The sequence below is a fragment of the Pteronotus mesoamericanus genome, unplaced genomic scaffold (assembly GCF_021234165.1).
Source record: "Pteronotus mesoamericanus isolate MK-2021 breed Mesoamerican mustached bat unplaced genomic scaffold, CSHL_Meso_final contig_90, whole genome shotgun sequence".
Taxonomy (NCBI): Eukaryota; Metazoa; Chordata; class Mammalia; order Chiroptera; family Mormoopidae; genus Pteronotus; species Pteronotus mesoamericanus.
Window position 1 is genome coordinate 22989238 of NW_026555277.1, and position 72089 is coordinate 23061326.

At 37.9% G+C, this 72089-nt stretch overlaps 3 protein-coding genes across 5 annotated transcripts; 1 reads left to right on the top strand and 2 right to left on the bottom strand.

Annotated features, from left to right (window-relative positions):
• Positions 1-14609: 14609 nt before the first annotated feature.
• MAIP1 (matrix AAA peptidase interacting protein 1) lies at positions 14610-23340 on the bottom strand. Of its 2 annotated transcripts, XM_054585875.1 has the most exons (5): positions 22775-23340; positions 18283-18354; positions 17736-17862; positions 16337-16484; positions 14616-14973 (listed from the first exon to the last, which is right to left on the bottom strand). In XM_054585875.1, the coding sequence occupies exons 1-5, from the start codon at positions 23225-23227 to the stop codon at positions 14895-14897; spliced, it is 879 nt and encodes a 292-aa protein (XP_054441850.1). In that variant the 5' UTR covers positions 23228-23340; the 3' UTR covers positions 14616-14894. The 2 variants fall into 2 exon arrangements, with proteins under 2 accessions (XP_054441851.1, XP_054441850.1); XM_054585876.1 differs by lacking the exon at positions 18283-18354 and having other exon boundaries at positions 14610-14973.
• A 143-nt stretch (positions 23341-23483) lies between these two features.
• TYW5 (tRNA-yW synthesizing protein 5) lies at positions 23484-41864 on the top strand. Of its 2 annotated transcripts, XM_054585874.1 has the most exons (8): positions 23484-23639; positions 30704-30858; positions 34143-34212; positions 35882-35926; positions 36783-36920; positions 38654-38741; positions 39133-39249; positions 41338-41864. In XM_054585874.1, exons 1-8 carry the CDS (start codon positions 23562-23564, stop codon positions 41592-41594), a joined length of 948 nt encoding a protein of 315 aa, XP_054441849.1. In that variant the 5' UTR covers positions 23484-23561; the 3' UTR covers positions 41595-41864. The 2 variants fall into 2 exon arrangements, with proteins under 2 accessions (XP_054441849.1, XP_054441848.1); XM_054585873.1 differs by lacking the exons at positions 23484-23639; positions 30704-30858 and adding an exon at positions 32080-32696.
• A 3937-nt stretch (positions 41865-45801) lies between these two features.
• On the bottom strand, positions 45802-59375 carry CUNH2orf69 (chromosome unknown C2orf69 homolog). Its single transcript, XM_054585877.1, has 2 exons — positions 58938-59375; positions 45802-48719 (listed from the first exon to the last, which is right to left on the bottom strand). The coding sequence occupies exons 1-2, from the start codon at positions 59259-59261 to the stop codon at positions 47892-47894; spliced, it is 1152 nt and encodes a 383-aa protein (XP_054441852.1). The 5' UTR covers positions 59262-59375; the 3' UTR covers positions 45802-47891.
• Between the last annotated feature and the right edge of the window lie 12714 nt (positions 59376-72089).

A 72089-nucleotide genomic window follows, 5' to 3' on the forward strand; every position in this document is an offset into this window, starting at 1 on the left:
ACTTTTAAGAAACAGCGGATCTGGGATAAAGTCTGAAAACCAAGTAGAAGTTACCTTTTGTAAAAGACATTTACTTTTATAAGGGAAATCTCCATTTGTAAGGGTGTCTCCAGCCCTGTACTAGGTAGAGGGAAACAACCTGATCTCTAGCAACTCTTACCAATGCAAAAGACAAAGACTTCAATCTGCGTAACAACCTTACCCTTGTTTACTGTGCTTTTCCTGACTGCCTCCCATGACTGGTTCCCCCCCCCCGCCCCCCCCGTCCCCCCCCCCCATATATTCTTTTGCCTTTCGCTGGAAATGTTATTTAAGGTGAAAGCTTGGGCCTTTCCAAAGAGTTCTCTTGGGCCTCTCTCATCTATACAGAAGGTATACATGTTATTAAACTTTTGTTTGTTTTTCTCCTGTTAATCTGTCTTTATTACAGGGATGTCTCAGTTAAGAACCCAGAAGAGCAGAGGGAAAATTATTTTTTCTCCCCTACAGAACAGTAGACTAAACCGTCTAACATAGGTGTGTAGTGTAATTTATACCATTAAGGTTTGTGTAAGTATGCTTTATGATATTTGCACAATGAGGAAATTGCCTAATGACACATTTCTCAAAATATGTCCCTGTTGTTAAGCGCCACATGGCTGTACTTTAGTCAACTATTAAAGTCAACAACTAATTAAACTCAATATTACTGAAGGAAAAGTTGGAAAGCATTGGAGGTTTCTAAGATCAGGGTTCTAATCCCAGGTCCTCCCCTGGCTGTGTAAATCCATTCAGCTGCTTTGAACCTGATGAGAACAAAAGTCTTATGATTTTGAATAACTTTAGTTTTAAATCCTAGTCTAGAAATCATATATATATATATATATGATATGTACCCCTCAGAGGCCTAGCCCTTCCCTTTGATAACCACCAGCCCCTGAGGCAGCAGAGGACCACAGCCCAGACCTGACTAGTGGCCCCAAGGTCCGGCCTTCGGCAGACTAAAGACAACATCCTGACATAAGTTACGTTTCCGCTCCTAAATCCTAAGGTGGAACGACCCCCTGGCTACTTACCCATGAGTCTAGACAGAGGGATGCTGGTGCAGACCTCAAACTGACCTCAAGACCTGAAAATATGATTTATTACTCTTACCTCACCGCCAACCAATCATCTCCCAACATGACCTCAAAACCCCTAATCCACAGTGTCTTATGATCTTGCCCTATATAATCTGTAACCTATACATACCACCAGGGAAGTCAGGTCTTGAAAGCATTAGTCCCCATTCTCTGGATTGGCCAATTCTATATTAAACTAGTTTTTTTCCTATACTGAAAACTCCTGCTCATGCATGTCTTTGGGCCAATGTGTACAGGCAGACTGACTCAAACACTGGCATCCCAGTAACACTGGGTTGGTTTCTTAATTTGACAAATAGGAGTAATAATCCCTATCTCATTGGCTGGTGTATTCATTTCCTAGGGCTGTAGTAACAAAGTACCATAAACTACATGCCTTAAAATAATAGTTCTGGAGACTGGAAGACTAAAGTTAAGGTATCAATGGATTATGTTCTCTCTGAAGGCTCTAGGGAAGAATCAATCCTTCCTTACTTCATCCAAATGTTCCTTAATTTATGGCAGTATAACTCCAACCTCTGACTAATCTTTACATGGTCATCTTCTCTTTGTCTCTGTGTCCTCTTCTTTTCTTATAGGGACATCAGTCATTAGATTTAGAGTCAACCCTAATCCAGGATGACCTCATCTCACTCCTAAATTAATAGATCTGCAAAGACCCTATTTCCAAATAACATAAAATTCTAGATGGACATAAATTTGGGGAAGGGGGCACTATCAACCCATGATAGCTGGTCAAAGGTTTAAATGAGAAGTGCCTCAAACATGTTATGATCTTTACTAAATAAAGAGGAGGTTATATACATATTTTTTGTTATTATAGCTGATGTAGGGATTACTGTTGTGTTCCTAGGGAATAAAAGAAAAGGTCTGATTTGGGGATGAAAGTGTGGACCTGAGGAGCAGCAGGAGAGGGGACAGTGGAGCAAGAGTAGGAGATTCAGAAAGGGGAGGAGAACGTGCTAAGGAGACAGCCATCTACCGGGCTTGCGTGGTTCCTGTGCCTTCGAATGCCAGCACCTGTTACCAGACTAAAGGGGTTTGTTTTCCTACAAGCATTTAAGCCCAAGAAGACATGAACAAGAGTAAGGGTTTATTAGTTGAAGAAGTGGCACAGTGCCTAGAGTCACAGGTGAGCTAATGCTCAAGGGCCTGGCTCATCAATGGCTTCCGGGGGATGGGTTACATCAGGGGAAAAATCATTAATCATGGTGACCAGGCGAGTTAGGGTCGTGCTGTCTACTGACTGGTCAGCGCCAGAGTAGAGGGTAGTTAATCAGTGCATCTGGTCCTGAGGTCAGTCAGAATGTTGCTGCGTCAGACTTCACTGTTTTTTCACAGATGTTTTTGAGCCTCGGAACTGAAAGACAACCGAGGCCTAGGTGTTATCTTCAGTTTGATTGACATTCTGTCTCTGTGGTCAATAGTCCTGAGGCTTTGTTCCTAAGACTGTTTAATTCTGACCAGAACCGCATCATACTGAGGGCATAATGCTTGAGCAAGCAGATGGGCAAGGGAGAAGGAGGCAGGTGTGTCAGGGTGCTGGATGAAGCCAGTTTGAATCAACAGGGAAGAAAGGAGAAAAGGTCATATTAAAGAAATAAATTCTCTGCACATTTACACACCCAGGATAAGTTATCAGAGTTGTTCAGGACGACTGGACATCTCAGCTTGGATAGTCAGATCATTTCCCTAATGTGGCTTCACTTTCCTGAGGAAAAAGACATGGAAGAATCTGAGGAAAGACACTCTCTTAAATGCCAACTTCTTCCTCTCCTAGTTTACAGAAAATTTCAGAATTTTTCTTATGAGTGAGAGAAAAATTCAGTCTGGAAGCAACACTCCCAGAATGCTGAGGCCTTCTCACTGAAAAGTAAATGATTACCGTGCTGAGTGTGGAGAGAAATTCTTATGATTTTAGAAGATTCCTGAGCCCTGGCAAGGAACCAAGCATAACAAAAACATGAAGTCAAAGGCAGCTGGCAAAGCTAGGCCCCTCCCTCCCCAAGGCCAGGATGACAGGCCTCGTAGATGCTCTGAAATTTAGTCAACACAATTCTGAATCCACCAAAATGTCATTCTGATGTAATTGTATACAGCCAAGCATTGTAGCTAATAGTTTTGATATAAGTGTGATACGTCTTTATGTCACCAGAAGAGATGGAAGGGCAAGAGGTGAATCGTGACTAAAAGTTCTTAAGTATGAAGAGTCCCTTGAAGACTTAGCTTCTTTTCTCCAGAGACCAGCCTAGCCTGGTAGCTTCTCAGCAGGGTTTTCTCAACCCTTTTTTTGTACCATGAACACCTTCGGCAGTCTGGTGAAGTCCATAGGCCCTGTATAAGAATAATATTGTAAACTAACTAAAATGAAACAAAATACAGAAGATTACAAAGCATACTAATGATCGGATGACAGTTATTTATATTACAATGCCATTAGTTAAAATAACAAATTTATGATATGGTCCATTTGCGCTTCTTTATTAATGTATTAAATAACAAGATCCAGCAGCGCGCCCTCTAGCTACCATAATTTTGAAGTCATGAAGAATATAAATGATACTTTAAGACCTCTGCAGCGACCATAGTGGGATCTACAAATACCTGCGATTCGCTGCCTACATTCATAATGGAAGAAATTGCTAAATTTTAGTTGGAGGTTAGTGAAAATAAAGTTTTTTTCCTCATCGAATTTCACAGAATTCTATCCATGGAGCTCAGTGGCCCCCAAATTTAGAGCCCCTGTTCTATGCAAACTTTTCCCAAATATCCAATTTTTAGTGGGGCTCTGAGAGCTCGTTTGAGCGCCGTCAGTTATGTTAGCAGAGCGCGCCCCCTGCTGGCCAGAGGCTCCTAGTCTTCAATCAAACCTCATTCAATGGGCCGTGCTAGAAAACAATAGGTCAGCCAATTACTTCACTGACTCACATCAAGAAATGGAGCAGGGAGGCTCCTTGTCAGCCAGGCCCAGGGATACCTAATCATTCCAGATTTAAAAGCCCCCTTTGACTTTATGGGAAAGTGCCGGAGGTTTGTGTGGTTGGTCATTGGCAGAGGGGATGATGCCAGACTGGCGGGCTGTTTCTTAAGGGGCTACTACCCCTCTTCCTCTGCTCCCAGTCAACAAAAACAAAAACCCTGCAGATTTTGTTAAGATTAGATTTTACCGTGGACTTCTCTGACCACACTTTTGAGGACCCGTTTTCAAAGCTTGGAGCTTGGAGCCACTGAAAAAGGAAAGAGAGGAAAAATGAATTCAGGCCTTACCGTTATGTGCCAGAAACCAGGCTAAGTATTTTCACATATGCTATTGTAATTCGTTCCTAAAGCAAACCTGCATGAAAGTTATTATTATTGCAACTGAGGCTTGGAGAGGAGAGTTCTTACTTACCCATGATCACGCCAAGTGAATGGCCGGGTGTTGGGGAACAGGGACCCATCTGATGCCCGGTCTCTGCCCGCAGAGGCAGCACAGTGAGATTCGCGCAGCGGTTCTGGAACCCGTTGGTCCCATTTGAATCCAGGGCTTCACCACTTACTAGAAGTGTGAATTCAGACAAGTAGATCAATCATTCTGTGCCTCAGTTTCCCTATCTCTAAAAGGAGGATAACTAATACCTAGTGTAAGGTGGTTGTGTCCAACCCAATACCTATAGGCACTCAAGAAGTGTTCGCTCTTACTACTCAGATGGCATTGCCTTCCGAGTACCAAAGCTGCGATGAGGCAGGCAATGGCCTAAACCAGGGCTTCTCGGCTCTTCTACCCCGGGGGCACTTGGCAATGTCTAGAGATATTTTTGATTGTCACAGCTAGGGGGCATTTACTGGGTAGAAGCCAAAGATATTGTTAAACAGTGCACAGAACAGATCCTCACAACAAAGAATGAGGAGGCCTTAAATGTAATAGTGCTGAGATTGAGAAATTCTACCCTACACTGAACACCGGTGAGGTAGAGAGCATTTTGCCAGATATGACGAGGTGCTATGTTGAAACGGCAAGTCCCCGTCCTAATGGAGGGAAGCCAGACAATCAATCAAGCAATAAAAAACTATTAGGTGACAATGAATACTGAGATAAAAATAGAACATGGTGGTGGATAGAGCGATAGGGTCAAGCTGCTTCAGATTAGATGACCAGAAAGTTTTCTTCAAGGAGATGACATTTAAACTGGAACCCAAACAAAAAGAAATGACCAGCCATTGGAGATCTGGGCAAAGTGTATTGCTAGCAAAGCAATAGTTCCTGAAAAGTACCAATGTAGGGACAATTTCAATGTGACTGCGGAGCAGAAAGAATGGGAGGTTAGAGAGTCGTGGTGGGAGGGGAGACAGAGGGTCAAATAAAATTCCAATGAGGCTCCACAGAATGGCTTTCTTTGGACAATGCTACTTGGTTTACTCCCTAGACAAAAATACTGCCTCAAAGTACTTGATGATAACTAAAATGTGTGATTTGTTATGTGTTATAAATTTTAAGTTGGTATAAAAGTTGTTTTTTTTTTCTTTAGGAAGCAATAATCGAAGGTCTCTTTTCTAGTAATGAATTGTTTAATAAAGTCAATTATTGGATTTGGTTACTTCTGGTTTAATAGCCATATTATGTCTTCCTGTTCTCTATAGCATGGGAGCTATTCAAATACTGTACCATAAGAAGGAAGTTAAAAGGAAGGGAGACCAGACCACAGTTCCACTTTGCTCCATTGGAGCTCTTCAGCCGCCCTGATTAAGATGCAGTATTGCAGTGCACATTGAGAATCAATAAAGACAGGATAGGGGGCAGGGAAGAGGGCAGGCAGGGAGCTCTGCTAAACTCACACAGCTTTGCTGGTAGCTACACTGCACTCACAACATCAGAGGCTAAGGAAAAGCTCATAAAAGGAACTGATTATCTAATTCTTCCACTGCTCCTGGTGGATTTCTTTACATGAAAGCAAAAAGTATCACAGGATACTTTGCCTACTTCTTACAAAAAGGAGCCAGGATTGTAATTTATTAAGCAAGTAAAGGAAGTAAATTTTGATAGAATGACCTGTAGACTGATTGGTTTATAAAGGAGCGGGGGCTGGGGGTGGAGAGCAGTGCTGGGGCAGGCCAGGAAGGGTGAAGTTTCTATTTTTGAAGATGGGATAAACTACAGCCAGGGCCCGCCAGGCTGAAATGTGTGTGGTGTAAACAAAAGCCAGCAAACCTTCAGAGGTCAGGATGCATGATTTGGAGTATGTTTAAATAGCTCTGAAATCAAAAGTCCTTTTCTAGGAACTCTATTACATTTAGGTTTTAAAAATTAGCTAGGCAATATTTAGGACTATTACCAGACTTCAGAGTCTTTACAAGCTAAGCTCTCAGTTACTGAAGCTGGCAAAGCAAGCCTGCCAGGTATTTACTAGAGTCTACCCTGGTTCAAGACTCTGGTAACCCAATTAGGGCAGATTGCTAGCTGCCTCCTCCTCTCTTTAGCCTTAAGACTCCTAGCTATATTTGGGCCAATATAATGTATCCAGCTAAGACTATATTTATATTTCCATGCCTCACCAATATTATTTGTGTCATTTGACTAATTCTTATGCAATGACAGGTAGAAAGTTTTGTAGGATCTCTGGGAAAGCATTAAAAGACAGATAATGCCCTTTGCCTATTGTTTCCTTTCCTTCATTCTCTTGTCTGGAATATGAATTTGGTGGCTGGAGCTCTAGCAGCCATTTTGTACTATGAGGATAAGTGTTATGTCCTAAGAAAGGCAGTGGTGACTAAAAAGAGCCTGGATCCCCAAAGACATTGTGGAGCTGGCATACTAGCCCAAATATTCCTGTCTCTGAACTTCTGTTATGTGTAAGAGAAATCAATTACTTTTATATTAAGTCAGGATTTTAAAATTTTTGATTCATGCAGTCATAACTAATCCTAAATGGCGTACTAATCATTTGCAAAAATCTATATTGTGAGATTAAATGACTAAGATTAAGTACATAAAGACTTATCTAAGTTTCTTAAAATTATTATTTTGAAGCAATAAACAATTTACAATAAGATTAACAGTACATGAGGTCTTAGCTGATCAATTTTTATTTCATATGGCACCTCCATGAATCCAAGTGATGTTTTAATGCACCCTGGCCAAACTCATTAAATGTAAAGAATGGAATTCAGATGTTCTATGGACTTTTTCATTTAAAACTGGTTTAAGACAACTGCAATCATTGGTATACAGGAAGAGAGGCCCTCATCTTCAGGTTCCTATGGCAGAGTAGTCAATAAATCTCCAGTAATAATATAGTACCAGAATCTCTAGGAAATGCCTCTGTCTCATGAGCACCCTGCTCTCTGATGCATGTGTGCGCTGAGTGGCCCTAAGATAGCCATCCCTAGGGTTTCCACAAGAGAAAATGGTATTTGCTACATGTGGTAACCATTATTGCTACTCACCAAATGCTTCTCACTCTCTGCCTTCCAGCTACGTGATAGAATTGTGTTTCCTGGATCTCTGTGGTTGAGTAGGTCTGTGTTCTGGCCAGTGAATTGTATAACTGACAAGTTTAGCATGTAATCGCTCGTGTGAGACCCTTCAGAGTTGTGCTTTTCATTTGACATAGTATCCTCTGCTGTGTCCAAGAGGAAGGGTGATGATACCACCAACAGAGTCCCCATATGTCTCTTACTGGACATTCAGTTTGAACAAAAAATAGAATTTTTGTTGGTTTCTTTCCCTGCCTCGATCCATTGAGATCTGAAGATTTTTTTGTTGTTGTTACTGTAGCATAATCTATATTATCCTGGCGCCACCCTATCCAGAAGAAGCCTTCTGAGGGTGGGGGTAATCACAGAGAAACTGAACATCATCTGTGGTTCCAGCAATCAGAAAAGAGACGTGTGAAAAAATTCCCTCTGATTTGACCCATGCCTTAACCCTTTTAACATCGACAACTTTTGTTTATAAATTTTGTTGTTGTTGTTGTTATTGAGCATTTTCCTCTATCTACAAAAGCTGTGAGTAAGCAAAGCAATCCGCTGATTGCTCCTTGACATCAGATCTTATCAAACTTGTGATTCTGGTATTTAGATTCTGTACACAATTAGCTCCACCGTGTGGCGTGTAGGATAAATGACATTTATTGTAAGACCATAAAAGCAAGGTCCTGTATGCAATAATACCACATACATCTTGAGATGGAGACTGACTGTACCTGATAAAAGAAATCACATTTCGCTTGCTAGGGCTTCAAATCAAGAGCAAGGAGTAAAATATCCCTGTCATGTGAGTCAGGAAACTCAATAGTGGTGAGATTCACTCGTTTATTTATTCATTCAACTAATATTTACTGAACTGTACTATGTACCAGATATTGTTCCAGGAGCAAGATAGAAAAAGTTTGTGCCTTAGTTGGAAAGCCAGATAATGGAACAAATCAACCTAGTAATATATATTACAATGCCAGATGTGATACGTGCTATAAACCAAATTAAATCTGGGTTAGGGCACAGAGAGCGATGGGGAAAGCATGTTTTAAACAAAGTTGACAGAAATAAAGGCAAACAGTCCATATTTAGCTCTCCCAATGTTCCCTTAGACAAATGATCCAAAATCTCAAATATTTATAAATATGAACATTCTTTTGCAGACAAAGTGTCAAAATCCTTCAAGATGAGCAGACATTGTATATCTAAACATCGTCCCTGTCTTAGTCCATACAGGCTGCTATAACAAAAATACCACAGACTGGGCAGCTTAAACAACAAACATTTATTTCTCATAGTTTTAGAGGCTGGGAAGTCCAACATCAAGGTGTCAGCAAATTCAGTGTCTGGCGAGGGCCCACTTCCTTGTTAACCATCTTCTCACTGTGTCATAACATGGTAGAAGCAGTGAAGAAGCTGATATATATATAGTGATTTATATATTATTAATCCCACTCATGAGGCCTCTGCCCAAAGGCCGCACCTTCCATCACATCAGCGGGTAGGATTTCAACATACAAATTTTGGTAGCATGGGGAGGGAGGGGCGGAGGACACAAACATTCAGTGTATAGTAATTGCCCTGAGGGCGGGGGCAGGAGGGGGGGGGTGGAATCACAACTGTTTGGAGAAACCACTGATTTTTCAGCTGAGGCAGAAAATGGACAAAAGATCCTGGGACGTGTTAGGCCAGAAGCACTTAAGACTAAGGACAGGGCCATGTTAATCTTTAACTTCTCAAAGCAGACAGACTGCGGGGGCTTCCACCGGCCAAACTGGGTGCTACTTAAGCATCGAGAATAGTAACTATCCTTAATCCTACGCTGGATGGTTAAAATGGGTGCATTTGCAGTGACATTTTTTAATATCACTGTTTCATAGGAAGATGCAAGTAGAAGATATATAATCATCATTTTGCCAACTATTATGCAAAGATTATGTTGTATAGTAATTTCCTGTTACTGACCTAAAAAATTGCTACAAACGTACCAGCTTAAAATAATAGTGTGTCTGAAACTTACTTTCAAATGGTTTACATAAAAACCATGTATATGATATTGTGGTTCGTAATATGCATGTGGTCTTTATCCCCATTCCTGGCACAGAACTCCTAAAGCCCTTGGAATGTCCCAAGTGATAAGAGCAATAAATACATCTTTATATCCATAACAACCCTTTCAACCACACCCGAGTTTATATTCATAAGGTGACTTTGAAAAGCACCTAAGGGTGTGGAGCTAGTTGCCTGAGCTAACCATGTCGTTAGGGGGTTGGGACTTTCAGTCCCATCTCCCTGACTTCTGGGGAGGAGAGTAGGGCTGATGGTTAAGTCAACAGCCAACAGACAATAATGAAATCAACCACCTATGTCATGACTCTTCCTTAAAACCCTGAAAGGGTGAGGTTCAGAGAGCTTCCAGGTCGGTGCACATTTGCAGATGTGGGGTGCAGCGCACTCAGAGCGTGGAAGCTCCACACCCCTCCCCACATACTTTGCTCGATGCATCCATTCCACCTGGCTGTTCCTGAATTATAGCCTTTTATATAAACGGATAAAACAGAATGTTTCTGAGTTCTATGAGTTGCTCTAGCAAATTAACGGAACCCGAGGAGAGAGGTCATTGCAACCTCCCATCTACAGCCAGTTGTTAGAAGCCCAGGTGATGGCCTGGGCTTGTGATTGGCATCTGAAGGGAGGGGGGAAGCTTGTAGGGCCAAACTTTTAACCAATGAATACGATGCTGTCTTCAGATAGTGCCGGAATTGAGTCGAATCGTAGGACAGTCAGGCAGTGTCCCAGAATTGCTTGACATTAGGGGGAAACCCCTCCTCACCCCACACAAGAATCTGGTATCAGACTAGTCTGTGTGTGCTTGTGTGTATGTAGAGATGCAACAATATGGCAAAATGTTAACTTTTGGTGAATCTAAGGGGAGAGTATGTAGTTGTGTGTCACACCTGTGGTAGTTAATTTTACCTGTGGACTTGACTAGGTCAGGGTACTCAGATATTTGGTCAAACATTACTTTAGATGTTTCTGTGAAACTTTTTAGATGAGGCTGACCTTTACTCAGCAGACTTTGAGTAAAGCAGATTACCCTCCATCATATGGGTGGACCTCATTCAATCAGTTGAAGGTCTTTTTCTTTAAATTTAATCTTTATTGTATTTTTTTCCCATTACCATTTAGTCCCCTTATATCCTCCTTCCCCCAGAACTCACCACACTGTTGTCCGTGAGTCCTTTTCTCTTTTTGCTCGATCCCTCCACCCCTTAACCTCCCCCCAACCAGCTGTCATCCTGCTCTCCTTCTAAGTCTGTCCCCATTTCCCTTGTTAGTTTGTTCATTATTTTCCACAAATGAGTGAAATTGTATGGTATTTGTCTTTCTCTGACTGGCTTATTTCACTTAGCATAATGTTCTCCATGTCCAGGCCATACTGTTGCAAAGCACAAAATTTTCTTTTTTTACAGCTGAGTGTATTACATTGTATAAATGTTCCAAAGTTGTTTTATCCATTCATCTACCAACGACACTCAGGCTGCTTCCGTATCTTGGTGATTGTCAGTAATGCTGCAATGAACATAGGGGTGCTTACATTTTTTGAATTAGTGCTTTGGGTTCCTTTGGATATGTTCCCAGAAGTGGGATTGCTGGGTCAAAGGCAGATCCTTTTTTAATTTTTGAAAGTATCTCCATACTGCTTTCCACAGTGGCTGCACAAATCTGCATTCCTACCAATAGTGCAAAGGCACTATTCTCCACATCTTTCCCAGCACTTGCTGTTTGTTGATTTATTGATGATAGCCATTCTGACAGGTGTGAGGTGGTATCTCATTGTGGCTTTAATTTGCATTTCTTGCATGATTAGTAGCATTGAGCATCTTTTCATATATCTATTGGCCATCTGTATGTCCCCTTTGGAGAAATGTCTATTCAGGTCCTTTGCCCATTTTTAAATTGGGTTGTTTTTTTTTGGTGTTGAGTTTTGAAGTTCTTTATAAATTCTGGATGTTAACTCCTTATCAGATATATCAGTGAATATGTTTATTTTGTGGGTTGTCTTATTCTGTTGATAGTTTCCGTTGCTGTGCAAAAACTTTTTAGTTTGATGTAGTCCAATTTTGTTTATTTTTTGTTTCCCTTGCCTGGGAATACACATCCAATAAAATACTGCTACAAGCAATGTCCAAGATTTGGCTGCCTATGCTTTCTTCTACAATTTTTATGGTTTCAGGTCTAACATGTAAGTCTTTAATCAATTTTACTCTTGTGTGTGGTGTAAGAAGGTGGTCTATTTTCACTTTTTCCACATGTGTCTGTCCAATTTTTCCAACACCATTTATTGAATAAACTTGCCCTTTGTATGTGCTTGCTTCCTCTGTTGAATTTAATTGACTATAAAGGTATGGGTTTACTTCTGGGCTCTCTATTCTATTCCAATGATCTATGTGTTTTTATGCCAGTACCATGCTGTTTTGATCACTATGGCCTTATAGTATAGTTTAATATTAGGTAGAGTGATTCCTCCAACTTTGTTCTTTCTCAGGATCGCTGTTGCTATGTGGGACCTTTTGTGGTTCCATATAAATTTTTGAAATATTTGTTCTAGTTCTGTGAAATACGTCATTGGAATCTTGATAAGAATTGCATTGAATCTATAGGTTGTTTTAAGTAGTATGGACATTTTAACAATGTTAATTTTTTCCTGTCCATGAACACAGTATGTGGTTCCACTTATTTGTATCTTCTTTATTTCTTCAATGTCTTATCATTCTCCCAGTACAGGTCTTTTACATCCCTGGTTAGGTTTATTCCTAGGTATTTTATTCTTTTTTAAGCAATTATGAGTGGAATTGTTTTCTTAATTTCTTGTTATTGACATATAAAAATGCAGCTAATCTCTGGATATTAATTTTGTATCCTGCTACTTTGCTGATTTATCAATTATAGTAGTTTCTTGGTGGAATCTTTGGAGTTCTCTATGTACAGTATCATGTCACCTGCAAATACAGACAGCTTTACATCTTCCTTTCCAACTTGGATGCCTTTTATTTCTTCTTCTTGTCTGATTGTTATGCCCAGGTCTTCCAGGACTATGTTGAATAAGAGAGGTGAAAGGGGACCTCACTTATTCCCAATCTTAAAAGGAATGTTTGTAGTTTTTGCCCATTGAGTACAATGCCAACATTTGGATGATCATATGTGCCTACACAGTTATGTTTAGCTATGCTCCCTCTTATTCCCATGATGCTTTTTATCATAAATGGGTGCTGGATTTTATCAAATGCTTCTTTTTGCATCTATAGATATGATCATGTGGTTTTTATCTTTTTTATGTGGTGAATCACATTTATTGATTTGTGAATGTTGTATCAACCTTGCATTCCTGGAGTAAATCCCATTTGATCATGGTATATGATCTTTTTGATGCATTGCTGCATTTGGTTTGCTAATATTTTGTTGAGGATTTTAGCATCTATGTTCATTAGGGATATTGGCCTATAATATTCTTTCTCTCTAGTGTCTTTGGCTGGTTTTGGAATTAGGATGATGCTGGCCTCATAAAATGAGTTTGGGAGGTTTTCCTCCTCTTGAATTTAATGAAATAGTTTGAGAGGTGTTAGTTCTTCTGGAATGTTTGGTAAACTTCACCTGTGAAGCCATCCAGTCCAGGGCTTTTGTTTGTTGGGAACTTTTTGACTCAGTTCTTAAGGTCTTAACGGAAAAAGACTAATTCCCCCAGGAGGAATGCTGCCAGCAGACTTGCTTCAGACAACTGCAGCATCAACTCTTTCCTGGGTCTCTAACCAGCTGGCCTATTCTGCAGATTTTGGGTATATCAGCCTCCACAATCTTGTGAGCCAGTTCCTTCAAGTAATAATCAATTGCCTAATCTGTATGGCTCCATTTCTGAATCTATTCTGCCCATTGGTCCTTAACAGTTCTCTCAAAACAGATCTACTGTCAACAAATTCATATTTTCTTTGCCTGAAAGACTTTTCTCATCTTTTCTGAAGGATATTTTTGCTGAATATAGAATTGCTGGTCAATAGGTAATTTTCTTTCAGCATTTTAAAGGTAGCATGCCAAGGTCTCTCACTTGCAGTTTGAGAGAAAAATGCAGTTATTCTCTGTATAAAATAATTTTTGTTTTCCAGCTACTTTTACAATCTCCTCTGGTTTTTAACATTTTATGATGTACTCAGTGAGGTTTTATTTGTGTTAATCTGTTGAATTTCTTGGATACGTGGGCTTATAGTTTTGAACAATTTTTTAAAAGTCTGACATTTCTTACATTGTTTTTCTCTCTCCTATCCCAACTTCTAGGACTCTAAACACAAGTATGTTAGAAGACTGCTCTTATCTCACAGGAAGCTGATGGACTATTTTTTCCTCTTTGTGCTTTAGAAAGCTTCAAATTCACTGTGCAATGACCAGTCTGCTATAATTCTATCCATTCCTCCTTCTCATCTCTAGTGACCAGAGGTAATCAAATAGCAACACTATTCTTTTTTAAATCTTCACCCAAGTATATGTTTTTATTGCTCTGAGAGAGAAAGAAAAACATTGATTGGTTGCCTTCCCAATGTGCCCCAACCAGGGATCAACCCTGCAACCTAGGTAAAGTGCCCTGATGAGGAATCGAACTTGTAACTTTGTGGTATACAGGACGACACTCCAATCATCTGAGCCACCAAGCCAGGGCAGCACTGATTTTTAAAAATAATCTTGCCCTGGCTGGGTAGCTCATTTGGTTAAAGCATTATCGCCATATACCAATGTTGGGGGTTCTATCTCTATCAGAGCACATACAAGAAGAAACCAATGAATGCATCAATAAGTGGAACAACAAATTGAGATTTCTCTCTCTCTCCCTCCCTAAAAATTAATAAATAAAATTAAAAATATAAAACCTCATACATACTTGAGTTATTGGTTTAAATGTATCAACTGCAAATAAAATATTTAAGGACTATTAATTTAGAAATGTATAGGTTTTCAATACCTCATTTATTATTTACAAAATTAGTGTGTGTGTATATATATATACACACACATATATGTAACATTAGAAATGATAGTGACTATGACAACAACAATGGGCTGTTGTAGTTTATTTTGACCTCTTTTATAGAAGGTGACAACAATATGTGAAAAACCCTTTATTGTATCATGCCAATATACTACAAGGAGTATAATAATACAAAAGTAATCCACAAACTTGACTAAGTGAAGATCAACTGATCCCAAATTTTTCTTCTTTAGTTTCTCACAGTAATTGCTAAAAGTCCAATAAGCCAATTTTTCCGAGAAAGATTATTCTAATAATTTTGAGTGATCAATCCGTGAAATAGTCCAGTCAGGCTTTACTCCTTGTGTAAATTCCCTGTGAAATCTAGGGAAAAAAAAATTCAAATAATGTGAATCCTACATCAGTCCAAACACTCCTTAGATAACTTGCAAGTGTACATCAGAGGCAGTTGTTGGCAATAAACTAATGGTCAACGGTAAAGCAAAATCAAAATAAAAAAATGTTTCACAAAAAATATCCCCACAAAATCAGAAGTATTACACATTCTTAACTAAAACAAGTATTTTTAAGGGACGGATCTCCCACATCTGCTAATCCTGCAAGAAACTGGGATGTTATTCTGCCATTAAATACTAGCTATAACATATGTCTAATAGTAGGAGAAATAAACTGGACTACAGTGATAAAAGCAGCACTTTAGTATCATCTGGTTTATATACATTAGATCAATCTTGAACATAACAGTTAATGAGCTGCCCATGGTCTTAGCAGGGAGTATCAGAGGACCCAAAGGTCAGTATTGATTACAGTGTTCTTTAATTATAAATATTATCTCAAAATAGTGTCTCTTTTAAATAATTTGCTAACCTCCTACTAGACAGTACTCCTTAAGGGCAGGAGCCCTTTGGTTTTTGTATCTGAACCCCTCCTAGAGTACATCATAAACAGGAGATGGTCAATAAATGTCTAGGGAGTGGATAGTCCATGTGCCAATTATGGCAGATCTTATTTTCCAACAAGGGCTACAACCATATATCCCCTCCAAAGAGCTCTTCTGTAATGTGGCCTTGCTGTTGCCTCATAAAGAGGTTGAGTCTCTCCAGGCCCTTTTACCTGTCAAGTCCTCTGACTGCTTTGACAAATGAACTATGGCAGAAACGATGTTGTTCCAGCCCTGGGCAGAGCCCTTTTGCCAGTCCTGCATCTTCTGTGGATGCCAATTACCATAAAATACGTGACTAGCCCGAGACTACCACAAACCCAAGCCATGAAGAAAGGCCTTGTGGAATAGGACGCTGTGCGGAGCATCCGAGGAGCACCAAGGTGACCCACGCCTCAGTGAAGGAGCCACTGCGGAAATGAATCCTCCAGCCTGTTACCCGGGTTGATGCCAGATGAAGCAGAGAAAACCCCAGAGCTCAGCCTTCCTAAGATCCCTGAGCAGTAAAATAGCAGGCAGAATAAATGGGCTGTTTAAAGCTACTGAGCTTTGGAGTGGTTTGTAATGCAGCAACGGACAGCTGAAACACTGTTTAATTACATTCAGAAATATTACCTCCTTCTAATTTCTGAACACTCCTGCTTCATGGCCAGTATGTCATTATGACTTTTTCTCTTCATAAATAACTTGTCCAATTTCAATCCTTTCTTCCTAAATCTCCCTTTAGTTTTCACACTTTCATACTACCTTCCATTTTCTAGAGAAAGGAAACGTGATCAGACTTACTCATAGCTTGCACTCAGTAGCTGTTTAGTTTCCACGTTCTGATCCCCCAACTTAACCTGGAACACATTGGCTCCACTTAAAGTTTCACTGGGGATGTTGGCACTGGTTAGATACCAAAAGCACATCAGGATGTTAACAAACTTCCTTCCTTAGGAAAAAAACATACAAATACACACAAATACGAATCACAATAATCTATCATTTATATATCCAAAGTGAAATAGAAATTGGCAGGACTTCCACAGTCATTACAGATCAAATTCTATGCTTATTCTAGTCTAACTTAAGGTACCTACTGTTACCTTTTTATTTTCAGAAAATTCTCTTAGAGTAAATGAAATATTTGCCCTCTTCTCTGAATCACAATAATAATAGTTACTATTCATTATTTTCTAAGTGTACCACACAGATTATTTTCAATTTGTGGCATTTTCTAAAATTAGAACAGATATATGTTGTCAAACAAAAAATAAAGGGGGAAAGACATTTCTTGCTGTTAAATAATTAACTTAACCCCAACTGCCAGAAAGAAGAAAGACTTCTATTCCACCCTAATTCACTTTGCTATGCCTGGTGGTTATGATAATGTCTTGTGGAAAAATCAGGCAGTGACTAGGGTACTAAGGTGCAAGTTGAAATGTTAGGGGAGAAAAAATATTTAGGAAAAGTATGTACAAGTACTTTTACAAATGTTTCAAATTTTACAACTGTTTCAAATCACAATGCCCTGCATAAGCAAAGGCTAGATTTCCTACCTGCCTGGCACATAATACCTATGCAAATATTTGTAGCAGGAATAAATAAAATCAATAAATTTTCAGAAATGCTGTAGGGAAAATATATTCATTGGACAAGAAGATGAACCAGGTAACCACTGAAGTTCCTTTCAACTTTTTTCATTGTCTCCAAGTAAATCCAGCTTGGGAGTTCTACAGTTAATCTTACTTTCAAAAGTCTTTAGCTGCTGTTATTTACTTTTTCTCTAGCTGCTATTATTTACTTTTTCTCTCACTCCCTACTCCTCCTATTTAACATACAGCTGGACATGTAAAATACTCATTGGTTTCAAGTCAGGAAATCTGAAATGCAAATATTTTTAGTTGGAGACAGGGAAGGAGCTTGTCCTAGACAGACTCTTTTCACCAACTTAAGTGACGATGCTCTTTCCTGTGAATTAAAGAGTAGTATGGAAAAGTTCCGGACAGAAAGGACTAAGAAACTATTACTATATCTGAACTCTTTCAGAGCTAGGTCTTCCAAGAATGAATATATTATTTTCTCTGAGGTCTCATAAATGTCCACTTGTACCAACAAACCCCCACTACTTCATGACTTCCCAGTAGCTTAGCTTATCTGTACAACTACGGACCATTTACAGTTGCCCATGCCCCAGCATTACCTTTCTCATCATAGTAGATGGAGATGTCTCCGGCTGATGTGTACACAATTTCATCTATGTCAGCAGCAAGGGCACTTTTATGGTTGTCAGGCAGAGAAGTCACCTTTTCTTTCAATACATGCAGCACCTAAGTTTGGAAAAAAGCAGACTGTAATTTACCTCTTGAGTTTTCCAAAGCTTTTCAAGAAGTTCAATAAATTGTTCATGAAATGAATTTTCCTAATCCTATTTTAAAATTTATTACCATATTTACTCAGCTTCAACAGCAAGGCTGAAAAGCATCTAGTTATTAACCTAGGTAATTTCTAACAGAGCAGTCTATATAAGAACTGAGGGACATCATATTTACTTACTTATGCCTTAGTAGCAAGTCATTCTATGCTTTTATATAACCCAAAGTATCCAAAAGGAATGACAAATGGACTCTACTTAGCCTGATGGCACACATGCTGTTTTTAAGCATATATAAGAATAACGTACTGTACATCATTTGATTTCAAGGGAGTAATACATTTATTTTTAAAGGAAAATTAAATGTATATTTTACCTCTTTGGCCACAAGTTCTTCCAACAAATCAAATTTACACTGTGACAGCAACTTGGACACATGAGCAAAAGCCTTAAAAAAAAAAATTAATGGAGGGATGGTGGTGATTATTATTTCAAAACACCATGCAAAATTCCATACACTGTACAATTCTCAAACTTAAATAGCTAAGTATAACAAAGATTACTTTAAAATAAAGGTGATAAACAGTGTCAGGCACTAAGATATCAACGTTAGGCACAAATCCTTCTAGTTGGTTCTTTCCTTTTCTCATATGGTCTTCCTACAAATACAATAGGAAGTAGGCAGACTGCTAATGCATGGTATATACAGTAGGACCTGAATAAAAATCCTCCTATATATTTCCTTTCAAAATAGTATAGTTTGAACCATTAAGCTACATAAAGCAGGTTTGGGAAAGTGGTAGAAAAGATAACGAGTTCACACAAACTACTGGAGTGGGTTTCAACTGTGAAGTATGCGGTCCCATCTAAAAGCGAGGGGCACCAACTGCTGTCCTCCACATTCCTCGCAGTAAGAAATGAAACTGTGCATAAGACCTGACCTGTCTTCAAGTAAGGAGAGGCAGCAAGTAAATCGACAAGTTCAAGAATGATGACGTGGTAAGAACACATGATGTGGGAGCATGCAGAAGAGCTCTGTGTGTCAGCCAACCTGGGAGAACCAGAGGACTTGCTAAAGGAAGCGACATGTCAGGTGAAATCTGAAGAACCGGCAGGAGGAAGAGCATGCACAGCCCACACTGCATAATCATCATGGGCTGAATTGTGTTCTCCCCAGATTCCTATGTTGAAATGCCAGTACTTCAAAAGATGATTATATTTGGAGATAGGGCCTTTAAAGAGATGGCTAAGTAAATGAGGATGAGCCCTACTCCAATCCAACTGGTGTTCTTAAAAGGGGAAATTTGGACACACAAGGAGACACCAGGGGACACATGTGCACAGAGGGAAAGCCATGTGAGTACACATAAAGAAGGCGGCTGTCTGTAAGCAAAAGGCCTCAGAAGAAACCAAACCTGCCAACCCCTTGATCTTGGACTTCGAGCCTCCAGCACTGTGAGAAAATAAACTTCTGTGGTTTAAGCAACCCAGTCTGTGGTATTTTGTTATGGCAGCCATAACAAGCTAGAACAATGAAGCTGAATTTTGAGAAAACGCGCAAGTCCAAATGGATTCAAGGACCCCTTACAAACACTTTAAGGGCACTCAGGGTTCAGAGACCCTATGTATTTTAGCAAACCTTCATGTGTACAAAATGGTTAATACATTGGAAAAAAGAATCAAAGACCATAACCATTATATTGAAGCTCAACCATTAGACTCTAGTTTGTGTGGCCAAGAAAGATTATACCTGAGCAAATTATCCTACACAATAGTAATAAACCACTTGGAGGCTGCCCTGATGAGGGAGGCTTTGATGATATAGGAGTGTCCAACCTAGAGAGGCTTCTGGGGAATAGCCCCCTTTTTCATAGCAAAAGCTGAAATGTGCAAGTGAAATAGAGGAAAACAAAGAGTAACTGACTAATACAGTTTAAGGGCCCATAGTACAGGAGATTTATCAATATGCACATATCAATGGCATGATACTGGGATATATATTGGGTCTTCATGCTGGTTCCTGGTACAGAGCTCCTAAAAGAAACCTCTTTCCACCATTCCTGAGTTTAGACTAATGAGGTGACTATTGGAAGATGGGGGCTGACTGTGGTTAGAGATTTGGAACTTTCAGCCTCACCTCCAGACTTTCAGGGAGAACATAGTGCTGGGGTTGAGTTAATCACCAATGGCCAATGATTTAATCAGTCATGCCTACATAATAGAACCTCTATAAAAACTCTAAAGGAAAGGTCAGGAGAGCTTCCAGGTGGGTGACCCTCGGAGAGGTGGGACGAGCGGTACACCTGGAGGGGGCATGGAAACTCCACTCCCCTTCCCACATATCTTGTCATGCGCACGTTAGGCTGTTCCTTTCATATAAACTGGCAGTAGCATGTAAAGTGCTTTCCTGAGTTCTGTAAGCCATTCTAGCAAATTATTGGGGGATGTGGAAATCCCCGAGTTTTTGCTGGTAGTTCAAAAGTATGGGAGGCTGGGACTTGGGTTGGTGTCCGCATGAACTGGGGAGTGTCAGAACTGTTGTAAAGTGGCCTGGTAAAAAGTACGTAATCTAGAGGTTTCTAAGAAATAGCCCTCTTTTTCAAAGAAACAGCTAAAATGTGATTAATGTGCTCTGATGGCAGTAAAATAGGGAAGATATCATGTCATATATACATATTAAAGGAGAGCACGGTCTGTGGAGCTAATAAACCATTTATAGTACTGGATCGCCCACTCTCCTGGCTCAGGTGATGAATCAAATGCTTGCCTAGATTGTACTTAACCATCTCAATTTTAGTGACTGTGAGTGACCAAGACTGCTTGTAGAGCGGGTCACAGAAGACTGCCCCTGAGCAGTCGCTGGCTATGCATCCTTGAGCCAATCATTGTACTTTTCTAGACCTTGATTTTCTCATCTGTAAAGGAGGATTAGACAAGAGTGATAAGCCCATAAGTGTCTTTTCATTTTCATGTTGTCCCATGATTAAAAAAAGAAAAATCGTAAACTCTTGATCTAATCGATAACTTGATATTCCCAATCCAAGGTACCATCTTACTGCTGGGAGGTTAGCCGAAGGAAAAGTGGAGCCCGTGAGAGCAGATACAGTAATGTTTTTGCACCAGACCAGATTATTCCCAAGCCCTTGAATCATACTCATGCGAAGGAAGGTACAGCTGCGTTATGGGCTCTAGTAAGGAGAAGATTTTTTTGCCATGTCTTTTTAAATCTTAGGTGTTGAAGAACTAATTTGTTTGATCTGAAAGATAGGTTAGGTAACTACTAATTTAAAGAAACGGCCAAACATTTGCCATGGATGACCCAACATCCATTTTGGATACCAGAATAGCTAAATACACAAAAATTGACTGAGACAAAACTGCATACAGACTGGCTGATGAAAGGGTGGAGATGCTACTTAATAGCAAAGTGGGGGAGGCTAAAATAGCTAACAGGTGGAGGGCTTCTAAGATCAGAGTGACTAACAAGTATCCCATGCTTCTGCGGGTCAAAGGAAATAGAGACTAAAGCCTGACTCCTACCTATGGTAGGGAGATGATTTCCATTCCTTATTAACACATAAATGAGCTCAGTCATATGTGTCATGAGGTAGACAAGTTCACACATCATCAGTGGGCATTGCGAAGAATGGCAGGATCATGCAAATTTATCTCTGCATCGACAAAAGATCTTGAGACTGACATAAGCAGAGGTTTACCCCTTACAATGCTATTAATCGAGTCCTCTTTGCTTTTTAATTTTTAAATAAACATATAAATCAGTCAAGATTTGACTCGGGGAAGGAAGGAGTTTATATTGACACTGATTACAACATTTAATTTATAACTGACAGGTCACATAATATAAATGGATATGTTTATAGAAATAATCTGAAATTAGGAGTAAATATATCAATACCATTATACAATCAACTGTAAAATGATTACACTGATGGTATGATTTTAAGGTACATGGTGGTATGAATGGCGAAATAAACTCTGACTTCTATTGTTTATCAATAGTTCAAAAGTGGGAATGACAAACTCTCTAAAAGAATCAAAAGGAAGTTATAGGTGGACTTTCATCCTAGAAAAATGCATGTATACACAAAATCTGCAAATCTCAGGAACCAAAGTGACCTACATGTTGGCAAGAATAAGGAATATTACCAGCCACTCAGAAAGAGGGGCATCAGGGCAATGAATCACCCAAAGCTTATTTCTCAAGTGTTCAGGGTGCTGTGCACTGATCAGTGACCAGATTGTCTCAGCAAACTCTTTGAAAGGGGAACACTCCTCATCTCTAGGTTATTCCTTAGGACTATGACGGGGACAGGTGGGAGTGAGGGTAAGAGGAGTAAGGAGCAAAGGAGCTCTGGCAATAGCTAGCAGGAAGTTCTGATTTTCTACCCAAAATGACATTATGCACTTTAGAAATGTTATGTCATTTACTCTTCAAAACAGTCTTATCCACTCACTCATTTACTCATCAAATATTTATGGAGTACCTAAAATGTGCCATTGTCTTTTTATTTTGCAAGAGATCACGTTCATAAAAGAAAAGCCACGTGACTTTTAAGTGGCAGAAAATGGCTTTGAATCCATTTCTATCTAATTCTAAACCTGTAGAGTAGAAAAGGTAATTTGGGGACTTCACCTTGGTGTTTCCATAGACAAGAAGAACCTTGGTGACATGCAAACAGAAGCAGATGCTTAAAGTCAAAAAGTGGCCAGAAGGCTCTGTACCCAGATTACTACCCACATATGATCATCTGGGACCCAGTGAGGACACCTCACTGCTAAACAGTTTTTATGTGTGATAGTTGAATGCATGAGAGGTGTACAGGTCAACTCCAGGGAAATAAACAAACCTGCTTCGCTCCCTCTGAGAATTCTGTGATGCTGAACTCTTTGTCGAAATAGGCCCAGATAAGGAAGGCGTAAATTCGAGTCCGAATCCAGTTGATGGGGTTGGAGAAGCCCAGGATGAACATCTTGGTTTTTTGGCGCTGCTGGGGCTGTTCTTCAGTGCTGTAGCTGCGCCGAGGGCAGACCGGGAAAGCGGGGAAGGCTGCGGCCAGTCCCGGAGGGCTGAGCGGGGGACGCCAAGGGTCCCGAGCAGGTAGTGCCGAGGCCACCACCGAGACCCAAGTGACTGGAGGAAAAGGAGCCGATCTCGAACCGAGGTGGTGGCGGCAGAAGCAGCAAAGCCCAACCAACGACGGCCTCACCTCGGTTGCACCGGGGTACCGAGTTCTGGCGGCTCTGCCGGGCAGAGGCCCGGAGAAAAGCAAGCGGGGTAAAAAACGGGCGGCCAGCGCCATTTTTATGACCTTTCACCCCTGTGCTTGCTTGTGCAGTATGGAAAGAAAGTCGGTGGGAAACCACCACCTCAGCAGGGTTCGGAGAAAGAGCCTGGAGAGTAAAGCTGGCCTGTTTCTGCCACTTCTGGTGAGTCCGCCCCATCCCCACTTCTCCCGCAACACAATCAGCAGAGTCAGCCCCTGAGCCCCATGCTTGAAACCCGCCACTCTCGAGAGTTGAGTAGCCTCGCGGCCCTTTTCTCTCCAAGTCGTGTTTCCGGGCGGATCGGATATAGGAGGACAATGTTTTGCAGCGTAGGTTCCCGGGACTTGAGAGAGTACGCACTGAGCAACCATGGCCGGACAGCACTTCCAAGTACTCCGTCTCGGGGGTGTTTCGCGGGAGCACTTCATGCAGCACCTCTATCCGCAGGTGAGGCAGTGGCCCTGGGCCGCACCGCGGGAAGCCAGGGATACCAGGCCCTACCACTCGGGTGGCTCCGAACTCACTTCTTGCGACCCAGGGTGTGTGGAGAAGGCAACTGAAGATTGCTGGTTAGCTTTGCAGCCAGGGGAGAAGGTGCACGTGAATGACAACTGCTGATTCATTGTTTTCCGGAGGGAAAAGCTCCACGTTTTGGGGGAGACGGATGATGGCGGAGAGCTAAGTGCCAGAAACATTTTGCTTAATAAGCACTGCTCATTACGAAGAGCCGCTTTGCAGGAGTTTTATTATGCAGCTTTCTGCCGTTACCTTGGCAATGAAGGGAGATTTCTCTACCTTCTCTACCTCCACTACCCCCACCCACCTTCCTGTTGCGTTTCGAGGTTTTCCTGTGGGAGCGAATAGTACCCGTCAGTCCGCTCGAGTTACTAGATTTAAAGGAGTAATTTTTCACTGTACTGAGCCAAAGGGAAGCAATGGGAATCCCCCCGGGAAACTAACAGTGGTCTTAGGCTTGGATTCGAACTAATCTGGGTTTTAGTTCAGACATTGGAGTTTCTTATATATGTAATTCTAACCTTAGTTCTTTAAAAGAAAACTAGGAAAAAACTATTAACGGGAAAACGTATTTTTATATGCAGTGCTTTGTAAAGGAGTCCAAGCATCTGAAAAACTGAGAGTAAAGAGTCCAGCAGATATTGAAAGAAAAGAAATCCCTAAAACTGTAGTTACTGTGCTTATGGTAGAAAATACATCCAGTAATTTTACTTAAATTTACATCTGTAAGCGTGGTCACAGAGCCAAAGTTCTCAGTGCTATGAAAGTTAAGATCAAGTTGTTTTTTGTTTTTTGTTTTTTTTTCTTTTAGGAGTTAGCAACCTACAGAGGATTCAAACCCTCATTTATTTGGGGGACTAGTGCTGGATGGGTTGTTGTCTGCCACATCCTGCCACCTCATGATGTGTTAGTGTTAAGATGCCTCAGTGCAGTATTGTGAAGATCAAATGTATGTGAAAGTGCTATGTAAAATATGCATCAAAAGGTATTTTGTAATTTAATCTTCCAAGACAAGACATGTAATGTCATAAAGAAAGCATCACTAAGTTTCATAAAGTAGAAAATTACTAATAACACTCTGGTGACAATGTAACAAAACTGGAAATGAATAAAAAATTGCAAAACAAGATCTTTCTGCTTGGAAACACTAAAGCTGTGAGGTGGCATAGCCTTATCAGATTTTTAAACTAATAATAGTGTGGTGCAGGTACATGAATAGACAAACCAAACGAATAGAATAGAAAGTCTGGTGATATATATATATATCTCTCTCTTCTGGATACACACACACACACACACAACCCCCCCCCTCCAGAAATAAATTTTCATTCAGTTTTCATTCCTCTGGAAATTTAGTATGTGATGAACTGGACACTTTAAAAATCACTGGGGCAAACATGAACCTTTATTTTTCTATTTTGTTTTTTAAAATTATATTTTATTGAGTATGCTGTTATAGTTGTCCCATTTTTTCCCCTTTTTCCCACTCCATCCAGCACTCCGCACTCCCTCAGGCCATCCCCACACCATTGTTCATGTCCCTGCATCCTGCGTATAAGCTCTTTGGCTACTCCATTTCCTAGACTGTACTTTATATCTCCATGGCTATTCTGTAACTACCTACTTGTACTTTTTAATCCCCTCTCCTCTTCACCCATTCCTCTACACTGCAGTGCCATTTGGCACCCATCAAAATGCTCTCCGTATCCATGATTCTGTCTCCTTTATTGTTTGCTTAGTTTTTTTAGATTCAGTTGTTGATAGATATGTATTTATTGCCATTTTATTGTTCATAGCTTTGATCTTTTTCTTAAATAAGTCCCTTTAACATTTCATATAATAATTGGTGGTGATGAACTCCTTTAGCTTTTTTCTTGTCCATCTGCCCTTCGATTCTGCATGATACTTTGCTGGGTAGAGCAATCTTGGCTGTAGGTCCCTGCTTTTCATGACTCTGAATATTTATGCCATTCCCTTCTAGCCTGCAAAGTTTTTTTTGAGAAGTCAGCTGACAGACTTAAGGGAACTCCCCAGGAGGTAACTAACTTCTTTTTCTTGCTGCTTTTAAGATTCTCTCTTTATCTTTAACCTATGGCATTTTCATTATTATGTGGTTTAATTTGGAGTGGGCCTCTTTGCGTCCATCTTGATTGGGACTTTCCTCTCCTTTCTGGACTTGCATGTCCATTTCCTTCACCAAATTAGGGAATTTTTCTTTCATTATTCTTTCAAATAGATTTCCACTTTCTTACTCTTGTTCCTCTCCTTCCAGCACCCTATGATGTAAATATTGGAACACTTTAAGTTGTCCCAGAGGCTGCTTACACTATCCTCATTTTTTTGGTTTCTTTTTTCTACTTGTTGTTCTGATTGGTTGTTTATTGCTTCCTTATGTTCCAAATCATTGATTTGATTCTTGGCTTTATCCTGTTGTTTCCCTGTATATTGTTCTTTATATTGTTTCTGATGGGATCTTTTTTATGCTCTCGAAGTCTTCACTAAATTCTTTTAGCCTCCTTATAAGCATTGTTTTGAGCTCTGTATCTGACAGATTGCGTATCTCCATTTCATTTAGTTCTTTTTCTAGACTTTTGATCTATTCTTTCATTTGGGCCACGTTTCCTCGTCTCCTCATTTTGGCAGCCTCCCTGTGTTTGTTTCTATGTATTAGGTATTACTGCTATCTATGACTGACTCCCTGTCTTGGTAGTATGCCCTAATATAGTAGGCATCCTATAGGGTACAGTGGCACATCCTCCCTTATAACGCAAGCTGGATATTCAAAGTGTACTCTTCGTGTGGACTGAGTACTCCTTCCTCTAGCAGTTGAGCCTTGATGGCTGTTGGCAGGTCATGGGAGGTTTACCCTGGCTAGTCAGCTGCAAGGATTGGCTGTGACCACTGACTACCAATCACTGCCCTCTATGGAGGATCAGCTGTGCAGGGGCAGAGTGTTAATTCTCTGACATGGTCTGTCAGCTGTCCACTGGGTGCACAGGCTCTGGGGTTTCCTGGGTGGTGCAGGGCAAGGTCATCCCCCACCTGTGTTTTGCCCAGGGCCACCCTGCCTGAGCTATAAAGCAGTCTGAGATGGCTGCTACTTATGCTGGGCTTGGAGATTTCCAGGCAAAGCCAAGCTGTGAATCTAGGCTGGCTGCCACTAGTACCAGACCTTGGGCCACTTAGCAAGAGGTACAGGGGCTAGGGGCGCTGTGAGGCCTGCTGTTGGTTGTTTAAGAGGATTTAGGAAGTTGTGAAGCATGAGCTAAGACTAGCCATTCATATGAAAAAGTCACGGTTAACAATTTGTGTGGGCTCATAAGTTGGGTGGGATGGAGTCTCAGGGTATCTTTAGGCAGGGCAAACAGAGTTAGCCAGGTTGATAGAGTCTCAGATATGGCATCTGCCTGCTGTGGGTTTGTAGTTCTGTGGCTCTGTTGGAGGAGGGCTCAGAAAAGGGACGATGATCTTTGGTCACTTTTCTGTCTGGGGGAAAGCTGATCCCCAGCTCCTGCCTTGATGCCAGATGATTCACTTCCTCCCTGTGTGCCACTGGTCCCTTTCAAGCTGCTACCCTGGTGCTGGAGCTCAGAGGGAGTGAGTCTGAATACGTTTGTATGAAGGTTTTTAGGGGAACTGCTTGGGACTCTCGAAGTTTCTTCCACCAGCTCAGTCCCTGCTGTTTTGCAGCCAGAAGTTTTGGGGACTTATCTTCCTGGCACCAGAACCCTGGGCTGGGGGGCCTTGGGTGGGACTAAGACTCCTTGCTCCCAAGATACCCCTGCTGCATTTTTATCCACCACAAGTGGGTGTGGGACCAGCCCTTCTGTGTCTCTGCCCCTCCTACCAATCTGGATGGATGTGGTTTCTTTAATTTTATAGTTGTCAGACTTCCATTCAACTTGGTTTCTGATGGTTCTGAGTGATGACTGTTCTATATTTTAGTTGTAACTTTGATGTGGTTGCGCAAGGAGGCAAGCTGTGTTTACCTATGCTGCCATCTCAAAGATGAACTTTTAAATCAATGGTGCTGGTACATCTGGGTTGTCATTTAGAAAAATGCTAAAATTAGACGTACATTGACATCATACACAAGATGAATCTCCAAATACACGAGAGCTCTAAAAAACAAAACAACTAAACATGTAGTAGAAGGAAACATGGGTAAATTCTTCTGTAATATAGGTCAATAGTAGAGCTTTCTAACTGTGGCTCAAAATTCAGATGTAATGAAAGAAAAGATTAAAATTTAAGTACACAAAAACAAACTGGGGGGGTGGTTATTCAAAGCATATATTTCATAAAAGGGCAGTAAAAGCCCAGGTATATAAAAACTTTCAAAAATTCAGTGGGGAAAGACCAAAATCTGATTACAAGTAAGTAGTTGACAAAAAATAAAAAAGATAAAAATGCCTCCTAAACCTGTTAAAAGATGTTCAGCTTTGCCTCTTAAGAGAAATGAAAGCTACACTAAGATACTGGTTCTTACCTATCATCTTCGCAAAAATTAAAAGACTTTAATAATACACTCTTGGTGAGGTTGTGAAGAAACTGTCACACTATGTGAAGTGGTACAACCATATGGAGAGGAATTTCCATATCTAACAAAACTGTATGTGTTTACTTTATGATCTACAGTTACTCTTAAGAATTTACTCTGGAGATACACCTTCCACAATATGAAAATATCTAAATAGTGTTAATTATATTTATAAATTATTCCAAGTAACCTAAAAACCTATGCATAGGCGAGTGATTAAACTGCATTTATACTATGGTGTGCTAAGTGTAAAAAATAATGAGGGCGATAATCTGAAATAAGCAATGATTTACAGTTTTAAATTTAAGAAAAAAATACAAGCTCCAAAAGAAAATACATGGTATGCCACTTCTTGTATAAAAAACAGAGGGGAAATAAGGAAGTATATATGTTTTTGATTACTTTGCAAAAATGACATACAAGAACCATAAGCAAGTAATTAATGAGACTGGTTATAGGGATGAGTGAGTAGAAGATGGAAGAATTTGGATGGTGTGATCTTTTTGTATAGCTTTGACTTTGGGGATCACATTAATGTTCTACATTCTAAAGTAATAATAAAATTTACAAGGACAAGGAATGATTTAAAATACAAAACTCTAATATGGAACATTAAAAAAGAACAAGTGAATCTGAGTAATAGGGAGAATGAGAAGTAACCCAATTCAACTTTTGAATATTATACTTTGATTATAACATTCTCAGTCTAAAGACAAAAGAACTTAAGCAAATACTGAACTGTAGTTAGACTTATTTTTTATAGTGGCATGACTTAGCAATTATGAAAGTACTTACTGCAAATTCTGAGACTGTGTGCAGTTGATTAAACATGAGAATGATAGGAACCTGGCGTCTCACTTTTAGAGGGGAGTTACAAATATATCAACAAATATTAGAATGACTCTTGTGATACAAGATCAGTATTTGAGGTATCTTGCTTCATACATTAAGTGTATGTGTTTATATAGTATATATGGCAAGAGAGAGATAAATAGACATAGGTATATGTATATATATATAGTGTGTATATGTATGTATATTTCCTAGCTCTGTCCACAGAGAAGTAATGCTACCCCAATAGCAATGGACACACCTAACACTTTGATTATGGTTTCTAAATAGCATTCTCCACTAAAAGAAACAAGATCTTGAAGAAATGACTATAGGGCTGAGACAGAGAAAGTATAAAAAAGTGCTGGATAGTGCTGTTTTGCCTTAAAATAAAGGAGCGCTCAGAGAAAATCACAAGAGCCAGCTTGAAGGAGCTCCTACTGGCTAAATCTGGGATAATTTTGAGCATCAAAATTATATCAATAGTTTATAACCCAGTGAAAAAAATAAATGGAGAAGTTAGAGCTCATTTTGACATTAAACTGCCATCTAAAACACGTAGATGATGATGGAATTTTTAAAAATTGCAGCTTTACCCATAGAAGTACTTGACTCAGGGAGAAATTAGCAGTTGATGAAAATTAACAGGACGAATAATAGGTTAGAGTATCATGTGCCGCCTGGAGTGCTGCACTGCGGAGGACACAGCGTTGCTTCTGTGGTACGTTCCTTCCCAAAATGCATGACCTGAACTGAATTATGAAGGGATATCAGATGAACTCAAACTGAAGGGCCTTCTACAAAATAACTGGTCTGTACTCTTCAAAAATGTCAAGGTCACGGAAGAAAAGGCTGGGGAACTGTTCCAGAGTAAGAGACATACGGCAACTAAATGCAATGTGGCATCTCAGAAACAGGGTAAAAATAACTACAAGGATATCATTATGACAGTTGGCAAAATTTGGATATGGACTGTGGATTAAATAATAGTATATCAGTGTTAACTATAATTTTCATATAAAATATGCAAGGGAATGTCTTTGTTCTCAGAAAATATACTCAAGCTTTTAGAGATAAAGGAGCATGATATCAGCAACTTACCCTGAAATCATTCAGAAAATATTAAATTATATTTAATAATATGTTTTCTGTGCACATATAGTGAGAATGACAGCCAATGGCAAAGGAAGCAGGGCAAAAAGTTAGCTAAATAGCGAATCAGAGTAGAAGGTATATTGAATATTTTTGTCTTGCTCTTGTAACTTTTTTGTAAGTTTGGAATGATATCAAAAAGTTACAGAAAATATTTGACTATGAAGTACAAATTTAATCATTTAGTCATAAGTGACACTCATGCTTTAAATAGTATTCATATTTTCTTTTAGCTACTAATGGTGTCAGTGTTTTGTTTGATTTTGTTTTCATAATGTTAAAATTTTGTTCTAAGTATATTGCATGGGTCCTCTTCCTATTGTAGTTACAGGGTGAATTGTCAAGAGGCTTGAGTTTGGGTATCTTGGAATCAAAAATCATTTCTTTTTATTTTTGTCACTCTGTTGCCAGATATAACTTATGATGTATTGTTGGTTTTCCCTAAATTTTTTTGTACTTTTTCTACTCACAGAGAAAACCTATAGTGTTGGAAGGAATTGATTTGGGGACATGTACAAGCAAATGGACAGTGGATTACCTGACTCAGGTTGGAGGGAGGAAAGAAGTGAAGATTCACGTTGCTGCAGTTGCCCAGATGGACTTCATTAGTAAGAACTTTGTATATAGGTATTTTCTTCTGTGGTTTACTTTGGGGATACAAATAACTTGTTTTAAACCTTTAAAATATTTTTGCATTATTATACAAAGACCATATGGTACTTCATCTTTTGGTTAGTTTGATGTAATCATGGGCTAGCTTACTAATTTTTGAAGAATGGCTTTTAAAAGACAAGAATTCTGAGTTTACATAATTGTACAAAGACATTTCCAAACACCATTTTTTACATTGGGTGTATACCTGACACCTTCTGGAACCATGGCAGGAACAGAGAATCATCATAACTAGAGTTAGATTACATATAAAGTTGGCTGTGCTGTATTTATTCAAGGCTTCATTAATTAATTGATCCTAACTATATTAATAATTACCTGGAGTAATAAATTCTAAAGCTTTCCTTCATAACCTATTTTTCTAAATCCAGATTGTTTTCAGGTAAGCATAAGCCTATGTTTTGATTTTCTGCCCTTTTGAGAAATGTAGGGCAAGTAGTTGCTATATTTGGTGTAATCTTTCATCAACTCAGATAACTTAAAAACTCGTACTTAATTTTCTTTTTTGACAAAATAACCTTATATACTTTTAATTTTCTTCATGGTGGTCATTTTTGATTTAGGATCTCTTAAAAGTAAATAGGATGTAGTGAAAAGCTGCTGGATGTTTAAATTTCAAAGCTTTAAATGCTATAATCTTATAATTTTAATATACGATTTATTTCCATGAGTTTCGTTAAAAATGTTAAGTTAAAAAACAAGTGACTTTCACATTCTGAGCATGTGTAGTTCCCAGCAAATTCAATCTATTAAAAACTGTAGTTCACAATAGCCTAATGTTCAAAGGGAGTTAGCTCTCACTGTTACTTCCAGAGTTTAGAGATGAGTTAAACAGAGCTTCTAATGTCCAAGGCCATTCCTTTCTCATTAGTTTTCCAAGCTCATAAAGCAGCTTGCCAAAGCATTTCTCAGTTTTTGATCCTTTGAATATTCATCATTATAGTTTTGGTTTTTAATAGGCCATGAATTCAATTTAATTGCCATAAGTTTTTTCAGTTGTAAGAACTTTTCATTTTTTATTAAATAAAGAAAGTGGAAAAAAGTGCTGGAATAGTAAGTGTTTTTCAGCCTGCAGTTACCGGTATTTATTTTCCACAAAGTCTAATGCCATAGCAAATGGTTATTGAAACTTCCTCTTGAATTGTCTTGATGTTTTGTCTTTCCTACAAACTTTCTAAAACTTGTTTTCGAAGCACATACATTATTTAATAGTTCTTATGCTAGCTTCCTCCAAACCTTTCACTAGAGCTACTGAAGAGCTGCAAGATTATTTACTTAGTGCAAGAGAAAAATAGATTTAGTTATTTTTGGCAGTTAATGGGGAGTAGGAAAGAAGAGAGGCATCTAGGCCACAGACAGCCTAGAAAGTAAGAAATCCAACACACATTTATCAGTATTACCACTCTAGTTTAATAATAATTAGACAAATGAGCAAATAGAGGCTTAAAAACATTAAGTAACTTACCTAAGATCATACAGCTCAAAATGATGGAACCAGGACTTACACCCAAATTTGACTCCACAGAAGCCCACGATCCTAACCCCTTTGTTACTACCTCCCTTCCCAGTCTGTATACTAGTCCAGACAAATGGGATATCAGTAGCAGGTGCTCCTTTTTTGAAACATGCATGGGAAACATGCTCTGTCTAAGGGGAAGGGTGGTGGGGGCACCCCTGTTCTTCCTTTGTGGACTGAGCCACTCTGTCCGCCCTGTTCTTGTAAAGGTCTTGAAGCACTTCTGGGTTCTCCTTGGTGGAAAAGCTAAGCCCAGGCAACTGCACCAATTACAGAGGTAGGTCTGGGCCAGAGAGGCTTCCACATTATTCCCAAAGTCCTCAAAGAAGCTTTGGTGGGAATGAAGGTATATGGTGTAGTCAGAGATGGAAAACATTGAATAGGAGCATGCCAAGTAATTCATTGATCTAATTAGCCGGGAACTATCATAGGAGATTGGTCTGAGGAGGTGGCAGGCTCCTTTCGTGTCTCTTGTAGTGCTCACTCAACATTACCAGCAGTGTCCTTGAGTTCAGATTGACACTCATGCTCACAGGACCCACTAGTCCGTAGTCGGGCACCAGATTCACTTGGCTTTGCCGAAGACAGCATTCTACCAGGGTGGTGTCAGTAGGTGTCCTTACACCAGTCTGGGAGCCATTTTTTCCTTCACCAACTATAACAGCTTAGTTGTAAGGGAACAAGACTGTGGAGGTAAGTGCAAGAACACCCTAGCTTAGACAGCAGTAGCATGAAACCAGTAAACGCCAGCTTCCTCCTCCAAGGGGTGTACGGGGTTGCAAGAGTTACTCTGCACACAGGGAGGCCAAATCCCTGGCTTCCTAACAGGTATTTATAGTCTGCCTCCTGTTTTCTAGTCACACAGCTTGCCAATCAAGGAACCATTTTTACAATCAACAATGTTAAGTGATATCACAGTTGACATTCCACATTTATCTTAATCCAGTATGTTTCTAGGAAAATATTACTAGGAGAAAGTAAGCCCAAGGTCGTCATCTTAAAGAGAAGGAGAAAGGGGTTTGCCCCAGTACAGATTTCAAGTGGAAAGTAAAAGGATTATGACTTTTTTAATCAGGTTTGGAGGCTGGAGTGCAGTGCCGGAGGAGGGGAAAGGCTTTTGACCTGACACTTTCCACTTCCCTGATACTCTCCTCTTGTGCTCCTCAGAAGCCGTACCGGGACAGGGTGGGTCAGGCGGGTCCAGCAGAGGGGAGCAGCGCTCCGGGCCTCCTTGTTCTGTGATGGTGCCGGAAGGCAGGGATATCAGCGAGGGGTGCTGGTTCTTCATCCACCCTTTGCTTAGCACCTCTTCCAGAGGAGCCCTGGTATTTGCCCCAAAATCACAGTACATGTTTTGCCATGACACTTGAAAAGAGAGCAGCAAGCGCTTGAAAAATGTGTATTTCCAAAGGTAACCAGATACTGTAGAAACATTTTTCTAACGGTAACTTGGAATAGGGGGATATTGACACTTGAGAAGGATCCATCTGTACATAGATTTAAAATTCTTTAATTTTTGACAGTGAAATTTCAGACAACCTAGATCAAACAGGCACAACACTAAATGAATTTTGAAAATTTAGAATTCCACATAATACATTATAATAAAAATGATGGATACTATAAAACAGAAGACCAAATCTAACAACAAGCTCCTATGTATTAATATACAGTGAATAGAGTATTATTATTAAGTCCAAGGATTCTTTTGTGTTTTTTTCAGAACTTTACCTTTTGATGAGTTGGTTCAGAGGGCAGCTGAAGAAAAGCACAAAGAATTCTTTATTTCAGAGGTAATTGGTTTTAACATGTTTTTTAGAAAGCATTAATTTCTTAGAATTTTTATGTATGTATATACATACAAGAACTGTATCCTTTTCTGAAAACCACTCTTAGGGTTTGGCTGTGTATGCAATATATGTTAGTTCTGCTATTTATTAGATCTCAAAGCTTGGCCAAATTATTTTTCTGTGCCTCAGTATACTCATCTATAAAATATGAATAACAGTACTCATTTCATAGGGTTTTTTGACAATTAACTAAATAATATCCATAGAATAATTAGCAGCACAGTGCCTGACTAGAAACTACTCACTAAATGTTAGCTATTAGTATTGCTTCCTTTGAAAATGCTTTGGTTTGATTTACCAAGTTCAAATGCTAATGGAGAACTACTCCTATATTTTACTATTGTTATTTACTATCAGTGTGATTTTTTTTTATATTTCCTATAACATTCAGAAAAATTTTTGCTTACTTACATTATAATCCTCCTTTAAATAATTCAGTTTAAATATCATGGAACTCCTGAGCAAAGGCTGCCTGCTAGAGGAGTCCTGTGTTTGGTAGTAATTAGGCCTTTTACCATTTTGCTCAGTCACTAGTTGGAGCAACCCCAGCAGTCATGACCTTGGTTCAGAGGCAAGAGTGAACCTGAAGGAGTTAACAGCTGGCAGCTGTAAGTTAATCACGCTCCTTTCAGCTGAGCAGTAAGTTCTTTCCTAAAGAGGGGGTCTGAGAAGTGCATCTCTGTATCTGCCACATGAATTTATTTTTTAAATCTTGAAACATTATAACTGGAAGAAAACTTAGAATTTTGAAGAACCTATTTTGAAACCTATTTAGCCAGTAATAAATGTATAGAATTTACCTGATGTGGTACATTTATGATCATGGATTTATAATATGTTAAGGTAAATAACATACGTTTTGAAGTTTGTGAAGTTAAGGTATAAAAGCAGCAGAATTCTTGTGTTGGATTGCCCTGTGCTTGACCCAGTATGTCTCAGTTCTCTTCTTACAGGAAATGCAGGCAGCAGTAATACTTTATAATTCAAATAGTTCCCTATTATAGGTACTCAGCACAGTAAAACTGATAATTTTTTAAAGTATCAAACTTAACTACTATAAGACAACCTTTCTAATTCATACAGGAGCTTACACTTAAGGATTTGGCTTGAGAACGTATATAATCAGGGATAGGTTTAGCTTGATAAAATACAATGATCTAGATTTTAAAAAATTATTAAAAGTATATTCTATTTATCCCCTGTTTGGGGATACATTTGTATTATATACAGAAGTTTGTTGTTGGCACTCAACAAAACCTTGAGATCACGTGTTATACAAATGGGAATTCTTTTAAATCTTAAGACATTAAGAATCTAAATAATTTGAAGTATAAAGTCTAAATTGAGTATTGTGGCTTTGGATGTGGTATGCGTATATCGCCTTTAGAATTTATTTTACTTACACGTTTTGTGGATCCAGTCGTTATTACAAGCAGCGTATAAAGACATTTCTTCATACAGCCACCAGAGAGCATTAGTGGAAAGGGTAAGAAAACAGAACTTTTTCGAAAACAACTTCACTGGGTTAAGTTTTAAAACTCATTTCGTTACATCTTTACTTTCTGATATTTTTAAGTGACCACTGATGTTATTTTTCTTTGGAATGTTTAAGGATGAGAAGTACTACTTAAGATCACTTGGGGAAGACCCTAGAAAGGTAAGAATTCTGAATGTGAAACAGTAAGCCTCAATGAATGTCTGCATTTTAACTGGCACTATTATTTTTGTATTTACTGCCTGTCATGTAACCTGTTTTATCCTTTTTTATTCTTTTCTCAATGATTCATGCCCTTGAATAGTACAGTTATTAAAAGTTGATAACGTAGTTTTTAAGTAGAACCATAGAACCTTAGTGTTTAAAATCATCCATTGTAATCTCTACACAATTAAGAAATTCTTTCTACTATATATTTTACAGATTGCAATTCAGCTAATAAAATAGAATCTTAATTTTTAAAATTCTGAATAACTAATTATATAATCTTTGATATGCATTTGGAGTCTAATTAACATGGCTGCAATGTTAAGGAGTCCCTGAAATGATTAAGTAAGATAATATTTTTGTCTACAGCCACACCACCCTGAATGTGCCCCATCTCATCCGATAATATTTTTTCCCTTTGTCACCATTTAGTTGTTTACCTTTTTTAATTCTCCTCCTGCAATAGAACTACAGGCTTTACATAGTTGATAACATTCAAGTTGTTGACTCCTGAACTGAAAATACTCAATATTAGATGACAGCTGTATGAATGCTGCATAAAGTAGGAAGAACTATAAATGAAGCACGTTAAACTTAACAATGGTGAGATTGCTGAATCTACACTCTTATAATACAGTGTATATACTTCTTCATTTGTTGGCTCTGGTCACATCCTAATATTTTAACAGCGTGAACAAAGCTTTATTCCATTCCTCCTTTATAACATGGGCTCTGATGGCAGCCTTAGATGAAATAAACATTATGCCAGTGTTGTGTTTATTAAAATTTTACTATGTTTCTCTCAATGCAGGATGTTGCAGATATCAGAAAGCAGTTTCCTTTGTTGGAAGGAGATATTAAGTTTCCAAAATTCTTCAAAGAGGAGCAGTTCTTTTCCAGTGTTTTTCGGATTAGCTCACCAGGATTACAACTTTGGACCCATTATGATGTATGCTACATAAATGAGAAATCTAAAGCTGCTGTAGATCTTTAGCATTTATAGATTTAACAGTCACAGTTTCAGCTCTCTGGAGGGTATCCTAAAGATTTTCAACATGTAATTTGCTGAAACAGGACATTTGAAAACAGGTGCTCTGCAAGGTAGTGATATGGGAGTGAATTATTAGCTAATGCCAAAGCCTAGTTTATCATATTTGTATTTCTCTGTCGTTTTGTTCATTCATCACTACATGTACATACACACAGTTTTATGAAGTGTTTCTTTTTTTTCTTTTTTTAATTGTGAAAAATGGCCCCAGATGAGGGGGAAAGTTGTGAAAATGGAAAAGGTGATAAGGTGGTGGTATGAGGATGTTGAAATAGTACACATGAATAAATGGAACAATTATTCAGGAGAAAGGTGGCAGAAGCTTGTGGAGAACCATTTCAAATTATAAGAATTTGGGGCCATCTGAAGATCTTAGGACATCAAATTTCTACTGTATTTGTTGACTAGCAAGATGTGTAGATTATCCATCTTGATCATTTATTCTGTGGTGTTATTTTATTTGCTTAAATATGTGCATATATTTTAAAAACTTAGAAAAATCTAGCATTGTGTATGGTTTGGTGTTGGGTAGAGAAATTTAAGAAGTTAAAGCAATACCTTATAGGTTTATAAAGATAAAGGCATTTTTTAAAAAGTTCTAAATCCAACTGTATTTTTATGAGTGTTTTATAGTTTCAATTGAGGACCTCTTGGGAGGATTTTAACATAGCAACTCTATAATTAAGTGAAATAGACATAAAATCATAGCTTATTTTACAAGTTTTACATAAATGGTATGTGGTATGAAAATGATGTGCTTACTCGAATACATTTTTAACTGAATCCAGTGATTTTTTAGTATGTCTTTTATATTGACTTATAATGGAATATTATGAAGCTTTTCTTAAAAATAAGTCAAAGGAATGCTCGTTTTATAGTTTTATATAAATAAGGTTTATATTAGTAAAGGGTTAGTGGTAAAAGGAGATATCCTTAGGTAGAGGTGATATGTAAATAATCATGAATATATTTTCTTTAGTGTTTATTTTAGTTCCTTAGTTGAGAGTTAATGTAGCTCTGCCTTTTAACATTTTTCACAATCTCTACCTACAAAGCGCACTATTGCATACACAGGAAGAATCAAGATTGCTCCATTAATATGCCAGGGAAATTTACAAGGTTATAGTCCTATTAGAAATCAAGATGCCTATAATCAAATTATGTTGGTCATATATCGAAAGTTATTAAAAGAGCAGTAGTTGCCGCACTGCGTTGTATTTTCCCAACACTTAATTTTTCTAAGTGCTTTTAATCTGTTGTTGAATGTTGGCCCTGTAGCATTCCCTGACAGGTAAGGAATATGCGAGTATACTAACACGGGAAGCCTCAAATAGGTGTAATGACCCTCGCTGTCGTAATGGTGGGGCAAGGCCAAATACTTCTGACTTCCGAAGTCCCAATGGCTTGCCAGCCTGTTCCATTTAAAGGCAGTGCTACAGAAATATCTTTAATAAAGGAACATTTGTGTTTGGAATACAAATGTTTTCATCACTATAGGAGTTTTAGATAATGTGAGTCAAGTCTTGTTAAAGGGTAGGATTTATAGTTAACTGTTTGGAATACCACTGGTTCTATTTATGTAAATTTTAAGTACTGTTCATTAAGAACTTAAGAAAGTTCTTTTTGGTCTTCAGGTAATGGATAACTTCTTAATACAAGTGACAGGAAAAAAGCGGGTTGTGCTGTTCAGTCCTCGAGATGCCCAGTATTTGTATTTATCAGGTACTTTTTTTTTTAAGTTTTTCTTTTTAAAGTCTGGCTTATTTGGTACTTGTTTTTAAGAAATCTTTTTATTCTCATAGAAAAATATTTTATGGCTTCTTCCTAATTAAGATGTATTGTGTTCTCCATTGTACGTGTATACATGTAATGATAGGCTATAGGAAGAATGAGATTTATACATTTTCTTAATTGTATTACATGGGTGTCAGTGGTCATAAAAAAGGGATGGGTCATTGAAAAATATCTTAGGTTTCAGGAAAATAGTTGTCTTCACAGTGTGGGTACAGTAAATGTATAGAAAAGAATAAATTTTCAAATTTATATTTGTAATTACTTTTTAAAAAATGCTAACTTTGATCAACATATATTATTCTCTTTTGGAACTTTTCAGGTACTAAATCAGAAGTATTGAACATAGATAACCCAGACTTAGCTAAATATCCACTGTTTCCCAAGGCTAGAAGGTATGAATGTTCCCTTAAAGCTGGAGATGTATTATTCATTCCTGGTAAGAATTCTAGACCTCTGTAATTTGCTATATGTCATTTAATAAAGCAAAACGCTTTATATCTGGGAAAAGATTATTATACCATGTAATTTTAAATCATTTTATTTCAAGACATTTATGTATTTTTAGAACTATGTCTGTTTTTTCCAAAAAATGGTAAATATATTTCAAAGCCAAAGCAGATTAGAGATTTTATAAAATACCAAAATGTTATAATCTCCAACACCTATCTTTGGTATTGTTTTTCTAGTCTTGAATTAGTGTTCTTTGTATAATAAATAGACATCTTTATACAATAAATTAACATCTGTAATCTAAATACTTGAAAATTATATAAATCACAATTAAGATTAAATGGTTACATTAACAAATTCTATATTATATAGTTATTTCCCATATTTAAGTTCATATATTTACAAACATTAATATCTCTTGTTAGTGACAGAATTAAATAAAAAAGCATTACTAAAAATATGTTGATCTCATTTGAGGATAGATTATAAATTCCTTGAGGATAAGGAACCATGTTCTGTTAATCTTTGTGTGCCCCAAGGGGCCTGCTACAACGTTCTTTACATAATTGTTTGCCTATAAAAATTTGAGACATTGTCGTCTTATATGCATTGAAAACAACCAGCACACTGATCTTTAAATCTGTTGCTATTTAAATTTTTTGATGTTTAGAGCATGTTCAAGGGCTATGCAGTTTTCGCTTATTTTGTCTACAACTTAAAAAAAAGCCAGAAATACTTAATATTTGCATATATTTTGAAATAAAAGCAAAAGCTCCATCTTTGAGTTTAAATTGAACCAAATGGTTATTAGCATTTTTCCTGTTACATTGAATAAGAAAATAAAAAGATTCTGAAAGAGTGGTTAAGATTAAAACCATGTTTGAAAACTACTTTTACAAATCAAAGTATTTTAAACTTCTGCTTTTCCTACAGTACTTTGAGTTTTTTTCCAAAATTAAAACACTTTTTGATGTACTAGTATTTCACCTTTGTTATACTGTGGTATTGTGTTAGTATTCTTGTAGCACCTATATTTTGAAAATGTTTAGACTGAATTGAAAGTGAAGAAGTAAACTTTTTATTAGAAATAAAAAGTTAATTAGCTATATATATTAGGATACTCATCTTCCCCACCAAAATACAGGGCTGGGCAAAAGTAGGTTTACAATTGTAATACAAATAATATAATATAATTATTTATAAATAATAATACATGAATAAACTGTTTTGCATACTTGCAACTGTAAACCTACTTTTGCCCACCCTGTATTTGCTTTAGTTTAATATACTTACTGTAAAGTAAAGGAGGTGAAAGAAATAGGATAATTGCATTAGAAATATAAAACTGAGGCGGCTACAATAAATGCAAATTTAAGCAAGTTAGAAAAGCAGATGCGGCTTGAACAGGAAGTCTTTGAGAACAAAAGTAGTGTACTGAGTCAGAAAAGGTCAAATACACTCCTCAAATAATTGAAATGTTCTGTGTACAAAAAATAAATACTTTTTAAAAAAAGATTTTATTTATTTTTAGAGAGAGGACAAGGGAGGGAGAGAGGGAGAGAAAACATTGATATGTGAGAGATACATCGATAGATCTGTTGCCTCTCACGCGCCCCCAACTGGGGACCAGGCCCACAACCCAGGCATGTGTCCTGACTAGGAATCGAATCCATGACCCTTTGGTTTGCAGGCCGGCATTCAATCCAGTGAGCCACACCAGCCAGGGCAAAAAGTAAATACTTTTGATGTGGTTGAGTGATTCAGAAATGTAAACCAAACATAGCCCCAAATCACAGAACTACAAAACAAATATAGCTTTATTATGTCTTTCAGGTTAAAAAGAAAAAAATGCTGTTTACAAAAGTTTTAAATGTAGGGTTGTGCTATTGACACTTGAAATTGTTTGGCAATTCATAGAAGTTAAAATGATTCTGTTAAAAGCTGCTGAGTGTGCTAATGAAGGGATCTAGTTACAAGAATTCTTTCTTACATTGGTTATATGCATTTTGTGATGTCACTGACATTTTGTTTTTTCTTTAGGTTTTACTTCTAACTTGAAAATTTTTTTCCTCAGCTTTATGGTTCCATAATGTAATTTCTGAAGAGTTTGGAGTGGGAGTGAATGTCTTTTGGAAGCACCTTCCATCTGAATGCTATGATAAAACCGATACCTATGGAAACAAAGATCCTACAGCAGCATCAAGAGCTGCACAAATTTTGGACAGAGCCTTAAAAACACTGGCTGAATTACCAGAGGAATACAGGGACTTCTATGCACGGCGAATGGTCTTACACATTCAAGACAAAGCCTATAGCAAAAACTTGGAGTAAATAATGAAGTGAATGCAAAAAAATATAAACTTTTCAGTACAATTCAGCTCAAATATTAGAAAAATGTCAGATAACTCTTTGTTAAAAGAAGAACAATAACTCAATTTCAAATTTGCAGATTAAGTACAAAGGGGTGTTCCTGTGGTTGCTACTTAACACAGTTCATTCTGGTTCAGAGAATGCTGTACTGGGACCAATCTTCAGCTTTCAGATACAAATAACTAAAAATTTAACTTAAAATGACAAAATGTATTGACTCACTATACATGAAATCTACTGACATTGGGCTTCAGTGTTTCTCATCCAGTGATCAGTAGTGTCATTAAGAACCTCTGGGGTTTTTTCCTCCTATTTTCAACTGCAGCATTGGCACCATCCTAACACTGGCTACCTTCATGGAATGATTGCCAATAGTAGTTCAGGCCATGTGCACCTTCATTTACATGTTGTGGCGCAGTCAGGCTGGATTCCATGGGCCCTCTCAATATAAGAAAGATTTCCCAAAATTTGTCACCAAATCTTTGGGTCTCACTTATGTAAAAGTGGCTTAGACCTCTCCATCCTTGATCCAGTCAGTGGAAAAGAGTATGAAATGACTCTTGAGCCAGTCTGGAAGTAGAATTTTCTTCCTCGGGGGCACATGTGGGCAGAATGGATGATTGTTTACATCAGGAGGATTCTGGTAAGGAAAGAAGGTGGGCAGCCAACCATGTCTACTGCATTAATCTTATGAGTTTCTAAAAATAGATGTTTAGATTCCAGCTTTATAGACGTGGATATCTACTTGATAGACCTTATAGGTCATTTTAATTCATACTCGGGATTGAGAACAATTGGATTAGATGATGCTAATTTGGATTACCAGTTTTGTGATTCACCCAAATGTTTGTAATCTGATCCTTGTTTTTCTTGGCACCCAGTATAAGTCAAGCCTCTCCCCTTTTGGTTTCTAAATGTCAGAAAATATTCAGATCACTTTTAATTTATACCTAAGGCTAAACTTTTACCTAATTAAAGTTTTCCTCACTAAATACTTTTCCACCTCTGATATTTTTTAAAAAGTTTTTAGGAATACATGAGATGTCCCAACAATGTTGTCATTGAAGACAATGAGCCATTGTATGTAGATCTGTGCCATTCTTTGTTTTGGATCTAGTAACTATTTGCACTGTCATTAAAGACAAAATGGATTTACTGACACAAATGTGCCTATCTAGAGCAATCTGAGTATACAGATATGGTGCATTTTAATTACAGAGAAAATAATTTCCTCTATTGAAAATAATTCAGCCAGTCATATCCTGTGTTTATTTTTTATTAACTAAAGGTCAATAGTTTACATTAGGGTTCACTCTTTGTACTATACAAATTTATAGATACAGAGAACACATTGGTGGTTGCCAGAAGTTGGGGTGAGAGGAATGGGCTTCTAATAATTGGTTTGGTGGTAACACACTCCCTTAGCTTTTTGTCAGGGAAGCTTTTTATTTCTCGTTCAATTTTAGATGATAGCCTTGCTGGGTAAAGTAGTCTTGTAGGTCTTTGCTTTTCATCCCTTTGAATGTTTCAGGCCATTCCCTCCTGGTTCATATACTGTTTGTAGTTGGATTAATTTCAGGTATGAAAAGAAAATTACAATAAATAGTAAAGGAAAAGTATATAAAAATTGCTCTGAACTTCCTAGGAGTCTTTGAGAAGAGATACTTAAATTACTCAGGTCAACAAAAGTTAAGAGTCAGAAAAGGAATTGTTCTATTAGATCTAATTAGATTCTGATACGTGGTTACTTGGTTAAGCACAGAACTTTTTTAAAGATTCTTTTTCCTTTGGAAGGGGGAAAAAAACCCTGTTATTTGAACAATATTTATAGCCAGCTTTTTAATAAATCTTCATTTTGCGTATTTTTCTTTTTTAACCAGTAAGAGAGAATCAGTGCAAAGTATACACCCAGAGCCACATAGAAAACATGGAAGTAAAACTGAGATTGTAATTTGTTCGATGAGTATTACAATTCAGTTTTATTTAGGAAGCAAAATGAATGACCTTAGGCAAGTTAAGCAATCTATGAAACTTACTTTCCTCATCTTTAAAATTGAACTTACACTTACAGGGTTGCTACAAAAATACAAGTAATTTAAAGGTAGGCATATAATTGGTGCAAGCTTCCATTATATTCTCTTGCTGAGAAATTTTAGGTAAATTGTATCTAGAAAGCTTGAGATGAATACTTCGGGAAGTTTTAAAATTATTTCCCTGGTCATAATTTTTAATGTTGGTGTTTATTTTTGTCTTTTTTTGCCTACCTGGTTGAGAACAAATGAAATGTTTAAATACACAAAATATCATAGTACATGTAGTACTGACTTCTCAGGAATTCCAAATCTTAGAATTTTACTGCTGAAAGGGATTTTAGAAGTCATCTAATCAATCCAGATTGCTTAAATGACTGTCCAGGCTCACACACTTGGGTGACTATGGTTGTTGCCAGATTAGTAATTCTACATTCTTTCTCCCTTAAGTGCAGTTCATCTCAGATACTTACGAATATATTATATATTCTTTGGCTACAACTTGGGGGCTTGACCTGACCCACGAAGGAGTAGGTTTCCTCTGCCAGAAAACTTCTCATTATACTGCTTGCTACATAGACAAGGGATACAAACTAAGACTAATGATGATGGACAGGTAGACAACAGTGTAATAATAAAATGGAATACTATGCAGCCAAAGAATGAGGCAGGGGTGTGTGTGTGTACACACATACATATACTAGCAAGGAATTTTTCCAAGGTAGCAAATAGGTCTAAACTAGGGTATGGTATGCTGCTATTTATGTAAAACAAAGATACACTGTACAGGGATGAGCAAAAGTAGGTTTACAGTTGCAATACAAATAATACAATAATAAACAATAAACTCATGTACTAACAACTATAAACCTTCCGCTCACCCCTATATATTTGTATGTACACAGAATTATCTCTGCAAAGATACACAAGAAACCAGTATTAATAACTGCCTTTGAGGTTAGACAAGTGAATGGAAGATTGGAATCTGCAATTGTGTAATTGAATTTGTTTTTGGCCCTTATACATTTTTAAAGTATGTGTGTAGGTTGTAATTATTAGCTTTTCATGAACATTAACAGTATTTGTCTTGGTACATAAGTTACACTGGAATTCTACCTATTTATTCAGTAATTTTTTACTTCCATGGATCAAAACAAAGGAAAAAAAGTCAACCAGGCTTATTTTGTATCTTTCTGTTCTTTTGGAATTGCAGCTAGCTATGTGAACATTTGGAAAGAACTTTAGTAATAAGGCTTTTCTCTCACCTATCTAAAGTTTCCAACAGATACCTAAGCTGAAGTTAAGAAGTTGACAAAAAAAAAAACAAAAAAAAAAAACCCCAAACAGGAGGCTGGAATGCAGGTCTGGATGGAGTTGGAACTGTACTGCTGTGACTCCCTTCTCTCAGTGCTAAAAGACAGATGTAGTCAGGAGGAACTAACATAGATTGGCAGTCGCCCACTTATCTCTGGTGTTACCTTAAACTCTCATTTCAAGCATACAGGCTACGAAGTGTTTGAATGTCTTAAATACACCTAAGTTGTATTCTATTTTTTAAAGCTCTAGTAAATGAGATAGTAAAAGGACCATCCTAGAGCTAATAGGTTTCTCGGCCTTTGTAAAAAGCAATCTTAATTTACAGATGAGGTGTATCTACTTTATCTTCTAAAGCACGTTTTTCTTAAAGGCCCTTAAAGTATAACACAATAGCTCTTTTAAGAAGACTATTTTATCTCTTAAGTCTTATATGTTCCTATTCTCACATGTTTATCTGTACTATATCCTTAGAGCTTAGACTTTCCTTGTCCGCTTGGATACTACACAAATGAAATATATTAAAAAAAAAAATACTGTAGTCTAACCAAGTCTTTTAGGGAGAGCTAAAGGGATACAGGTACCTGAGATAATTAACCCAGAAAAGGAAGAACTAATTTTTTGAGAGATTTTTGTTCTTTAGGAAATCCAACCAAAGAAATTAAAATAATGCAAATTTTTGTGGCGCAATATAAAGAGAGATTTTTATAAGGTTTAAAGTCACTCATTTGAAAAAAAAAATGGGGTTAATAAAAACACGTACAAATCCAAACTAGCAAGTGGAGAGAAAATAGCTTCTTTCCAAATAATCATCTGAAGTTTTAACAAATAGAGTAACATAAAGCACATCCAAACAGACTTCTGTGGATTAAATTTAATACAATCGTACATTCATGCTGTGGCAGTAACTTTCACATTATTTGTATGACTTTTCTCAGTTGACTTGACACAGACACAAAGGCACAATTCAAAAGAATACACGAACATTCATAATAGTTCTAAACAAAAGTGGAGAAACAACAAATTTGAAGGATTAAAATATTTGAATATGGATAAACGAACATTTTAATTCAAGAAATACTCTCCAACACTGTCTCATTTAAATGCGATGGTAGTTCCAGGTGTCCAGTGACTTATTTTTAATATCTATTCAACATACAACAATTAAGCATTCACATGACTGGATAGCTACAGAACCCAGATTTTAAATACCTTTTTTTTTTAATGAATCCTGCTGAAATTAAATTTTTCATTTAATCAGTTGTATAAAAATAAATGTCTTTCCTTCCCTCCTCATTAGAGCATTCAGTAACTTAGCTATTTTACATCAGATACACATGAATTTAACCAAGGATAATGAAACATTGAAAGAAGCAAATTATGATACTTTAATAAAATACTGGAATCAGGCTGACTCGTTGCAAATTTTTGGTGTCGAACAGGAATTTAAATAAACTGAAGCACTATAAAACTACTTTGTCTTAAAAAATTGAGAACTACTACTCTAATTTTTAGAATTAAAGAATGTTACTTTTAAGCATTTGCTAAGAATCTTAAGTCCCAATATTTGGAATACATTTATAGAGACATTAAATATTCTGGGGGGAAAAACAACGTTTTCATTCTACATGGTTTTGTAAATTTAGGTCCTCTGGGTTATTAAGATACTAAGCTTCAGTCTTTATTTTTTTCAGTCTGAAAGCAGCATGTTACTTCTTCCCTGCTTTATTTCATGCCCTGAAAAAGCTAATTACAATTAAACAATAAAAAAGTGACCACTCACCTTTTACTTTAACCACACAGCTATGTTTCAGTGTTGGTTGACATTAACTAAATCTTGGTTTCTCAAAAAGTATTTATCTAGGTCAAGAAAAACAGGCAGAAGGAAACCTCACCCAAATTATGTAGCACTGTTAAGCAAATTCAGTTTTTGAGCCAAAATTAAAATATGTCTTCAAACTTTCCCTTGTAACTTTTCTTATAGCAATATAATTTTTGTATTCCAGCCAAAGAGAGCTGCTTTCTTTTGGCAGACAAAAATCATGCTTCTGGAGAAAACACTGACTTAGATCTATAGAATCTGTCCCCTTGTCAACAGAGCACTAACAAATAGAATATTATATATTTATTTTACCTAAAATGATCTCAAAAGACTGATATGAAAAAATTTTCAATCTGTAATATATTTTTATCCAATTTACATAATTATGTTCATTTTAAAACAATTTTCCCAAAAGAACTGGTTTTTGGCCAAGATTAAGAAACTCCAAAATGTCTTAGCCAAAAGTCGTCAATTAAAAATTTAGCCATAGTGCTTAAGTGTAATGTTTTTAAAAACCAACTTTACACTACTGCATGTTCTTGGGTATTTGGAAACAAATATATTTTGACTTGAGAAAAAACACTTCGTGGCACACTAAAGAATGACTCCATGAGTTGACAAAACATAAAGGCAGGGTACAGTTATTCCAAAACGATGGAAAATATCTGTGTGCCTTTGAAGAGAAATGGAGTGTTTCTACTTAAGAGTTTTCAATGCCAAAATTGGTAATTACTGTTAAAATACCACGAAAATTAGACATTACTCAGAAAATAAACTTTCAAACTAACTTTAATTACCTTTTACAAGGACTGTATTGTAACTTTCATTATTAAGGGTCTTATATCTCCTCATAGGATTATCAAACCACCTTTTAGATTTCAAGTGAACTAATTCTAACCCAGTCCAAATTAAAAACGGTTCACATTCAGAGAAGCAAGAAATACTATTGCACATTACATTTATATTTTAGGAATGTATGTTCCCTTCCACCCAAAATGGATACATTATCTATGAATTACATGTCATTATCTGAATTTATAAAACTCAAAGTGCTTCTTCTCTTTAAACAAATACATTAATACTCTTATAGTCTCAAAATACTTCATGAACCCTGAAGTGATTCTCTATGGAAGGAGCTTCCTTTGCAAAATGTATTTGGCTAGTCACCTGCATACCAAAATCTCCAAGTATCTGAACAAATTTTTTGTGCTCCTTTCCAATCCAGGATCTCATTGGATCACGTACTTGGTAAGGTGTTACATGGGTGTGAACAATAATCCCTGTTTGTGCAAATTCTTTCAAGACTTCTGGGTAAGTAATCCAAGTATTGCTTCCTCCAGAATGACCACCATCCAGCCAGTACATTGTTCTTATGCTGTTGATAAAAGCATCTATGTTCTTGTCTTTCTTAGCTTCTTTCAGTTCAAAAAGCAACTGATTCAAAACAACACAACCTTTACTGAATCCAATCAAAGTAAAAGAAGCACCATTTAGTGATGGTGGATAAAAACTCATGGCAGACTCAAAGTTTTCACAGGGGCTCTCTTTTTCTCCCTGGCAACCATTAGTAGTAGTATGAGAGGAACTGGCTCTACAATTAGATGCTTTGGAGTCCTCATTCATATCTTTCACATTCTTCTTTGATAGCAAACTGTCCTGACTTAAGTTAAATGCATTAACTAATAACGTGTAAAGGTGCTTAAAAGCTCCAAAGTCAGTATTATGTTCTGGAGCACCAAACATATTACTTTTTACAAAATTGTCATAGCAGCTGAATTTGTGCAAATGCATTCGGGAACACTTTATCACCCAAATATAACTATTGGGGAACCGGTGAGCTAAAATGGTGGCAACATTTTCTAGACTCCAGTTTTCCCACTGATAATTCTCAGGATGATGGGTCATGATTTCATGATAATTCTGAAAGGTAAGAAAAATGAAACAAGCATTAAATACACATTTATATAAAATTATTTCCACAAAATAGTTTCCCATTTTTATTGTGGAGGAAGTTGAGATGTTACGACCTACGGTTAATATATTATAAATGAAAACTATAAATCTGTCATTACTTTCTGGTTCTAAAATTTTGAAATCACTTTTTCAGTTTAAGCCTCAAATCCATCAAAAAACAAGGTTATAAGACATAATAGCTTGGTGGAAGAGGGTGGAAGAGGAATAAATGGTAATGTTTAAAAATTCAATAATAAATAAGACATAATCGCTAAATACGTAATATGAATTTAAATAAATACTTCTGCTTCCAGCCAAGATGGAGGTCTAAGTTGGTAGGCTTTGCTTCCTTGCACAACCAAAAGAAGGATAACAATCAATTTGTTATAACCAATAACAAAAAATAACCAGAACTGACAGTAAGTAGAACTGTATGGAAGTCTGACAACCAAGGAGTTAAAGAAGAAACATTCATTTAGACTAGTAGGAGGGGTGGAGATGGGCAGCCGGGGTGGAGAGGATGTACAGCAAGGCAGGGGCTGGCAGACCAGGCAGGTTGAGATGGTGACTGCTGGACGAGGCAGTCCCACGTTCACGTGCAGATAAACCAGGAGGAACAACTGGGGAGTAAGACAGACCTTGCAACCCAGGGTTCCAGCATAGGGAAATAAAGCCTCAAAACCTCCGGCTGTAAAAATCTATAGGGGTTGCAGCAGTGGGAGAAACTCCCAGCCTCACAGAAGAGTCTAATGGAGGGGCCCACAGGATCCTAGAACATACACAAGCCCACCCACCTGGGAATCAGCACCAGAAGCGCACAATCTGCTTGTGGGTAGCAGGGGAAGTGACTGAAAGCCCACTGAGAGCGGAGCAAGCAGCATTGTTCCCTCTCTGGCCCTTCCCCCATATACAGGGCCACAACACAGTGAAGTGGGTTGCCTCACCCTGCTGAACACAAAAGCTCCGCCCCTTACAATGTAACAGGTGTGCAAGACAAAGAATATGGCCCAAATGAAAGAACAGATCAAAGCTCCAGAAAAAGAACTAAGTGATGAGGAGAAAGCCAACCTATTAGATGCAGTGTTCAAAACACTGGTCATCAGGATGCTCACAGAAATGATTGAATACAGATGCAAAATAAAGGAAGAAGTGAAAGCTATACAAAGTGAAATAAAGCAAAATACACAGGGAACCAACAGTGAAGAGAAGGAAACCAGGACTCAAATCAACAATTTGGAACAGAAGAAAGAAATCAACATTCAACTGGAACAGAATGAAGAAACAAGAACTCAAAGAAATGAGAGGCTTAGGAACCTCTGAGACAGCTTTAAATGGTCCAACATCCAAATCACAGGGGTGCCAGAAGGAGAAGAGAAAGAACAAGAAATTGAAAACTTATTTGAAAAAATAATGAAGGAAAACTTCCCCAATCTAGCCAAGGAAATAGACATGCAAGTCCAGGAACCTCAGGGAGTCCTAAACAAGTTGGGGTCAATGAGGAACACATCAAGACACATCGTAATTAAAGATTAAAGATTAAGAGAGGATTTTAAAAGCAGCAAGAGAAAAGAAGACAGTTATCTACAAAGGAGTTCCCATAAGATTATCAGCTCATTTCTCAAAAGAAACCTTACAGGCAAAAAGGGGCTGGAAAGAAGTATTCAAAGTCATGAAAAGCAAAGACCTACATTCAAGATGACTCTATCCAGCAAAGCTATCATTTAGAAGGGCAGATAAAGTGCTTCCCAGATAAGGTAGTTAAAGGAATCCATAATCACCAAGTCTTTATTATATGAAATGGTAAAGGGACTTAAGAGTCTAAGAAAAAGAAGATCAAAACTATGAACAGTAAAATGACAACAAACAACTATCAACAACTGAACCTAAGAACACAAAAACAGACTAAGCACACAACTAGAGCAGGGACAGAATCACAGAAATGGAGATCACAGGGAGAAGGAGGGGGGAAAATGGGGGAAAAGATACAGGGATTAAGAAACATAACTTGTAGGTGCAAAATAGGGGAAGTTAAGAATAGTATAGGAAATCGAGAAGCCAAAGAACTTATATGACCTATGGACATGAACTAAGGCGGAAATGCTAGAGGGAGGACAGTGCAGGGCAGAGGGGGAAATAGGGGAGAAAAAAAATGGGACAATTATAATAACAATCAACAAAATATACTTAAAAAATAATGAAACACTTCAGAAAGGTTATAGATACTTTTAATAATTTTATTTAGTAAGCACACAATCTATAATTTATAACACATTAACTGAAAATAAAAAATTGGTTTATATGAAGAGTTTTTGACCAACACAGAATTTTATTTAATTTTTTTAAATTTTATTTTATTTTTTCAAATACATTTGTCTTTGCCTACCACCCACCACTTTCCCTTGCCCCCTCCCTCCTTCCTTCCCTCAGCTCTTCCCCTTTGGTTTTGTCTATGAGTCCTTGCTATATGTTCCTTGACTTTCCCCTTCCCTTCCTTTTCCCCGCCCCCCCTTCCCTCTTGTCTCTGTTGATTTCTTTTCCTTTCAGCCAACACAGAATTTTAAAATATTTTCCTATTAAAGCCACAATCCTCAACCCCTCTCTGTTTGGATTACTCTAGCAACCTGAATGCTATATGTTTGATTTCAGTTTTTGTTTTAAAAAGTTGCAATGAAATTTTAGAAAAATCTTTTTATACATCTGTGATTACATGCTTAAAAATAAATTCCTAGATATGAGAAAACTAAGTCAAAGAATATTTATAATATAAAGTTGTTTATACAGACTACAATACTGTCTTCCAGAGAGGTATTTTTAACTTTCCTTTTATTTTTGTTAAACTTCATAGGCACAGGAATGATATTCTAGTTTGGATTTACTGAAAATCTGAATGAAGATGAAATTCTGTTCTCATATTTATTAACTATCTGAGTTTCTACTTGTGCAAATTCATATCTTTTGCCCTTTTTAAATTGGATTTTATTTATTTGTAAGTATTCTATATGTATTAGTAACTGTTTAGGTCCGAGGACATGCATGTAAATTGTTTTCTCGTAATATTCATTCATAGTTTTTTTTTTAAAAGGGAAATTCATCCCAATTTATTCTATAAAATTTATTGGATAGCTACAGATTAGATATGGATCAGAACAGACTAAACTCCTGTCCACATGGAACTCACACTCTATATACAGAGATACACAATAAACAACTACATTAGTATATAAAGCAACACTGTCCAACAGAAATATAACATGAGCTACATATAAAATTTTATAGTAACCACAATTAAAAAGATAACAGGTGAAAATTATTTAATACGTTTTGAGCCAAATATATCCAAAGTATTACTGTTTGAACATATGACCCATATAAGAAACTACTGAGATTACATTTCTTTGTCTTACTAAGTCTCTGCAATCCAGTGTGTATTTTACACTTACAGCACATCTCAATTTGGATGCTAAATTTTCATTGGAAATACTTAATCTAAATTCAGATTTCATAAAATTTACAGTTGAAAAAGTAGATTCACATACCAAGTTGTTCAAATACACTTAACACTTTTTCAGGAACTGACCTGAGTATTAGTTTTTAGATTTAAAGTTAAAAATAATTACAAATTTATTTCCTTGATCAGACTTAACATTTCAAGTGGTCAACAGCCACAAGTGGCTAGTAGCTGGACAGCACAAAACATTAGATGGTAGTTAAGTGCAATGGAGTAGTATAAACAATGCAGGGAAAAAGGAATACAAGTTTTGGAGAGGGTGGGAGATTATTATTTAAAAAACAGGGTGGTTTCCAACAAGGAGATAATTGAGAAAGACCTGAAGGAACTGAGGGAATGAATCGTGGTATTTCAGGCCCAGGAAACGACGACAGCAAAAGTGGAAGCATGCTTGGCATACACAGGAGGCCAAAGGACAACCAGTGGAGTGAACAAGTAGCAAGAGTCATTGCTGAAAACCAGAGAGATTGCTGAGAAAGATGGGCCTGCTGATCATGACTTGTTAAGACATTATGAAGGCTTTGGCTTTTGCTCTTAAAGGGTTTGGAGTAGAGAGATGGCATTTATATTTTGAAAGGATTAATATGTGTGAGGGGCAACAGTTGACAAAGGCTACTGAAGTATAATCCCGATGTGAGAAGGTGGCTTGAACCAGAGGGGGTAGAACTGAAGACAGTAAGTAGTAGTTAGATTCTGAATATATTTTAAAGACAGGATCAATAGTACTTGCTGATGGATTGGATACAGAATTTTTCCTTATATTTAACAGTCATGTACTATAAGTATTAGTTAAATGTACCTCCCTTCTGATTTAGTAATTGTGCTTCTAGGAATTTATCTCAATGATATACCTGTGTATATGCATAAAAAATATGTATGATATTTATTTTTGCTTCAAAACAATGGGGCAGCTCTATGAATACTCATGGGTTGTAAAATGACTAAAAAACCCCTGTATGCTCTGCTACCATTTGTGTTTTTTAAAAAAAGTTTGAATCAACAGAATATCCCTGGAGGGGCACATAAATTGGTAACAGGGACAGCCTTGGACAAAGAAAATGGGAGACTAGAGGGAATAGGATGAAAAGAGACTTAACTTTACAATGTACAACATTAAATGGACTAAATTTTTAGCAAAATGCATGTTTTTTTCATTAAAAATTAAAACTAATAAAAGTAATAGGATAAAAATTCAGTCTATATACAAAGGTGTAAGATAGAAAACTCCTCTGTAAAATTACCAATGAAAAATAATCATTATTAAAATTTTGGTGTCTAGTATTCCAGTTTTCTTTAGTATACATATGTATATATAAGTATGTATATAAGAAAGCATTCTTTAATTCTCCCTCAAGAAGCTTACATATATGGTTTTCACTTAAAAATATAGGTATGATTCCATATCAATAAATGTAGATTTGCATAACTTTTTAGACTTCCCATCAGAAAGATTAATATCAATTTCCATTCCACTGGAAGTATAAAAGAGTGCTTATTTTTTCCACATCCTGGCCCATACTGGTTATAACATTGATTTTTAAAAAATCTTTCCTACTATGATAAAATGTCTTACATTTGATTTAATTTGCACGTTCTCATTCCTAATCAGGTTGAATATTTTTCTATGTTTATTGGCAATTTTCATTCTTTTCCTCTGTTAACTCTCTTTTCATATCCTTTGATAATTTTCTCAACACGATGCTCAAAGTCCTTCATTAACAGTTTGTATCTCACTTAAGATTAATAGTTTGTCATATACGTTAAAAGGCTATCATTTTTCACGGATTATGCTATTGCTTTCTGCACATAAGATTTGTGATACAAGTATAGTAAAATTATCATAGGAGCTTATATCTGAAATTGCTCATCTAAATTCTTTCTGTATCTAAGGAAACTGAGGTCCTAGAAACTATACAGTTATTTGTATAGTTATTTATGATTTTATGATTCTCTGTTGAGTCTCTACCATATAGCAGGTGGTAAATCTAAATGCTTGGTGTCCCCCTCCCCATGATTAGAGAGAGAAAATGCTTATACTAAGGAATTGTGAGTACTGAAATGTAAAAATGGGATTCTTACTGTTACGTCAAAGCCCAGATCTGAGAACAATGGATAAATACTCCTGTATTAGAAAAAAAAAGACACCAGACGTTCTCATAGGACTTGCTAACAAGTAGCCAAAACTGGTTCTGTAACCCAGATAACGACTGTGTCAATCTACAGAAAAGGCTAAAGACTGTGGAAGGAGAGGGTTTTCTTTTGAGAATTTTCATCCCAGTTAGGAATGTAATGCACTTATTCTCCCTGTAGGGGTATAGAGTAGGGGGCATGCTTCTCCTCATGCCCAGTGAGGTAGTTGGCAAGAGAATTTCTTAGAGAGATTAAGGAGTGCTTATTCCACAGGCAGATACGTGCTCACCTGCAAAAACTTAAGAGGCCCACTCCATACTGCTACCGAAGTGAAGATACAAAGAATTTTTAAGAAAACATGACATGTGTCTCCAAGAATTTGTAGACATTCATGATAAAGGTTTAAGTTACATGGACTAGTCTTACAGCACAGTGAGAAGAACCAGACTGGATACAAGCTGTACTTTCATCAAAAATGGGGCAAGGAGGCCTAAAGTGGATATCCTAAGTTAGCAAAATAGAAGGACCATAACAGGATCCAGTCTTAAGAAGAAGGCTGCCTGACACAGCCCTAGGGGTACAAGACCAGGTGTGAAATAACAGAATATATATATACAGGGTGGGACAAAGGTTTACAACTGTATGTAAAACAGAGTTTATTCTTGTATTATTATTATATTATTTTTTCCATATGAACAATTAATTGTAAACCTATTTTTGCTTACACACATGCCTCTGTCCCTGGTTCCAGGTACACAGCTCTTAAAACCCATGGGATTTCCTGGGTGATAGGAATGTCTTTTGTTCTAATGAGGTAAACTCTTGGTGGGCTCCTGGATATGAGCTAGTCACCAGGAAGATCAAGACATGAGCAGAAGTTTAGAACTCTCAGCCCCACTACTCATTCTCCAGCGAGGAGCTGGAAATGGAGTTAATGACAGATCATGACTATGAGATGAAGCCTCCATAAAAATCCTCAAAACAGAGGTTTGGGTAGCTTATGCGTGGAAGTGTTGGAAAGGGATGTGCTCAAAGAGACCAAGGAAGCTCTGCATTCCTTCCCATATACCTTACCCTATGCAGCTCTTCCAGCTGACAGAGCAGACAGTGATTGCCTGGGGCTGACAGAAAGAGAGACTGACTGAAGGGAGACAGAATGGTACTTTTCTAGGGTGATGGAGATGTTGTATAACATGACTGTGGTGTTGACTACCTAATTGTATTATTTTTCAAAATTCATAAAATTGTAAGCTTATCTTTTTAAAAAATGAGATGTTAAGTCTATCTCCTGAGACTTTAAAAAGATAAGAAAATTAGAAAGTGCCTACTTAAAAGAATCCTGATCTGCCTCCAAAATCATCACTGATGGGTAAGAAAAACATCAAGGGATAACTAAAGAAATATGAATTACTAGGGCCTCACCCTTACTATAATTCAAATGATAAAAGAGCAGGTATATAAAATAATAAGCACATAGTACAATAAAAGATGACTTCAAAAGGACATCAAGAAAGTAATGTAATTAGGATTTAAAATTACTTGGACCAAAAAAAATTTAAAAAATCATCACATGGACAACCAGATACAATTAACACCAAACAATGAATCTATGTTAAGATGAGGCAGAGCTTCCAATGATACCCTGCAAAGTTCTGTTTGGCCCTATTCTGTTCAATACTTATCTGAGTAATAAATAAATATATAAAAAGAATGCTTATTTAATGTATATATGATACAATCCAAAATAATGGTTCTAAAAGAATCAATACACTAATAAGATGAGCTGTAAGTAACAGAGTAAATTTCATACATATAAAAACATTAAGCTCAAAAGAATCAAGTGCAAACATATGGATGGGGAAATCTGTGCCTAAGGGCATTTCATAAAATATCCAAGGCTTAACCAAACATTTCATGCATTGTTCAAAGCAACTTATATTCATTCATTCATTCATTCACTCGTTCAACAAGTTATCTATTGAATACCCACCATACGCCAGTCACTAAGAATCACAGACGGAGATCAGTGAAGAAAACAAATGTGAAGCTTACACTGTAGTGGTGGAAGGTAGACAAAAATCAAAATGGAAAACTAGTATGTTTGATTATTAAACAGGATGATCAGAAAATGCTTCCATGTGAAGGCAACTTTTGAGCAAAGACTTGAAACAGGTGAGGTAATGAATCCTGCATTATATCTGCATGAAGACTGCTCCTCCAGGTAGTATCTTCAAAGCTTTTGAGGTGATGTGTGCCTATCATGAACAATTTGAAGAAGACTGGTGTTGCTGGAGCAGAGTAAAAGAAAAAAAGGAAATAATCAGAAAATCAGCAAAGTGGAAAAAGGTGAAGACAGTGAAGGGCCTTGCAGGCCATCAAGAGGTCTCTGGCTTTTACTCTGAGGGATACGGGAAGCTACTGGAGTTTTGAGCAGAGAGGTGTGGCATGATTTGACTTATATTTAAAAATGATTATTGTGATCACATTTAGATATGTCAAGAAGGTGGAGCCACTTTGTCGGTGGATTACGATATGAGGTGAAAGAGACTAAAGGATAGCTTTAAGATACCTAACCTGAGCAACAAAAAAGGAAGTTTCCACTGAGATGAGGAAGGTTGCCAGAAAAACAGGTTTAGAGTCTAAGATCCAGAGTATTTAGGTTTAAAATATCTATTAAATATCCAAAATAAGACACTGAGCATACAATTAAGTCTAAAGTTTGCGGTGTATGTACATGCTAGATACACAAATGTTGAAGGTTGTAAGAGTACAGGTAGTATGTAAAGCCATAGGACCAAAAGAGATCATTAAGGGAGTAATGATAGATAGAAAAAGCCTAAGACTGAGAATAAGGATACCCCCAAAATTAAAAAGGTCCTCAGAAAGATGATAAGAAACTGTAATTCACTGGGTATTCACATATTTAATCCTCACTGATATCCTATAAATTAATATTCCTATTTTATAGTTGAAGTAGCTACAATTGATCAGAGATGTAATAGCTAAAAAGTGCTGAATCAGGGTTTAAATCCAGGCAATTTGTCCTAAAAGCCTTTTGATGCCTATCCTCTCTTTGTTTTCGAAAAGACCTGGATTTTTAGAGCACTTCCAACTATGCATAAATCAACAGTACATGACAGTTCCAAAAGCTAATGGAATTTCAGGCTACCTAAAGAAATGGATGATGTCAAAACAAAAGGAGGCATTACTCTTGTCATTAGCATTTTTTAGACCTCACCTGAAGACTTGTACTATATTTTGGCTGGCACACTTAAAGAAAAAAGAAAAAACACATAGTAGGTGCTCAATAAAAGTTAGTTATACTATCATCATCATTATTAAAGATGCACACAACAGCTGGTCCACAAACTGGAAGTCGCTGTCAGCAATGTCATGCTATTTTCCCAAACTGAGCAATAGGACATTGATTAAATTAAGCTTCTTCTCTTATATCTTAGTATTTTTCATGTTTATTCTCAGTCAACTAGATCAGTCAATTATTTTGCGGACAAGAGAAAAAACTACAGATATCATTTGATTCGAGGCACAAAATTTCTAAGTATTTCATTTTAAAGCATCAATTTCAAAAACAATAAATTAGTATTGTTTAATGGCCATATTCTAGCTTTACCTGTCTACACCAACGCCATCCAACAGAACTTTCTTTGATGATGGAAGCGTTCTTCTCTATTTGCCCTATTCATTACAGCACACTCAAACCTTAATTGCCACTGAGCACCTGAAATGCAGCTAATGAAATTGAAAAACGTTTTTAATTATATTTAAATTAATTTAAATTGCCACATATAACTAATGGTTGCCCTATTAGACAACAAAGTTCTGGATTAAGATCTAGACTGACACCCCAGCTTTCCGGGACAACAGAGCCACGGATTTGCCTGCAGCTATAAGATTAGTAATAAAGATAAAATCACACAGATAACATAAGCACAGAATTTTGGTGAGCACCAAAATACTGACATGCTTAGCAAATACTGTTCCTTTTCTCCACCCACCCACCCTCCCTTTCTTAGGGTTACTGAGCGTCAGACCCTTGACGTGGTTTTTTTGTTTACTTGTTTGCTTTTTAGTTACTGCCAGTGGAACACTACGCGCCACATTAATTCAAAAGCCCAGCTCTGTCTCCTGCCAAACACACACACACACACACACACACACACTCACTCACTCACTCACTCACTCTCTCTCCGTCCCCACCCCGAGAAACCAAGTCATCGGATGAATGTATACTCGGTATTGTATGTCTCAATACTTCTGTTTCAAATTCGCCTCCCTTGAAGCGTGAACTCTTCGAGGTCGTAACTCTCCAAGGACACCTTCACTGTTGGGCTACAAAAAGTGGGGATTAGAAGTGTAGAGGGGGCGCTTTTGGATTTCGTGGAGTGACGGACGAGACACCTCCGTGAGTGCACGTGTGGTTGTGTTCAGACGAGGCAAGGAACCGCGCGCCAGCTACGAGGACAGAATCTGGGAAATCTGCACACGCACGAGAGGAAGAACAGGTGCCCAGGCAGGCCCCACGTTACCTGCACATCCCCGGGGAAATACAAAACGTGATGCTGGGGTGGCGGTTGCAGCTCCTCCTCCGCCCGGTCTCCAGAGAGATCCCGCCGTTCCCGTCCCACCGCCGCCGCCAGCAGGAGCAGCTCGTTGCTGCGCTGCGGGTCGGCTCCCGGCACCGTGGACAGCTGCAGACACTGGTGCCGACGCCCCTCGGCGGAGGGGGAGCATCTCGCAGAGCTGCTGCCTTCCAAGTTCATGGTTCCGGCCTGAGAGCGTGAGGCGGCTATTCCGAAATGCGGCAGCAAAAGCAGCAGCGGCGGCGACCGCAGGAGCCCGAACCCCCACATGAGTCGCCGCCGCAAGAACCGTTGGCGTAGGGGTGGGGAGGGGGGAGGTCCTGAGGGAGCGATTTCACAGGCCGATCAACGGTCTGTAGGAGCGCCCCCCGCGGGAGTCGGCGCGGGGGCGACGACGGCGTCAGGGACGGACGTCAGCGCGCTGCGTGCGTAAGGAGGGAGGGGTGAACGCCGAGTCGGACTCCGGTTTCGGGAGGGGGCGGTGGGGGCATGGCCTAAGGAAGGGCGATTGTGATTGGTGAGTCCTGCCATAGCCGGGAAGTTCCAACTAAAATCTGGGAAAGAGTCGGAGGACTGCAAAGAAAGAATGAACCCAAGGCGCTGTACGAGAAGGCGGGCTTTTGTGGCGCATGCGCAGCAGCAGGAGTGGCCTAAAGGTCCCTGTCCAGTAATACGAATCAGGGTTTTGCGTATACCAGTTGCCCGTTTTTGGCAGGCTCACCTTTCAGATGAGAGCTTTCTAGTCTTTTTAGCCTTAAAAGGGACGCAGTCCCAATGTTGTAAGTGGAATAATTCTGCTCTGTAGAGAAATCTGTGGGAAGTCTTGCACATGTCCTGGATAAAGGGAATCTTCCTTTTATACCCTGGAGTTTTCTTTGTAGGTATACGAAGGTTTCTAGGTTCACAAGAATCTGTGGTTAGATAGGAAGTCTAATGTATCCCTGATTTATTAGGGTGGTCAGTGACATGGGCTGTGAAAGAATTCACAAAGAGAAGAAAGTGCAGAGAGTAAAAGTTTTTTACTTTCCGAAGGGAGGGAAAAGGCTAGGTTCAGAGAAATGCACCAGCCCGGAGAGGTGGAGGCTTGGAGCTTTTATTAGGTGATGGGAGTGCTTGTAGAGCAGGATGTTTCAATTGGTCTTGTATAGGCTGCAGCTTGTCTCGGTGCTATCTTTGGGTCCAGGGTCCTGGACGGTAAGGCCTGTTTTGTAAATTCCTGGAGCCTCTGCACCTTTGGGGCACTTCCAGTAATCCTCCAGTCCTGATAATAAAGGCTGATAACACTGTTAGGGTCAGTCATGCTTTACAGGGTTCAGCTAGCTCTGGCAAAGAGGGCCTGAAAAGGGAGATTCTACCCTATTATGATTGGTAGTGGGGAGCAGAACATACGGATTGATTGGGACAGGAAGAATGGGGGCAGGACATTACTTATTATACATTTGCTGCTCTTTGCTATTCTAGGGTTTTCAAAAAACAGTTTTAACAGTGGGAACATCATAGATGGCCAACAACTATCTGTGGCCAGTTGGGTAGGAATAAGATTTGGCCAAGTGTATGCTAAAGACAGGGAAGGGAGTAGGGGAGATACAATACTCTAAACTCAAGGGCTTGTGAGGCAAGGAACTATAAAGAACCTTGTGGGGGAGAATAATAAAATGCTAGTAATAAATGAGAATGAAGTACTAATACATACTACAACAGGGATTAACCTTGAAAACATGATAAATGGAAAATGCTAGTCACGAAAGACCTAATATTGTAGGAGTCCATTCATATAAATGATGTCTGGAAATAGCACTATGGAAACAAATAGTAGATTAATGGTTGAGTAGGGCTCAGGAGGAGGGGGCCTAATTAAAAACTAGTCAGTAACCCTGGCTGGTGTGGCTCAGAGGATTGAGTGCTGGTCTGTGAAGCAAAGGGTTGCAGGTTTAATTCCCAGTCAGGGCACATGCCTAGGTTGCAGGCCAGGTCCCCAGTAGGGGGCATGTGAGAGGCAACCATTCATTGATGTTTCTCTCCCTCTCTTTCTCCCTCTCTTCCTTTCGCAATAAAAATAAATAAATAAAAATCTTAAAAAAAAGAAAAAAGTAAAAACTAGTCACTAAATTCAGTCTACTCTCAAGGAGAGAATTAGGCTCTACTACTTGAAGGAAGGAGCGTCAAAACTCTTGCAGACAGCCCTGACTTTTGTGGCTCAGTGGGTTGGGCATTGTTCCAAAAACTGAAAGTCACTGTATGATTCTCAGTCAGGGCACATGGCCCTGTTGCAGGTCCCTGGTTGGGGGCCTTCGAGAGACAATCAGTGTGTGTTTCTCTCACACATGGATGTTTCTCTCCCTCTCGATCTCCCTCCCTTCCCCTCTCTCTAAAAATAAATAAATAAAGTCTTTTAAAAAACCTCTTGTGGACATATTTTAAAACAACCACACCCAAGTTCCCCTCCAGACACATCAGAATTCAGAGATCTTCGAACTGAAGTACAAGGGGAATAAGAGATGAAGTAGAGTTGACTAAGACATTATAAAACAAAAATGAGATGATTCTGAAAGGAGGGAAAAAAGAAAGCACAGGCTAGGGACCTTGGGACTTAAGGAACAACCGGTGGTAAATACCCTGGCTTTTATTTTTGCCTGCTATAGTACAAAATTGAAGCTAAAGAATTCAGCAACTTAGAAACTCCAACAGACGCACACAACGAAATTCTCAAGGAAAGCCTGCTATCTAGACAAAGCACTAGGAAAGGGGGAAGCCTCACAAGAGAACACTTTTAGGAGATAATGGCTCTACTCCAGCCAAATATCATGGAAAAAAACTATGGCCCCACCCAAAAGAGCAAAGGCTGAGTGGGGAGTCTAGACATCCACTCTTGGGCTTTAAGGAGGTGCCGTGATACCCTTGCCAGGTGGTGTCAGAGAAGACCAAGCAGAGGGAAGAGAAGGCTTGTTACTCCATCACCAGTAACAAGCCTTCTCTTCCTCCCATAGTGTCAGTGGATTCCATATGGAGAGTCAGGACTTTCACCATTGTCCAGCAGTACTAAAGTCACTCCTACAATAGTGCCATTTGTTATAGACCAGGTGGAGAGCCAGATCATCTTTCTCCACCTAACAGTAATGAGGAGCCTTCTTTCTATTCAGTGTCAAAATAGACTTCTGGACTTCTACTTCACCTTCGGGAGTGGTATAGAGAAAGTGAGTTAAAACCAAAGGTTAATATAAGATAGAGGGTCATATAACATAAAGTAACATAAAGTAACGTAACGTAATATAACAGAACATAATAAATTCCAGGTTTCATTTGAAAACCACTTATACCAAAAATGAGGTAAGTCTCAAAATGAATGAAAAAAGGACAACCAATAGACACCAGCAGTGAGATATTAAAATTATCTGACAAAGATTTTAAAGCAGCTATGATAATGCTGCAACAAGCAACTATAAACACACTTGAAACAAATTTTAGAAATAGATAACCTCAACAGAAAAATAGGAAATCTCAACAATGACATAAAAGATTAACAAAAAGAAACTAAATTAAAAAAACACATAGGCTCAACAGCAGAATTTAGGGAACAGAGAAAAGAATCAGTGAAGCTGAAGATAAATAGAAATTACCCAACCTGAATAGCAGAGAGAAAATAAACTGAAAAATAAATGAATAAACAGAGCCTTAAGCGCTTGTGAGACTATTACAAAAAATCTAATAGTGGGTCATTAGAGCTTGGGAGAAGAGTAGAAAGAGAGTAAGGCTGAAAAAAAATACATAAATAAATAATGGTTGAAAAGTTTTCAAATTTAGCAAGAGACATAACTACAGATTGGAGAATCTGAGCAAACACCAAAAATATCAGTCCAAAAAACCTGCCAATACACAACATAGTTAAATGTGAGGAAACTAAAGACAAAGAAAAAATCTTAACAGTATCCAGGGAAAACTGACACCTTACTCACAAGGGAAAAACAATATAAATGACAGCACCAGGGATATTTAGGGCAGTGAAATTACTCAGCAATGGTGGATACATGGCATTACACTTTTTGACAAAATCCAGATGTAAAACACAAAAAAGTGAACCCCAATATAAACTAATGAATTTTGGTTAATAATAAGGTAACAATATTACCTTGTAACAAATATAGCAAACTAATGGAAGATAATAATAATAGAGAAACCAGGGTAGAAAGATAGGGGAAATATGGGAACTCTCTGTACTTTCCACTCAATTTTTCTGTTAACTTAGAACTGCTCTAAAAATAAAGTTATTAATGTCAAAATTTACTAAGCAGTCTATATACAAACAGGCAGCTCAGGGCTTCAGGGGCTAAAATAAGGATTTGATTTCTCTCTTGTTTTCTTTGTTTTCATTCCCTGGTAGGTAGGCAGGTTTTCTTCATGTATCAGGAATAACGACATTGCTCCCTCCCTCTGCTTCCAAAAGGCCGAGCTTGGTATCTGAGGCTGGTGGAAGTGTGGGGAATCTGGGATTCTATGACAACAAGGAAATTATATTGAAGCCTTGAAATATGGTGACCTATGTTATATTATAGCAAAACAACTGGCCAAACTGTTGTCTGCAGTGAAAAGATAAAAATTACTCAAACATGGATTCATATGCAGTTGTAGAAATAATAGAGATCCTCTGTACCTCCCTCTCTCTCTGCCCCCTGAACCCTTGACAACCTCTAAGCTTTTTACTGTCTCCATAATGTTGCTCTTTCTGGATGTCATATGTTGGCTTTTCAGAATGACTTCTCTCACTTAGCAATATGCTTTTAAGTTCTCTCTCTGATTTTTTTAAATGACAAAATAGCTCATTTTTTTTCATTGCCGAATAATATTCTATCACATTGATGTACCACAGTATTTTTTATCCATTCACCCATTGAAGGGCATCTTGGTTGCTTCCAAGTTTTAGCGATTATGAATAAAGCTACCATAAACACTCATGTACAGGTTTTTGTGTGGCCATAAGTTTGCCAATCATTTGGGTAAATACCAAGGAGTAAAATTGCTGGAGTGTGTAGAAAGAGAATAGTTAGTTTTGTAAGAAACTGCCAAACTGTCTTTGAAAGTAAATATACCATTTTTCAGTCTCATCGTCAAGGAGAGTTCTCATTTCTCCACATCCTCACCCGCATTTTGTTGTCAGTGTTTCAGATTTAGCCATTGTAATAGATGTGCAGTGGTATCTCATTGTTTTATTTTGCAATTCTCTGATGACAAGATGTTAAATATCTTCTCATAAGCATAATTATCATCTGTATATCTTTTTTGGTGAGATGTCTGCTCAGACCTTTTGCTTATTTTTAAATTGGGTTGTTTGTTTTCTTATTGCTGAGTTTTAAGTGTTCTGTATAGATTTGGATACCAGTCCTTTACCAGATATGTGTTGTGCAAAATTTTCTCTCATTCTATAGATTGTCTTTTTATTCTCTTTACAGTGTCTTTCACAAAGCAGAAGCTTTTAATTTTAATGAAGTCCAACTTACCAATTTTTTTCTTTTATGGATTGTGCATTGGGTGTTATATTTAAAAGTCATCACAAAACTCACGGTCACCTAGATTTTCTCATGCTATCCTCTAGGACTGTTATAGTTTTGCATTTTATATTTATGCCTATTATAGAATTTGACTTAATTTTAATATAGGGTATAAGATACATGTCTAGATTTATTTTTTTGCATATGGATGTATGGTTGTTTCAGCACCATTTGTTGAAATGATTAAGATCATTTGACTATATTAGTATAGCTCTATTTTTGAGCTCTCTACAGTTCCATTGATTTGTCAGTAGCCTTTTAATAATTTTCCTTATTTGCTTATGCTGATTTGAGTTGAATTTTTATCAGCTGCATCTGAAATATCACTGATTAATTCAAGCACTTGGTACATGCCAAGCACTGTGCTAATCTTTTTACATAAATCCCATCACAACAATCTTTTGAAATAAATGAGGAAGCTTGGGTTTTCGAGTTGAAGTAACATGTCCAAAATCTTACTACTAATAAATGATCCAGTTCTGTCTTCCTATCTATACTATACTTCCTGTCAAATATGACCTGTTCCTCCTTACTCAAATTATTCTAGTTACTCTAATAGTCTGTCTTCTGCTAATTATGTCCTCTAATCACACTATAGTTGTCTTCTAAATTAAATAGTGACTCCTTGGCCATCATTTAAAGCCTAAATTCTCCAGCTTTTTTCAATACTCCCTTACATGCTCAATGTGATTACTTAGTGATCTCCTATCACTCCCACTGTTTTACTATACCAGTTTGTGACTTAACCTATTCCTTGTATGTGCTGCATCTCCAGGTATTGAATTTTTTGTCAAAGTCCATCTCAAATACCATCTTCTCCCTTGACTCTTCTCAATTTTGTAACCACATCTCACCCTAAAATGGGAATTGAGCCCTTCCTCCTTAAAATAGCCAAGCATTTCATTTAAACCTCACTTGTGGCACATCTTATGCCTTGCTTTTCAGTTAACATGAATTTGACTTATCCTTCCTACTTTGCTGTCACCTCCTTGACATCTTATATACCATGAAGAACCTGGCATTCATTAAAAAAATTTTTTGAGTACATAATATCTGTATCAAAAACAGCACTAAATGCTGGGGTAGCAAAGATAAAAGACAACCACTGCTTTAAAAAAAAATGTTTATAGTCTAGTAGGAGAGGCCAGACCAGAATGCAATTACTTTTATGTAATTTAAGTTCTAATATGAAAATGAACCTTCCAGTATTATGGGACAGAACACAGAGTATGGAGTACTCAATATAGTTTGAGTTTGGGAAAGAGAGAAGACTTGTCAGAGGACAACACATAGAAGTTACACTCGCTCAATTAACAATATATGCAAAAGCAGAAGTGCCTGAAAGAGCATCACACGTTTTGAGTGCGAGTAGTTCAGGTTAGCTCTACTATAGTATTTGAGTTAAAGAATGGCAAAGGGATGAAACGTAGGGAAGGGGCTTATCTTAAAGAAGATTCTGACTCTTGCAGGGGAGTTTGCATTGTTATCCTGTGGACATGAAAATCAATGTAAGACTTAAGCAAGGAAATTTTATGATTTCACTCATGCTTAGATGGGTTACTCTGACCAGTTATATGGATAACAGATTGGAATTAGCTGAGACTAATGAAAGGAAGGAAGACCAGCTAACAGGATGTTGCCATAATCTAGGTTAAATAGTATTAGGATCTGAATTGCCAAAGACAAACTAGGACATATTCGAGAGATATTTAGGAGATAGAATTTGTAAGACTTGGTAATGGGTTAAAGTAATTCTTTAAGATCTTATATTCTCTACACCTGGGGATTCATCTGAAGAGTAACTTTCTCACGCCAATTTAAAGAGATACTTTTTCCTGTTCCACTGTATAAATTATTGGAATCTGTCTCCTTCCGCCTCATCTCTCACAGCCACCTTGCCAAGACAGGCTTTACGACCAAAGGAACTCTCCGAGGAGGTCTACCTTACTACTGGGGACTCTGCTACTACTAGAGGATAAAAGGTCCCTGCTCACACTGCCAAACTTGGGAGAGATGTACTTCCAAAATGAAATTAGAAATCGTCCTTTTTTTTCTTATACATAATGCTAAAAGGTAGGAACTTAGGTACATCTTGTGTTAAATGGACCCCTCGTATGATCTATCCTAGGCCATAAAACTGTTTATGGCACTTTGACTACAAGTTTAAACAACCTTCTCTTAAAAACATGTGAAAATAAAGTTGACAGTTTCTTATATATACTTGTATACGGAGGAGTGGCAATACCTTGGCAAGAAGGAACATTTTATTGCTGATATTCTTTAGAATTGCTGTCACATGATGATGATAATAATAGAAATAATAAGATTGGCCTATTTTTAGTCTGTTTTATTATTTTATTTAAATTTTCTCCTAGCTAGTGCACCCTTTGTTGCCTGCTCCCAGAGCTGGTGCTTCTACTCTCCCCTCCAACCCACTACTTGGTACACCACTGTTCATATACAAATTGGAACTCAGGAAATGGAAATTCAGATGTGCCTTGTGAGACAAGGAAGAAGTCTGAAGGAAAAAACTCTGAATGTGAGTTCATGTTCTCCATCTTACCAACAAAATGATCTAGGGCCACTGACAACTTCTTTGAACCTCAGTTTTCCTGTTATTAAAATAGGGTTAAACTATCTATTCTGTTGTATACTAAGTGATGTAATACAGCTAATTCTCTCCTGTTGTAAAGATTTTCATATTTTCTCTCTACCCAGGGTGTTTTGACCATATTTGCTATATTTAGGGAATTTCCAGTCTTAATATAAGTGCTGTTTCCCAAGGTACACTCTGAAAGCTAAATCTTCAGACTCTCAAAGCTAGGACACAGGCATGTGAACTAGACTTCATATTCAGCACACCTACATATGATTTTGATTTGGAAGTTAGTAGCTTGAGGAAGGAAAGATTCAGCTTTGAAACCAGTTTGTTGATAAAGGCATCTGACACTCCGGGGTGGCAGTACCTGAAAGGTCACACTCCAAGTGTAGGCGTGGCCTTGCTGGGACGTGGCAGTGGCAGCACTTGCTTGCAGTGTTTGTTGGGGTGCGGGTAAGTCGTGACCCTGACTTTCTCATCAGGCCAGTTCTATGGGGTAGTTGTAAGCATTCTTCCCAGAAGCTTGGTTCCATACTTGTTCCTCCAGCCTCTGAGTTCTCCCGTCTCCTGTTAAATTTTCCTGTTCACTCAGCCAGAATCAGGCTGTGTTACTTGCAGCTTTGAGCTCTGATATATGTTTCTTCATTGGTTTCTTCATTGGTTTCTTCACTGGCCTGTTGTGAAGAATGTTAAGGAAGAGGCAGTAATAATGTAATAATTCTAGAAAGCAAATCCTAGAAAACTTTATTGAGCTATAATTGAATAAAATTTGAGGATTATAGTTTTTGAGGAAATTATACATAATATTAGAATACTTTTGCCAAACTTCTCCTTCGATATTACTATTGGGAATACTTGAGTGAACTTAGAATTTCATGTTCCCCAAAAGAAATTATTTTAGAACCAGTTTATTAAAAACATTTTAATCCCTGGATATTGATTCCACAGAGTAGTCCCAAGTGAGTTTATCAGTTCAAATCAAAGCTAGAATCAAAATAAATCAGGCATTATATGGCATATTAAATTTCTGGAACTCAACTCAGTTCCCTTAATCTCTGAGCAGCAGTAACAGAGTGGCAGCTCTCACTCATTGCAATGGGGAAATAACAAAGCAAGAGTAAAATTGCTGTTGCAAAATGAAGCACATCACCACATCTCCATCTAATGCATTATAGTTCATGAATCTCCCAGGAGCCAGAAAAACAGAGCAAAGTCTTTAAAAGTGAATCCAGATGTCAGCCATCGCCATAGCAGTGCTTTAATTATCAAAGAACAAAGAAGTAACTCCTTAGGTGCATTCGAAGCAGGTGTTCCTTCATAGAAAACAGAATAGCTGAAGAAACAGCTGTGGCATTAAATCTGCTTCAAGACAAGGGAACAAAACTACAGCCTAAATCACAGAGACTACCCGGAGGGAGCACAGACAAATCACAATTATTAGAATTATGCAAGTGTTAAGCTGTACAACATAATGACTAATTAATATTAATTGCTCCATTTTACAGATGGGAAAACTGAGTGCTTGTATGACAGCCGTTTTTAATTCAAAGTCAGTCTTTGACAAGCTCACTACATAATAAATTTATTTTGCAAGAACTTTTAAGTACACCACGTAGCATGGCATTGTTTTTTAGAAAACATTGATACGTTTTAACACAATTCATTTTCATTTTAGGAGAATTAGAAAATAAAGATAAGCAAAAAAGAAAACTTTAAATCATCTCTAATTGCTAAATTTTTATATCAGGGGATTTTAAAACTGAGTTTATGGTTGGGCTTCAGGGCATCTGTAAACCTCTGAAAACTAAGTAAAAAATGACCGCTTGTTTCTGGGGTGAGGGTCTAAATACCTTTCGTCAAGTTCTCAAAGTACCTATTATTCAAAAACTAAGACCTATTTCTATACTTCTGGACTTTTCATACGTGAGCGGAGGAACAAAGAGACCACCTCCAAGTCACAGCCTGAGAAGGAAGGTGGCCTAAGTCTGAAATGTCAATGGGCTAAAACAAGTAGTAATTTCTAAAATTTGGCTTGTCCTTTGTTCAGTGGCCTTGTGAAATTATGGAATATTAGGAAAAAATTTCTTTTCTTAAGGATTTTATTTTTTGTTTTTGTTTCTTACATGCCTTTGTATATGCAGTCTGACACTTACCTGCTAGACAAGTATAAGAATAAAGAGATGCTTTTGCAACTCTTATTAGTCACAATATCTGGCAGAAATAGTAAAACATCTACAAGAAGCAGTAGAGTCAAGGTAGTGATACATTGGATGGATAATTAAAACCTGAATATATTTGATAGCAGAGGGGAAATGCCAGTTAAAAATGAGAGAGTGAGGCAATAAATATGGAAATGAAATAATTGATGCAGACTTTTTGGATGCATCAAAGAGCCGGGAGTTAGGGCTCTGTGGCTGAACATGAAAGGAAATTGGGGGCCCCTCTTCCTTTGATGTTAATGAGAGAGGAAAAAGGAAAAATATTGAGGTACGCTTTGGTGAAAAACACTTTAGATGGATGGGTTATTTGATGCATTATATCATCCATTCAACAAACTCTTAGTAAGAACCTACTACGTATGAAGCATTATTGATAGAAACAGGCATAAGAAATCACTCTTGGCCCAAGGAATTTACAGCATATCTGGGGAGATATCAATTTGGCAATGTAGTGGAGTCACAAATGAGGAATAACAATGTTTTTGAGATCAAAGCGGGGGTAGTCAAGAAAGGCATTAAAGAATGGTACTGAAAATGGGTCTTGAAATATGAGTAAGATTTGTTACTTGGCAAACAGAGAAAGGAGAATGCAGAAGAGAGCGAGTAGAGAGAAGCAGGGTGAGAAAGTATGGCGCGGTTAGAAAATGCCATGTAAATTGACATGGCGGGGTGGGGGGGAAACAAAGGAGTCAGTGGGTGTGGGTATGGCTAGAAGGACCTTGGTTTCTGCAAAAGCCCAGGGAAAAGAAAATAAGATCCTCAACTAAGGATCTCAGTGCCTGTGGAGAGGAGGAAGAGAGGAATAACTAGAGGAATATTTAGAAAGTAAGCATCTTAGGATTTAGTATCTCTTGGGAAACCAAGTGAACACTTGCCTCAAAGCTTTATTATCACAAACTAAAACACTGATACCTTAAAGATAGAATCAAAGTGCCAGCCGTCCTTTAAGAGAGTATAAGAAATAGTTCTATTATGTTTCACATCTCTGTTTACCTCTGTTTATCTCTGTTTGGGCCAAGTTTCTCCAGTGTGCCCATCCTCTTATTGTCTAATCACTCCCTCCAGGGCTCTCGCATTGCAAAACTCAAGGAGTATTATTTGCATTGCATTCTTTGTACAAGGTGAATGATAACGCCCTGCTCACCCCTTCCTTAACTCCCAAATTCCTTCACTGTGACCTCCCAAATGCCTCCAGAATGTATTGCTTTGTGATTAGCAAATTGCCCTACCACCTCAACCTCTTAAATGGTTCATTGCATTAACTGAAAACTGCCTCAGCTCCCATGTCTTTCTCTGACACTGGAGGGAGGAAATGCGTACGGGCATCACTAAGTTTGAGAGACAGATGGAGAGGAAATTGAGAGTTCCTTGAGAAGAAGGAAACAAGGCCATCAGCTGCGAATGTGAGAGTAGAGACCTTGGGGATAATGGTCGAAATATATGAATAGCTACTTGCGATGGTGAGAGTGGGAGTTTTCACCAAAGGATAGTAAGACAATTGGCAGGTAGTATTAAAGTTCCAGCTGAGACCACTGTGAATCTTTGTCCGAAAACTCAGGTCTGGAGAAAATGCTACACTATTTTTTAAAGCTAATTTAAATTTATCACTGAGCCTTATCTTAATAACGCTGGAGACTAATTTATTATTGGGGATCCCTAACCTCCTCCTGTTCTAATTGTATGGCCACTACTGTAGATGCCCCGCAAGACACCTGGATTTGTTACTAGCTCGTTCTGCCTACTACTAAAGTAACCCCAGCTCACGACCAGTAACTCTATTGTCAGCTTGAGGAATAGGAATTTTTTGCTAGTTAGCAGCTTCTGTGCTTTCTTTCCAGTCTATTTCAATACCCTCTGATATCTTATATACCTGGTGCTGATACTCTGGGATCTGGCAACCTCTGACCTCTCCCAATAAGGAATATAATATAATGATTATAAAATTATGACTGGAGAGGCAGATAAAAAGCAAAATTTAAATAAAGTGTTACAAGCCAGATTGTAGGTAGTAGTGGAAAATAAAGTTAAATTAACCCATCATTTACTCAGAGAAGAGCTTCAGCCTAGGTGGGAAGTTCAGAACCTGATTTTCCTAAGTCTGGTGATTAAATTTTGAAAACATTTACAGTGAAAAGTTGGAAAATGTGAAACTTGAAAGATGCTTAAGAACATAAAATTGGGAAGCTAAATTCTAAAGGATCCACATGCATAGGCTTCTTGTTCAGCATAGCAAAGAGAACTCATCTGTGGTGGATTAAAGATGGATGCAAATTCTTTGATAGTCCTCTCATTGAGAAGTAGAGTCTAATTCTTCACTTCTTTGAATCTAGACTGTACTTAATGACTTGCTTGATTAATGGAATATGATGGAAGTGACACTCTGGAACATCTGAGACTAAGTCACAAAAAGCCTGTGGGCTTCTGTCTGGGCCTCTTGAAACAGCCCTTTCGGAGCCCGGAACAGCCGTGAGGATGTTTGATTGCTCTGCAGGACTGCATGGGCCCGCCTAAGCCCAGCCTCCTAGACATCCACATTAAGACACAGATGAGTGAGTTACACTGTCTTCTGACTATCTAGCCCAACTCAGCCATCAGCTGAATACCACCAAATGGCTGCCTAATTAAAGCCATATGGAACAGAAGAATGTGCTCACCATGAATTTATGACTTATAAAAATCATCAGATATAATAAAATTATAGTTGTTTTAAGCCACTAAGTTTGGGGGGAATTTTTAT

Bases quoted from the DNA above. Each gene is read 5' to 3' on its own strand.
- TYW5 (XM_054585873.1), top strand. From the start codon at position 32,389: ATGATGGAACCAGGACTTACACCCAAATTTGACTCCACAGAAGCCCAC. The intron at 36,921-38,653 runs GTATGCTACATA...TTTGGTCTTCAG, and splicing joins AACTTTGGACCCATTATGAT to GTAATGGATAACTTCTTAAT. The intron at 38,742-39,132 runs GTACTTTTTTTT...GGAACTTTTCAG, and splicing joins CCAGTATTTGTATTTATCAG to GTACTAAATCAGAAGTATTG.
- CUNH2orf69 (XM_054585877.1), bottom strand. From the start codon at position 59,261: ATGTGGGGGTTCGGGCTCCTGCGGTCGCCGCCGCTGCTGCTTTTGCTG. The intron at 48,720-58,937 runs GTAACGTGGGGC...CTTACCTTTCAG, and splicing joins ATTTCCCCGGGGATGTGCAG to AATTATCATGAAATCATGAC.
- MAIP1 (XM_054585875.1), bottom strand. From the start codon at position 23,227: ATGGCGCTGGCCGCCCGTTTTTTACCCCGCTTGCTTTTCTCCGGGCCT. The intron at 18,355-22,774 runs GTTTGTTTATTT...TTTTTTTTTAAG, and splicing joins TCTCAGAGGGAGCGAAGCAG to GCTTTTGCTCATGTGTCCAA. The intron at 14,974-16,336 runs GTAAGTCTGATC...TTTTTTCCCTAG, and splicing joins CTACTGAGTGCAAGCTATGA to ATTTCACAGGGAATTTACAC.